The sequence below is a fragment of the Tamandua tetradactyla genome, chromosome 6, assembly GCF_023851605.1.
Source record: "Tamandua tetradactyla isolate mTamTet1 chromosome 6, mTamTet1.pri, whole genome shotgun sequence".
Lineage (NCBI taxonomy): Eukaryota > Metazoa > Chordata > Mammalia > Pilosa > Myrmecophagidae > Tamandua > Tamandua tetradactyla.
This window is the reverse complement of record NC_135332.1, coordinates 80921974-80994062: the sequence shown is the minus strand read 5'-3', so window position 1 is coordinate 80994062 and position 72089 is coordinate 80921974. Positions and strand designations below refer to the sequence as shown.

Here is a 72089-nt window from a genome sequence, read left to right as displayed (position 1 = left end):
ACCAAACACTGGTTCTTTGAGGAGAGCAATGAAATTGACAAACCTTTAGCTAGAATGACAAAGAAAAAGGCAGAGACAAATTACTGAAATCAGAAATGAAAAGGGGAACATTACTACCAACCCCACAGAAATAAAAAGGACTACTGTGGACAACTGTTACACCTAGAAATTAGATAACTTAGATGAAGAAGACAAATCTCTAGACACCTACAAACTTCCCTTGCTGACTTGAGGAGAAGCACAAGGTCTCAGCAAATCAGTAACTAGTAGGAAAGCGAGTGTGCCTTTACTTTCTTGGCTGGCCAAGCAAGCACCATGCAGTGCGTTGAGGTCAACAACAGGGATTTATTAATTCTTGGATTTAAGGCTAAAAGAAAGTCCAAATCAAGGCATCATCACAGTGATGCTTTCTTCCCAAAAACTGGTGCTCGGGGCTGCATGTCGGTGGCCCTTGGTCCTGGGCCCTGTGTCACCTGGCAGTGCATGAAGTGGCCTCTCTCTTCTATTCCAGGTTCTGGTGACCTTCAGCTGCTTGCTGCCTCAGGCTTTCTCTTTCTTCGCCTGAATTTCATTCTGCTTATAAAGGACTCCAGTAAGAGAATTAAGACTCATACTGATCAAAGTGGGCCACACTCGAACTGAAATAATCTCATAAAAAGGACCTACTCGGACTTACTGGAAGATGGCGGCTTAGTAAGACGCGTGGATCTTAGTTTCTTCTCCAGGACACCTACTAGGGGAGTAGAAACGATACAGAAAGCGCCCAAAGCCACAACAGAGATAAAAAAGACAGCGTACCCCATCCTGGAACGGCTGGCTGGCTGAGAGAAGCAGCTCGGGTGAGATCGCCGAGGCGCGCGGGCCTTACCGGGCGGGGTGGCAAGCGGCCGGAGTTACTCCCTTCCCCCTTCCCGGGCCGGCTGGGAGAATTGGAGAGGTGGTCCCCTGAAACCAAGGCGACTGGCGCCCACACCACGCGCAGCCCCCGGACCAACTGAGAGAATTGGATCGGAAACCCCCAGGCCACGGAGAACGGTGACGGGTGGGGGAGGCCCCTTCCAAACCCGTGACTCCCGGGGAACGTGCACTCTCTCGGGCGGGCCGCTGCCGCTGGCGCCCTCCCGCCACGCTTGTTGCCCAGGGCCGACTAGGAAATTCGGACGGGCTCTTTCCCTGGCTGCGGCGACCAGCAACCCTCCCTGCGTTCGGACACCCTCCCTGCATTCGGACCCCTGGGCCGGCTCAAGCCGCTTCGGCTAGCGAACCCCCAGGACGGCGTGAGTTTTCCAAAGTTTAAGGTCCCACAGCACCTTTTACTGGTGGGACCCGCAGACAAACGTGTGCCACGAGCGCCACCTACTGGGCAGGATAAGAAAAACAGAACCCAGAGATTTCACAGAAAAATATTACAACCTTGCTGGGTCCAACACCAAGAGAAATCTGAATAAATGCCCAGACGCCAGCAGCAGAAGATAACTGTCCACGCTCAAAAGATCGAGAATATGGCTCAGTCAAAGGAACAAACCAATAGCTCAAATGAGACACAAGAGCTGAGACAACTAATGCTGAATATACGAACAGAAATGGAAAACCTCTTCAAAAATGAAATCGATAAATTGAGGGAGGACATGAAGAGGACATGGGCTGAACATAAAGAAGAAATAGAAAAACTGAAAAAACAAATCGCAGAACTTATGGAAGTGAAGGATAAAGTAGCAAACATAGAAAAAATAATGGATAGCTACAATGATAGATTTAAAGAGACAGAAGATAGAATTAGTGATTTGGAGGATGGAACATCTGAATTCCAAAAAGAAACAGAAACTATAGGGAAAAGAATGGAAAAATTTGAACAGGGTATCAGGGAACTCAAGGACAATATGAACCGCACAAATATACGTGTTGTGGGTGTCCCAGAAGGAGAAGAGAAGGGAAAAGGAGGAGAAAAACTAATGGAAGAAATTATCACTGAAAATTTCCCAACTCTTATGAAAGACCTAAAATTACAGATCCAAGAAGTGCAGCGCACCCCAAAGAGATTAGACCCAAATAGGCGTTCTCCAAGACACTTACTAGTTAGAATGTCAGAGGTCAAAGAGAAAGAGAAGATCTTGAAAGCAGCAAGAGAAAAACAATCCATTACATACAAGGGAAACCCAATAAGACTTTGTGTAGATTTCTCAGCAGAAACCATGGAAGCTAGAAGACAGTGGGATGATATATTTAAAATACTAAAAGAGAAAAACTGCCAACCAAGACTCCTATATCCAGCAAAATTATCCATCAAAAATGAGGGAGAAATTAAAACATTCTCAGACAAAAAGTCACTGAAAGAATTTGTGACCAAGAGACCAGCTCTGCAAGAAATACTAAAGGGAGCACTAGAGTCAGATACAAAAAGACAGAAGAGAGAGATACGGAAAAGAGTGTAGAAAGAAGGAAAATCAGATATGATATATATAATACAAAAGGCAAAATGTTAGAGGAAAATATTATCCAAACAGTAATAACACTGAATGTCAATGGACTGAATTCCCCAATCAAAAGACATAGATTGGCAGAATGGATTAAAAAACAGGATCCTTCGATATGCTGTCTACAGGAAACACATCTTAGACCCAAAGATAAACATAGGTTGAAAGTGAAAGGTTGGGAAAAGATATTTCATGCAAATAACAACCAGAAAAGAGCAGGAGTGGCTATACTAATATCCAACAAATTAGACTTCAAATGTAAAACAGTTAAAAGAGACAAAGAAGGACACTATATACTAATAAAAGGAACAATTAAACAAGAAGACATAACAATCATAAATATTTACGCACCGAATCAGAATGCCCCAAAATACGTGAGGAATATACTGCAAACACTGAAAAGGGAAATAGACTCATATACCATAATAGTTGGAGACTTCAACTCACCACTCTCATCAAGGGACAGAACATCTAGACAGAGGATCAACAAAGAAATAGAGAATCTGAATATTACTATAAATGAACTAGACTTAATAGACATTTATAGGACATTACATCCCACAACAGCAGGATACACCTTTTTCTCAAGTGCTCATGGATCATTCTCAAAGATAGACCATATGCTGGGTCACAAAGCAAGTCTCAACAAATTTAAAAAGATTGAAATCTTACACAACACTTTCTCGGACCATAAAGGAATGATGTTGGAAATCAATAATAGGCAGAGTGCCAGAAAATTTACAAATACATGGAGGCTCAACAACACACTCCTAAACAATGACTGGGTCAAAGAAGAAATTGCAAGAGAAATTAGCAAATACCTCGAGGTGAATGAAAATGAAAACACAACATATCAAAACTTATGGGACGCAGCAAAGGCAGTGCTAAGAGGGAAATTTATTGCTCTAAATGCCTATATCAGAAAAGAAGAAAAGGCAAAAATTCAGGAATTAACTATCCATTTGGAAGAACTGGAGAAAGAACAGCAAGCTAACCCCAAAGCAAGCAAAAGGAAAGAAATAACAAAGATTAGAGCACAAATAAATGAAATTGAAAACATGAAAACAATAGAGAAAATCAATAAGGCCAGAAGTTGGTTCTATGAGAAAATCAATAAGATTGATGGGCCCTTAGCAAGATTGACAAAAAGAAGAAGAGAGAGGATGCAAATAAATAAGATCAGAAATGGAAGAGGAGACATAACTACTGACCTCACAGAAATAAAGGAGGTAATAACAGGATACTATGAACAACTTTACGCTAATAAATACAACAATTTAGAGGAAATGGACGGGTTCCTGGAAAGACATGAACAACCAACTTTGACTCAAGAAGACATAGATGACCTCAACAAACCAATCACAAGTAAAGAAATTGAATTAGTCATTCAAAAGCTTCCTAAAAAGAAAAGTCCAGGACCAGATGGCTTCACATGTGAATTCTACCAAACGTTCCAGAAAGAATTAGTACTAATCTCTCAAACTCTTCAAAAAAATCGAAGTGGAGGGAAAACTACCTAATTCATTCTATGAAGCCAACATCACCCTCATACCAAAACCAGGCAAAGATATTACAAAAAAGAAAACTACAGACCAATCTCTCTAATGAATACAGATGCAAAAATCCTCAATAAAATTCTAGCAAATCGTATCCAACAACACATTAAAAGAATTATACATCATGACCAAGTAGGATTCATCCCAGGTATGCAAGGATGGTTCAACATAAGAAAATCAATTAATGTAATACACCATATCAACAAATCAAAGCAGAAAAATCACATGATCATCTCAATTGATGCAGAGAAGGCATTCGACAAGATTCAACATCCTTTCCTGTTGAAAACACTCCAAAAGATAGGAATACAAGGGAACTTCCTTAAAATGATAGAGGGAATATATGAAAAACCCACAGCTAATATCATCCTCAATGGGGAAAAATTGAAAACTTTCCCCCTAAGATCAGGAACAAGACAAGGATGTCCACTATCACCACTATTATTCAACATTGCGTTGGAGGTTCTAGCCAGAGCAATTAGATAAGAGAAAGAAATACAAGGCATCAAAATTGGAAAGGAAGAAGTAAAACTATCACTGTTTGCAGACGATATGATACTATACGTCAAAAACCCGGAAAAATCCACAACAAAACTACTAGAGCTAATAAATGAGTACAGCAAAGTAGCAGGTTACAAGATCAACATTCAAAAATCTGTAGCATTTCTATACACTAGTAATGAACAAGCTGAGGGGGAAATCAAGAAACGAATCCCATTTACAATTGCAACTAAAAGAATAAAATACCTAGGAATAAATTTAACTAAAGAGACAAAAAACCTATATAAAGAAAACTACAAAAAACTGCTAAAAGAAATCACAGAAGACCTAAATAGATGGAAGGGCATACCGTGTTCATGGATTGGAAGACTAAATATAGTTAAGATGTCAATCCTACCTAAATTGATTTACAGATTCAATGCAATACCAATCAAAATCCCAACAACTTATTTTTCAGAAATAGAAAAACCAATAAGCAAATTTATCTGGAAGGGCAGGGTGCCCCGAATTGCTAAAAACATCTTGAGGAAAAAAAACGAAGCTGGAGGTCTCGCGCTGCCTGACTTTAAGGCATATTATGAAGCCACAGTGGTCAAAAGAGCATGGTATTGGCATAAAGATAGATATATCGACCAATGGAATCGAATAGAGTGCTCAGATATAGACCCTCTCATCTATGGACATTTGATCTTTGATAAGGCAGTCAAGCCAACTCACCTGGGACAGAGCAGTCTCTTCAATAAATGGTGCCTAGAGAACTGGATATCCATATGCAAAAGAATGAAAGAAGACCCATCTCTCACACCCTATACAAAAGTTAACTCAAAATGGATCAAAGATCTAAACATTAGGTCTAAGACCATAAAACAGTTAGAGGAAAATGTTGGGAGATATCTTATGGATCTTACAACTGGAGGCGGTTTTATGGACCTTAAACCTAAAGCAAGAGCACTGAAGAAGGAAATAAATAAATGGGAACTCCTCAAAATTAAACACTTTTGTGCATCAAAGAACTTCATCAAGAAAGTAGAAAGACAGCCTTCACAATGGGAGACAATATTTGGAAATGATATATCAGATAAAGGTCTAGTATCCAGAATTTATAAAGAGATTGTTCATCTCAACAACAAAAAGACAGCCAACCCAATTACAAAATGGGAAAAAGACTTGAACAGACACCTCTCAGAAGAGGAAATACGGATGGCCAAGAGGCACATGAAGAGATGCTCAATGTCCCTGGCCATTAGAGAAATGCAAATCAAAACCACAATGAGATATCATCTCACACCCACCAGAATGGCCATTATCAACAAAACAGAAAATGACAAGTGCTGGAGAGGATGCGGAGAAAGAGGCACACTTATCCACTGTTGGTGGGAATGTCAAAGGGTGCAACCACTGTGGAAGGCAGTTTGGCGGTTCCTCAAAAAGCTGAATATAGAATTGCCATACGACCCAGCAATACCATTGCTAGGTATCTACTCAAAGGACTTAAGGGCAAAGACACAAACGGACATTTGCACACCAATGTTTATAGCAGCATTATTTACAATTGCAAAGAGATGGAAACAGCCAAAATCTCCATCAACAGAAGAGTGGCTAAACAAACTGCGGTCAATGGGTTTTTGACAAGGATGCCAGGTTTACTCAACTGGACTTCAACAAATGATGTTGGGAAAATTGGATGTCCATATGCAAAAAAAGAAAAGGAGGACCCCTACCTCACATCATACACAGAAATCAACTAAAAATGGATCAAAGACCTTAAAATAAGAGCTAGACCTTCTTGGAAGAAAACATAAGGAAGCATCTTCATGGTCTTGTATTAGAAAAAAAGAAATTCTAAAATTCAACAACAAAAAGACATACAACCCAGTTAAAGAACGGACAAATGACTGGAATAGTGTCCGTCACTGACGAATGAATGAACAAAATGTGATCTACACTTACGATGCAGGCCACAACATGAATGAACCCTGAGGACACTAGGCTGAGTGAAATGAGCCAGGCACAAAAGGACAAATAGTGTATGATATCACTAAAATGCAGTCATTAGAATAAGCAAATTCCTAGAGTCAGAAAATACACTACAGGTTACCAGGGACCAGGGTGGGGATGAGGAAGGGGGACATAATGCTTAATTGTTACAGAGTTTCTGTTTGGGGTGACTGAGAATTTTTGGAAACGAATAGTGGTGACGGTAGCAAAACTTTGTGAATGTCATTAACATCAATGAAACATATATTTGAATGTGGCTCGAAGGAGAAATTTTAGGTTCCTAGAATAAAAATTTAGAAAATAAAAAGAAAGGACTGTAGCACATAAAAAACAATGAACCCTAATGTAAAATTACAAAAGTCTTCTCTCATCAGTTGTAACAAATATACGACACCAATGCAAGGTGTTATGAAAATGGTGATATATGGAAACTCTGTATTTTATGCGTTATTTTTCTAAAAGCCTACAATTTATCTTAATAAATAAAGAAAAAGAAAAGAAACAAATCTATACATTGACAGGAAAATGTGACCTACAGTCCAAATAAAAGACTGTCAAAAGACGATCCTGAGACAACTCAGATGTTGCAATTACCAGACAAGGACCTTAAAGCAGCTATTAGATATATGCTAACTGGCTTAGTAAATAAATATGATTATGATGATTGAGAATCTCAGTGGTTTCAAGGAAATTGTGGAGCTAGCCTGGAGCCTGAGTGCTGTCATCAGTGCAGACAGCTGCGGGAGAAGCCCTTAGCAAGGCCGAGCTGATGTGCAGGATCTTCTCGGAGAGCAGCTGGGCCTGCCTGAAGGTGTCTGAACCTCAGGGGAAGCAGAGGCACTGGGCTCTCAAGAAGGTGGGGTGGGTCCTGAGAAGGGGGGCAGGTCCCCGTGGATCTCTCTGTCCCCTACTGCTCGTCTCTAGACACGGTGCACCCACCTTAAGTGTATAGCACAACAGCATACAAAAGCCCCAGCCTGACACCCCTGAAGGTCAGCACAGCCATATGCAATAAACAGTTAAAGCAACCGAAAAAGAGATCAGTCCTCAATGAGAGTTAAAAACAAAGCCAATCTGGCTGGGTCTAAGATAAATCAGAATACAAGGTAAAAGATGTGTATGTACTCTAGACCTTCAGCTAACATATGAGACTAAAGGCAGAGTTTATAATGTCTAGAACCTAAATTGTCAGCGACACATAATCTGAATCAACCTGTCTGGATAGCTCATTTAATCACTCCAAACTCCTGCCATTCAGAATGGAAATGAGGCCCTGTAATTCTGTGTAGCTTAATATAATACTAGGCTATATCTCAGACTGTGGTGGGCTGATAATCAGAGTACTAGTAGAGGTCCAAAGGGGAAAAAATACCTACATATATATTTATATGTATATATGTACTGTTTAGAAAGAATACACCCTCTGTCCTTTTTCACTATGTCTGTCATCAAATTCACCCCACTGCCCTGAATTTTTTTATTTCTAAGCAAATTAAATTTTAACTCAAGAAACTATTTAAAAAGAAAAAGAGGTAAAACAGACATTAATAAATAATATAAATCTATGAACTGCTCTGCTTCTTTAAAGAGATAACTAGACAAATCATATTAATAAAAAGAGGCTCACTAAAATAAAATAAAATGAGTGAATACAAAAACAAATATAAGCATAACAATACGTGCGATATAGTAAGTATAAAAAGTATAATGCAATTAAACATTGTTGGTATAAAATTAAATATAAGCACTCAAGAATACAATGGAGAGATGAATTTATTTCTCCCTGAAGAGAGCATCTCCATCCGGAAAGCATCAACAGGGAAGCAGAGGCAATTTTCCAACAAGTGAAGGACAGAGCCCAGGGACGAGTCTGGGAGCAGCGCCGCGAGGGCATGGAGACCTGCCAGAGGACACCTGCCAGCTGCCAGCGGAGACCTGCCACCACCCCGGGGACATGCCCCAGGATGTGGGAGCCCTGTGGAAAAAGCGCTGTGCTTTTCGCCCGTGAGAGTGGAAGTGCGATTTTCAGGACGTCGTCACAAGTTCCCTCGTTTAAAGTTACCTCCTTCGAATTCCCCACCAGGTCTTTCTTTTACTGAGCATACACAGGGAGGGATAACACAAGAACCTGAATTTCTGCAAAAGAGCCCCTGCTCTGAGGGGCCCTTGTGAACTGACGCAAACCAACACAGACTTGATTGTCCGTCAAGCTTGTTCTACTTTAATTTAATCACTTCATTCTCACTAAATGTAAAGAGAATTCGGGAAAAAAAAAAAAGAAGAAAGAAATACAAGCTTCTAATCTCAATTAAATGGATGATATTTTGGATCACAAAACTAATTCAAGAAGCTGGAAAAGCTAAAGGATTAATAAGCATGGATGCATGGATGGAACTAAATATATTTAAGAATTGTATTCAGAAAAGAACTAGTCTTAAAAAGTTTAAGAACACTCTCAAAAATTCAGGAAACAGATCATTATTCATTTTTCTTTCTGTTTTGGAAACAACAAAAAGGAGGTGAAGGAAGGAAGGGAGGGGAGGAAGGGGACATACAGGTTACTCAATTTACTATATGAAGGAAGCATATCCAATACCAAAATTGACAGTAACAAAAAAAAAGTTATATTCAGAGGTAAATGTCCTCAAAAATATAAACAAAGGTCCAGATTCCGGACTCCCACAGTGCCTGCCCCACCTGGATCCTCCCAGCCACTGCCGATTGCCCAGTTTCACCTGTCCCGTGTCTGGGGTTCAGGAATAGCAGCACCCCATCCCCAGGTGCTAACAGCTGCACCTGCTTTATATCTCTGCAGCAACAAGTTACCATGTCATGGAAGTACAGTTAGGGGAACTTCTTAACTTGCCCTAACAGAAGAAAAGCAGGTGTCTGTATTCATTCATTCTCTTGTCCTTATTCTTTCCTTCGGGCCCTAGCTCACTCTGCTCCTGGCAGAGATCCAAGCAATCTCTGGGCGCCTGAGAAGCTGGTATGCAGCTACACCAGACTCCTCAAACGTCCCTTCCTATGCTCAGGTCAGAATTTCTTAGTTACTGCTCACAATTTCATGCCAGGAAGTTATCCATCTTTTACACTTTTTCTCAGGGGCATCAAATCATAACTACCATACCTGTGGACATTCAGAGAATAATTTTTCTTTTGAAATTTTGTGTGCGTACCTAGTTTTCAACCTGGAACCTCCAGGCTGCTAGTCATTTCCTTTGTGGACGGTGATAAGGTCAAGGGTAGAGGAACCCCAGGAGGTCTGGGTACTGGGGTGGGGGGCAGGGATTGGGGGAAGGGGCCGCCCACCAAGGCTCCCCTCCCATCGATGCCTGTGCATGGCTCCTTAGCTGGCTTTCAGAGAAAAGCATTTAGCCAAGATGATGCAACTACACAGAAACTCTGATGTTAGCTCTAATTTGTTTCAATATTACGACTGATTTTTCTTAATATGTGCAGTGAATTAATTTAGAACCTTTGGGGAAATGATACTTGGCCAAGCCCTTTTACATTGGCTAACCAAGTCTGTGTCCAGTCCCTGTATATAAACACTGAGCAGATTATAAGCCTTATGTGCAAAACATAACATTTCAGTAATAGTCTAAGCCTATGTTACTCACAAACTAAGAGTACAATGGGTTAACCGAATTTTTGTTTCCACATTTATTTATTTGTGTTACTGACAACGTCGGAGCACATCCTGCAGCACCTTTTCAACACCAAGCTTCCCACTTCCGGACTGGTTTCTGGATATATTACTCAATTTTTCAAACAGCTTTTTCCTTAAGGTCATTTTAGACATTAGTGCTCCACTGATAATTATGCCAGAATGAAATTCTGATCATTAACGAATGCCATATATTATACTTCATAACCACTACTTTAGAATGCATGAGTGCTTATTTTAGTCTCTAAATCATCAAATAAAGCAGTGACATATAAACTATAAACTGGGTTGTTAGAATCAAGAAAAAATACATATCTTTAGAAATACATTGATTTCAATAAGGCTTAGCTATTCCGGTGTTTAACATACTCCTGGTGGGGGGAAGGGGCAGAATTTTTCTTGACCCCTGGGAATCAATAACATTTATGCAAAAGTGTTTTATAACCAATAAAGAGCTATACAATTAAGAGAGAGAATCATTACATAATACTATTAGGTTCTAAATTAAGGATGCCTACACAAATAATTTATTTCCCAGACTTAAAATGCTTCAAGTATTATTATTTAAAAACTGTTATTCAAAACTTTAAATGTTGAGAATCCTGCTATGCTAACTCACAGTGATGAAAAAGACTGGTGGGTAAGTGGAACTGGGAGAAACTTGGGATGCCTGCAGGTGGCCTGGGGAATTCCTGGCAGGGACTCCCTGACAGCAGCCACATGCCAATCAAGAAGGGCACTTGGGGCATGTTTTCCCTCACTGTCAAAGTAGGCTTAGGACTGCTTCTGTTTCAGTTTTCTGGTTGGTTTTAGCCTATTTTATCTTCCTGTGAGCATAAAACTTCTTTGTGGTGCACTAATGTGATCCCTAACAGCTCCCACACCCACCAAGTGTCAGAATGCATGGCTGGGAGCTGGTGGAGCTGGTGGATGCTACACCACGCAGGCTGGGGTGCACTGCTGCACTCCTCAACAGCTCCCACACCCACCAAGTGTCAGAATGCATGGCTGGGAGCTGGTGGAGCTGGTGGATGCTACACCACGCAGGCTGGGGTGCACTGCCGCACTCCTCAACAGCTCCCACACCCACCAAGTGTCAGAATGCATGGCTGGGAGCTGGTGGATGCTACACCACACAGGCTGGGGTGCACTGCTGCACTCCTCAACAGCTCCCACACCCACCAAGTGTCAGAATGCATGGCTGGGAGCTGGTGGAGCTGGTGGATGCTACACCACGCAGGCTGGGGTGCACTGCTGCACTCCCTGACAGCTCCCTGCCCTGAGCTGGTAGAGCACCACACTCTGAACTATCCACAATGTGAGTAGATTTGACCTAACAGTCAGTATTCCTGGCTCTAAGGAGGCTCCTTATTCAATCAGTTCACTGCAGACACTGCTTAGGTCAATTCTCTGGCTCAGTTAATGTGGTATTGCAAGTTACAAATTCACTTCTTAAAGGAAACCAATACTTTTAAAAACAAGACCCCCACCAATGAGAGTTCTTCCTGCTATACCCTGTCCTAAGTGCTTCACATGCACTTATTTTATGCATATTAACTTTACCGTGTGCCCCCTGGGGTTTGGTAAGATGAGGAAGGTCCATCTCACAGGTGACCGCTCTGGAGTGGCTGTGCTGTGGCCAAGGGCCTGCCTCCAGCCCGGCCCTCCAAGGCATTGACTCCTGGGGTGGAGAAAGGTCTTGTGGGCCTGGCTGCAGGCCAGGGAGGACACTCACCAGTTAGTGCTACCTTCACTTAAATTCATGCTACAGAAAGGGAAGTGCGCAGCTACTGAGAACAAACGCCTTCCGGGGATCTAGGGAGCTACACGTCCAGGGCCCTAGCAAGCCCCTGAGCAGCCGTGACAGGCTGGCACACAAAGGTGTGCAACAATTACCTCCGTTCATTTTCACAGGTAAGATGAAGACCACAGCCCTCACAGAGAAAAGAGTCTGTAGGTGGGGAGCCAGCACACAAGGCAATGAAGTAACTCGTCCAAGGTCAGTGCTAATACAAAACCTGAGGCTCCATTTTTTTTCTTAAACATACTGAAGATGAAATCATATCAAAACATCCATACTACAAAAAGGTCCTACCCAATGGGAGAAAATATTTGGAAACCACATATCCAATAAGAGTTTAGTATCCAGAATATATAAAGAAATCCTACAACTCAACATTAAAAAAACAAACAGCCTAATTAAAAAATGGACAAAATGCTCAAACAGACATTTCTCCAAAGAGGATACATACAAATGTCGAAAAAGCACATGAGAAGATGCTCAACATCACTAGCTATTAGGTAAATGCAAATGAAAACCACAATTAGGTATCATTTCACACCCACTAGAATGGCTATCATGAAAAAATCAGAGAACTTAAGTGTTGGGGAGAATGTGGAGAAATAGGAAAATTCATTTATTGCTGATGGGAATGTAAAATGGTGCTACGGCTGTAGAAGACAGTTAGGTAGTTGCTCAGAAGCTAAATACAGAATGATCCTATGATCTGGCAATCCCACTTCTTGGTATATACCAAGTATATACATCAATACTGGTATATACAGCAATCAGAAGAACTGAAAACAGAGACTCAAACTGATATTTTCACACCAATGTTCACAGTGACATTATTCACAACTGCCAAAAGATAGAAGCAACCCAAGTGTCCATCAACTGATGACTGGATAAATAAAATACGGTACATGCCTGTGATGGAATACTACCCAATCGTAAGAGGGAATGAAGTCCTGATGCACAGAACAACATGGATGAAGAAGCCAGGCACAAAAGGACAAACACTGTACAATCTCACTGATACAAACTAATTATAATAAGAAACTCAAAGATCTCCAATCCGGATTGTAGAGTACCGGGTGACTGTACAGAATTTCCACTTAGCTTGACTGTAATGGTTTGGAAACAGATGGTGATGATGGCAGCACATCATTGTACATGTAATTAACAGTACTCCATATACAGGTGAATGTGGCTAAAAGGGGAAACTTGAGGCCACATATGCTACCGGAGTAACAAAAGTATAGGACCGTATAACACAGAAAGCCCAATTGTAGACAATGGACTACAGCTAAGAGTACAAGAATGCTGTTTGATTCATGAACTATAACAAACATATGACACTAATACAAGGTGTTAATAATAGGGTGGTAATACTGGAAGAATACACCTAATATAAACTATGGAAGATAGTTAATAGTACTATTTTGGTAATTTTTCATCAATTATAACAAAGGTAATTAAAGTATTTAAAAAATGAGCACAATTACAAAATAAATACTATCATCAATGGCAATAAATGTTCCACATCAACACAAGGGGTTGATCGTGGGGTGGTTGGTGTCCAGGAACCCTTTATTTTATGCATGATTGGTCTGTAAACCCCCAACTTCTCTAATAAAAAATTGAAAGAAAGAGAGACAGAGGAGGAGCAGGGAAGAGAGAGTGATGGGAGAAGAGGAGTGTAGGGGACTAAGACAAAGAATGGCAGCTGAAGAAGACAAGTGGTGGAGGGGGGTTTTGTTCTGCTTTAAGACAAGAAAAGGGGGGGAGTGCTGGAGGGAGACCCAAATGTTGAAGACAAAACTCCTGGAAGATTGCACATTTCTGCACAGCAGGGGTCCCCCAAGTAAAGGCATTTACACCAATTTAAAAATGTTTCTAGAGCAGACATTCCACAACATCCACAGAGAGACCAGCAGTGAAGATAAAGACCATCCTGCTTCTCCCCAGAACTTGCTAATATTCTAAAATGAAGATAAGATTCTCCCTTTCCTAAGGTCACTAGATCATCTACTTAAAATCAGAGTTCCCCAATTTGGGGTTCCTCTACGGTGAGGGGGCCCCCTGCACATGCAGGCACCATCTGGGGCTCACCACACTATGCTGGGGCACTGCTCTGGCTGCAGCACCTGCTTTCAGTAACAACCTGTGTCTAACTCAGAGTTCTCGTGTGTGTGTGCGCGCGCGCACATGTGCACACGTGTAAAATTGCGGCACACTAATTCAATTGTTAATTTGTAAGTAAGGTAGTATCACAGATCCTTAGGTTTCTGACTTAACCCATTTAAAACAAACAAGAACACAATTAAAAATGGTGAAATAAGTCGTTTCTGCAAACGATTAGCGTGAATGAAAGAAAGGACTGCTGATCTTGATCTACACTGCACCTGACTTCAAGCAGAGGTGGAAAGTTTCTTGCAGTGTACAAAAGGTCGACAAATTCAGAGAAGGAGCTGGAGTGAAATTCTGCAGTTGTAACTCTAATTAATATATAGTCTTTGAATAAAAATATAAATGAATAAACAAGTAAAGAAATCATTTTTAAAAATCAGGAACTGAGACACTTCAGGGCTCTGTTCCCCCAACAGAAGCTTTGTGCAACTAGCAAGAAGCACAGAAAGACCTTTCTCCAGAAAACAGCTAAAAGACTGTGGTCACAGGATGAGCACTGAATCAAGAAGTCTACTTCAAACCAGGGGTCCTGGTGGTGGCTTAGCCAGCCCCTCGACCCCTCTCCCCTTGTCCTGGCTCCACAGGAGGAGAGAGACCACGGCACGCACTCTGGGAGAATATACATCTATCTGATGCTGGTCTGTGGGGCTGGCCGTCTGTCTCAGAACCTGCTCACCCAACTCTCTTACAGGACGCTGCAGGAAGCAGTCAAGTGCTGCCTGGGGCAGGGGACTGCTGCTGTAGGACACAGACAGCAGGGCCCAGGACTGTTGGGAACTCTTTCCTAAGACAAAGGGGGCGTTCATGTCCCTGTAAACAGGGGGTTTCCTAGGGCCATGTGTGCAGGCAAGCCTGAGACTCATGAGCAGAAAGGACCAGGGAGGCCCTACAACTTGGCCTGGAGCTATATTCTTAACTCAGCATGTGGATAAGCCCTGAAGGGCAGCACTCACAGGTCAACCTGCAAAGGCTGGGGAATGTGTTACCTGTTTTACTTTTTTTTTTTGGTTCACTACAGGCAATCAAGGAAAGCTCTGCCATAACATCAGATGGGTACAACCTTAAGGAACAGAGAAAATATTCAAAGAAATAAAGGCTGAAAACTTTGCAAATTTAACAAAAGACACGAATATGTATATGCAAAATACTCAATGAACTCCAAACAGGATAAACCCAAACAGATCCAGGGCATGACATATTAAAATTAAACTTTGACATGTCAGATACAAAGTCAGAACTGTGAGTCACAAGAGAGAAGCAACATGTCGCATACAAGGGAACCTCAAAACATTGTATTGATTTCTCACTGGAAGTCATGGAGGCAAGGAGGCAGTGGAATGATATATTTAAAGGGCAGAAAGCAAAAAATTAGCAAGCAAGAATTCTTTACCTCATAAAACCATCTTTCAAAAATGACGGCGACATAAAGAATACCTAGGGTTTTATATGAGATTCTAAAAGGTTCCATGCACTAGGATTACTTTCAGAAACCTACAACCTCCAGATGGGTCCCTAGGCCAGATAAGTCCTGGACTGCAGAGAAGCCAGCCCCTCCAGAGCATCAACTAGTTCATCCCTGTACCCTGTATTATCCACAACCCCTTGCACCATGAAAACGTTTCAATGGGCATAGTCCAAATACCCCTAAAGAGTGGGAGGAAGAGCCAAAGAGAAGGTGGAGTTATTCAGAGAAGGTCAGGTTTAACAAATGAGAATGACTCCTGAGTAATAATACTGATATTGCTTTTAGTCTCTAGTGTCTTGGAGCAGATGGCAGTAAACACCAAAATTATGACTTGTAGCCCATACTAAAATCTGAAATTTGTTCTACAAAAAATTGTTGTAGTATGCGTTGAAGTTGATTGCTTTTTCCTTCTATGTTATCCTTTACACAAAAAGGTCGACTGTGACGATGAATGCAGTTACATGATGATACTCTGAGCACCGTGCACTTTGGATGATTACATGGCATGTGAATATATATCCATAAAATTGCATTAAAATTTTTGAAATATGTGAGAGTGAGATTAAGACATTCCCAAATAAAGAAAAGCTAAAGAAGTTGGTCCCCACTAGGCCAGCCCTACAAGAAATGCTTTTTTAGTTTCCTACCCGCCCAAACAAACACCATTTGGCTTCCACACTGGGAACATCTGGATCACATGTCCTCAAGACAATTCTGGCCGTGCACCCTGGAATTCTCTGTCCCCAGGCTCCTCCCTGCCCAGGCTCCTCCCTCCTGGGGCTCCTCTGTCCCCAGGTGCCTCCATTCCCAACCTCCTCCCTCCGGGATCCCCTCCATCCCCAGGCTCCTCCAACCCCGGGATCCTCCATTCCCTGGGTGCCTCCGTTCCCAGGCTCCTCCCTCCCCGGGCTCCCTCCTACCCAGGCTCCCTCCTCTCCAGTCCCCTTCCTCCCTAGGCTCCTCCCTTTCTGGGATCCTCTGTCCCCAGCCTCCTCCCTCCCTGGACAGTGTGCCCAGTGGCCTCCCCTGGCCGACCCCTTCTCTTCAGTGTCCCACAGACTCTAGCCTCCACAGGCACCCTCCGGCCTTCTCTCCCGTGACCTTCCTTCCCCATGAGGCCTCTGGTCAAAGCACAGGACCCATCCTGAGCCGGCTGGGCCACACCTTCATTGAGGTGGCCTCATCAGAAGCTCCTACTGACAATGGGCACACACCACACGAGCAGACTGCGTTGCAGAACATGTTTTTCTGGGGTGCATAGGGCCCGAGCCACCCCATATGCTCAACAGGGCTCTACAGGCTGAAAGGAAAGGACAACAGACAAGAGCTAGAAGCTGCCTGAAGAAGCAGAGATCTCTGGTGGGGCAACAATGTGGATACCTGTCATGACAGGACTACTGTAAGTTTGGCTTGCAACTGCACTTTTTATCTCCCTCAGGATCTAAAAGGCAGGTGACTAGAATACAATGATAATTCAGTGGTTTGGGACTCAATCCACACGTAACACGAGACAAGAACTACATAAAGATGGGGGGCTGGAGGGGTATAGCAACACAGTTTGCATTCACTACTGAAGTTGGCGTCAAAGTAAACAAGACTGTCATTGCTTAAGGACCTTAAAGTTAAGCCCTGGTAACTACAAACAAAGCATCAGAGAAAATCAAGCTCAGGGAGACAGAAATTAGAGTACAAGTTGCAGGGGCAGGGGGTGGGGTGGAGGGTGGGACAGGGAAGTAAGGCACAGCATAAAGGCAGGGCAAGAAACAAGAAAAGAAGAACTGAAAAATTCTCCTCTATTAAACAAAACCTAAGCTAGAGGTCCACAAAAAGCTGAACCGAATGTCAAAGAACAGACAGACAACAAATTCATCCAGCAAGAAAACCCTAGGTAAAAGAAGTGAAGACAATCTCCAGAATAAACTAATCAAGGTAATTAAATGCCTAGACAGCAGGAAAAAATAACAAATCACACCAGGAAAACTGAACATATGGCCCAGTCAAAGGAACAAACCAATGATTCAAATGAGATACAGGAGTTGAAACAATTAATTCAGAATACATGAACAGACATCAAAAACCTCATCAAAAATCAAATCAATGAACAGATGGAGGATATAAGAAAGGCAAGGAATGAACAAAACGAAGAAATCGAAGTTACGAAAAAACATATCACAGAACTTATGGGAATGAAAGGCACAGTAGAAGAGATGAAAAAAATAATGGAAAACCACAATGGTAGATTTCGAGAGGCAGAACATACGATTAGTGAACTGGAGGACAGGACATCTGAAATCCAACAAGCCAATGAAAATATAGGGAAAAAATGGAAAAATATGAGAAAGGACTCAGGGAATTGAATGACAATATGAAGTGCACGAATATATGTGTTGTGGGTGTCCCAGAAGGAGAAGAGAAGGGGAAAGGAGGAGAAAAACTAATGGAGGAAACGATTACTGAAAATTTCCCAACTCTTATGAAAGACTTAAAATCACAGATCCAAGAAGTGCAGCATACCCCAAAGAGAACAGATCCGAACAGACACACTCCAAGACACTTACTAATCAGAATGTCAGAGGTCAAAGAGAAAGAGAGAGTCTTCAAAGGAGCAAGAGAAAAGCAATCCATCACATACAAGGGAAGCCCAATAAGACTATGCATCAATTTCTCAGCAGAAACCATGGCGGCAAGAAGACAGTGGGATGATGTATTTAAATTACTAAAAGAGAAAAACCGCCAACCAAGAATTCTATATCCAGCAAAAGTGCCCTTCAAAAATGAGGGAGAAATTAAAATATTTTCAGGCAAAACATCACAGAGAGAATTTGTGACCAAGAGACCAGCTCTGCAAGAAATACTAAAGGGAGCAGTAGAGATAAACACGAAAAGACAGAAGAGAGAGGTGAGGTGTGGAGAAGAGTGGAGAAAGGGAGACTATGAGTAAAGGTAAAAAGAAGGAAAATTAGGTAGGACGTATAAAATCCAAAAGGCAAAACGGTAGAAGAAAAGACTACCCGTACAGTAATAACACTAAACATCAACGGATTAAACTCCCCAATGAAAACACATAGACTGGAAGAATGGATTAAAAAACTGGACCCATCTATATGCTGTCTACAGGAAACACATCTTAGACACAAGGATAAACATAGGTTGAAAGCGAAAGGTTGGGAAAAGATATTTTATGCAAATAACAATCAGAAAAGAGCAGCAGTAGCTACTCTAATATCCAACCAATTAGACTTCAAATGTAAAACAGTTAAAAGAATCAAAGGAGACTATGTATTAATAAAAGGAACAATTCAGCAAGAAGACATAACAATCATAAATATTTATGCACCGAGCCAGAATGCACCAAAACACATGAGGCAAACAATGAAAAGAGAAATAGACACGTCTACCATAAGAGTTGGAGACTTCAATTCAACACTCTGATCAATGGAGAGAACATCTAGATAGAGGATTAATAAAGAAGCAGTGAATTTGAACAATACAATAAATGAGCAAGACTTAACAGACATTTATAAAACATTACACCCCACAACAGCAGGATACACCTTTTTCTCAAGTGCTCATGGATCATCCTCAAGGATACACCATATGCTGGGTCACAAAGCAAGTCTCAACAAATTAAAAAAGATTGAAATCATACAAAACACTTTCTCAGATCATAAAGGAATGAAGTTGGAAATCAATAATCGGCACAGTGTCAGAAAATTCACAGATATGTGGAGGCTCAACAACACACTCTTAAACAACCAGTGGGTCAAGGAAGAAATTACAAGAGAAATCAGTAAATATCTCGAGGCAAATGAAAATGAAAACACAACATATCAAAACTTACGGGACACAACAAAGGCAGTGCTAAGAGGGAAATTTATTGCCCTAAATGCTTATATCAAAAAAGAAGAAAGGGCAGAAATCGAGGAACTAATTGTCCACTTGGGAGAAGTAGAGAAAGAACAGCAAACTAACCCCAAAGCAAGCAAAAGGAATGAAATAACGAAGATCAGAGAGAAATAAAAGAAATTGAGAATGTGAAAACAATTGAGAAAATCAACAAAACCAGAAACTGGTTCTATGAGAAAACCAGTAAGATTGATGGACCCTTACAGAGACTAACAAAAAGAAGAGAGAGGATACAAATAAATAAGGTCAGAAATGGAAGAGGAGACATAACCACTGACCCCACAGAAATAAAGGAAGTAATGACAGGATACTATGAACAACTTTATGCTAATAAATACAACAATGTAGATGAAATGGACAACTTTCTAGAAAGGTATGAACAACCAACATTGACTTGAGACGAAATAGACAACCCCAACAAACCAATCACAAGTAAAGAAATTGAATCAGTCATTAAGAAGCTCCCCAAAAAGAAAAGTCCAGGACCACATGGCTTCACATGTGAATTTTACCAAACACTCCAGAATCTTTCTACGGAGCCAACATCACCCTCACACCAAAGCCAGACAAAGATAATACAAAAAAAGAAAACTGCAGACCAATCTCTCTAATGAATATAGATGCAAAAATCCTCAACAAAATTTTAGCAAATCGAATCCAGCAACACATTAGAAGAATTACACATCATGACCAAGTAGGATTCATCCCAGGTATGCAAGGAGGGTTCAACATAAGTAAACCATATCAACAAATCAAAGCAGAAAAACCACATGATCATCTGGATTGATGCAGAAAAGGCATTTGGCAAAATTTAACATCCTTTTCTGTTCAAAACACTTCAAAGGATAGGAATAGAAGGGAACTTCCTCAAAATGATAAAGGGAATATATGAAATACCCACAGCTAACAACATCCCCAACGGGAAAAAAATGAAAACTTTCCCCCTAACATTAGGAACAAGACAAGGATGCCCACTGTCACCACTGTTATTCAACACTGTGTTGGAAGTTCTAGCCAGAGCAATTAGACAAAAGAAAGAAACACAAGGCATCAGAATTGGAAAGGAAGAAGTAAAATTCTCACTGTTTGCAGATGATATGATACTCTACGTCAAAAACCCCAAAAAATCCACAGCAAAACTACTGGGGCTAATAAATGAGTACAGCGAAGTGGCAGGTTACCAGATTAACACTCAAAAATCTGTAGTATTTCTATACACTAGTAATGAACAATCTAAGGGGGAAATCAAGAAAAGAATTCCATTTATAACAGGAACCAAAAGAATAAAATATTTAGGAATAAATTTAACTAAAGAGACATAAGGCCTATACAAAGAAAACTACAAGAAATTGTTACAAGAAATCACAGAAGACTTAAATAGATGGAAGGGCATACCGTGTTCATGGATTGGAAGAGTAAGTATACTTAAGATGTCAATTCAACCTAAATTGATTTACAGATTCAATGCAATACCAATTAAAATCCAAAAAACTTACTTTTCAGAAACAGAAAAACCAATAACCAAATTTATCAGGAAAGGCAGTGTGTACTGAATAGCTAAAAGTATCCTGAGAAAAAAATGAAGTCGGAGGTCTCACGCTACCTGACTTTAAGGCATATTATGAAGCTACAGTGATCAAAACAGCATGGCACTGGCATAAAGATCAATATATTGACCAATGGAATTGAATAGAGTATTGAGATATCGACCCTCTTACTTATGGACAATTGATGTTTGATAAGGCAGTCAAGCCAACTCACCTGAGACAGAAGAGTCTCTTCAATAAATGGTGCCTAGAGAACTGGATATCCATATGCAAAAGAATGAAAGAGGACCCAAATCTCACACCCTATACAAAAAGATAACTCAAAATGGATCAAAGACCTAAACATTAGATCTAAGACCATAAAACTGTTAGAAGAAAATGTACGGAAATATCTTATAAATCTTATACCTGGAGCCGGGTTTCTAGACCTTACACCCAAAGCAAGAGCACTGAAGAAAGAAAGAAAGAAATGGGAACTCCTCAAAAGTAAACACTTTTGCGCATCAAAGAACTTGAAGAAAGTAAAAAGACAGCCTGCCCAATGGGAGACAATATTTGAAAACAACATATCAGATAAAGGCCTAGTATCCAGAATTTATAAAGAGATTGTTCAACTCAACAACAAAAAGACAGACAACCCAATTAAAAAACGGGCACAAGACGTGATCAGACACCTATCAGAAGAGGAAAGACAAATGGCCAAAAGGCACATGAAGGCATGCTCAACTTCCACGGCTGTTAGAGAAATGCAAATCAAAACCACAGTGAGATATCAACTCACACCCACCAGAATGCCCATTATCAATAAAACAGAAAATGACAAGTGCTGGAGAGGATGTGGAGAAAGAGGCAACTTATCTACTGTTGGTGGGGATGTCAAATGGTACAACTGCTGTGGAAGGCAGTTGGTTGTTTCCTCAAAAAGCTAAATACAGAACTGCCATATGACCCGGCAATACCATTGCTAGGTATCTACTCAGAGGACATGAGGGCAAGGACACATACAGACATTTGCACACCAGTGTTTATAGCAGCATTATTTACAATTGTCAAGAGATGGAAACACAGCCAAAATGTCCATTAACTGGCAAGTGGCTAAACAAACTGTGGTATATACATACAATGGAATATTATGCAGCTGTAAGACAGAATACAATTATGAAGTTTGTAACAACATGGATGGACCTTAAGGATATTATGCTGAGTGAGATTAGCCAGAAATAAAAAAACAAATATTGTATGATCTCACTGATATGAACTGACATTACTGACTAAACTTGGAGAATTTTTTGATAACAGAGACCATCAGGAGATAGAAATAGGGTAAGACATTGGGTAATTGGAGCTGAAGGGGCACAGATTGTGCAACAGGACTGAATGTAAAAACTCTGAAATGGACAGTACAATACTACCTAAGTGTAATATAATTATGTTAAAACACTGAATGAAGCTGAATGTGGGACTAATAGAGGGAGGAGAGCTGGGGGCACAAACGAAATGAGAAAGAAAGATAGACAATAAAGATTGAGGTGGTATAATCTAGGAATGTCTAGAGTGTATAATGATAGTGACTACACGTACAATTTTTTAAAATGTTTCTGCATGAGGAAGAACAAAGGAATGTCATTACTGCAGGGTGCTGAAAATAGATGGTAATTAATATTTTAAAAATTCAAATAATGTGTGAGACTAAAGCAAAAAATGTTTATTTGGTACAAAATTTATACTTTGACTATTGCATTTCCTAATATAACTTCTGTACACAGCTTAATTGAATACCATAAGTACATGGAACCTTGAGAAGGACAGGAGATTTTGTTGGTTTGTCCAGAGTGATGCCCCAATAAATCCCAGAGTCATTTAAACAGTGAATAAAAAAGTACTTGGAAAGTCCACTTCGGGGAATGGTGAGAACAGGGGAAAACTCAACTTCCCCAAGTTGAATTCTTGATATTCTCACAAGCAGTCTGGACAACCAAAGCTATAGGCTGAGCCACTAGTTTGGGGGGTTGTTCATATGAAACTTAACCACGCAAAGGATAGGAACGCCTACTTAAAATTAGGCTTAAGAGTCACCCCCAAGGTTTTAAAACCTCTTTTGTTGCTCAGATGTGGCCCCTCTCTCTCTAAGCCCAACATAACAAGTAAAATCATTACCTTTCCCTCTTCATAGGACATGACATCCAGCGGTGAACGTCCCCCTGGGAAAATGGGACATGACTCCCAGAGCTGACTCTAGCCCTGGCACCATGGGATCCACAATGTCTTCTGGATCAAAAGAGGAAAAAGAAATGTAATAAAATAAGGAATCAGTGGCTAAGGGAGTTCAAGAAGACTCAAGAGGCTGCTCTGGAGGGTACTCTTACACAAGCTTCAGCTAGATTCTGCTAATTACCATGGTCTGCCAACTCCAACCAACACCATTCCTGTCAACCCTAAAGAACACCCACGGCTTTATCAGGGATTCTACACAAGCTTCACACACTAAGATTACTTCTAGAAACCTCCAAACTCCAGATGGTTGCTAGGCCAAGTAAGTCCTGAAACACAACAGGGACAAGCCCCTCCAAGAACATCAACTATTTCCATCCCCCTATCTTATATTGCCGATACCCCTCTGCAACATGAAAAAGTTAGAATGGGCAGAGTCCAAATATTCCTAAAAGACTGGGAGAAGGGTCAAAGGAGAAGGAGGTGTTACAACAGAGAATTTAGAATGTAACAAATGAGCATGACTGCTAAATCACTATATTGGTATTTCTATTATGTCGCTAGGGTCTTGGAGCAGCTAGAAAACCCAAAACTGTGGAACTGTAACCCATATCAAACCCTTGTCTGATAACTACTTCTTACAATGTACTTCAAAATATATTCCTCATTGTATAAACATTATATTCATAGTAAAAAATATTATAAAAAATAAAAAGAAGGCAAAGGGGCCCAAGATAGGTGAGGCCAGCACCCCCTCCTCTTTAACAGATGCTTGGAAGAACTCAGAAGACCCCGCCAGACAGATGGGGCCCAAGCCCCCACGGAGAAATATCTAAAACCAACCGCTACAGGGGGCTTTTGCACACCATAGCACCAACCTCCTCAACAGGCAAAAATCACAGCACTAACTTCTTAACCAAACATAATGGCAATTTCATATTTTCAGCCACTCACTGCACATTTTAGGAGAAAAACCACGATCAAACATCCAGTTGGAGAGGTTTGGCCTTTGGGTTAGCGATATTCATCAGACAGCGTTTCCAAAGGAAACTAAAGTCAGCGGGTTAAACCAAAATCGCACCCACGGAAGGCTTCCAGGCCACGCTGGCGGGGTCAGAGCCCTGTGAACAAGGACCCTAACCCTGAGTCCCGGCCAGCAGGCCCCTTCCCAGGCCGAAGCTCAGCTCCCCGCTCCCTGACCCCGCTCCGCTGCCCCTTTCCTGCTCCCAGCCGTCTCACGCCCGCACCCTCCCCGCACCCTCCCGCGCCCGGCGCCCCGCTCCCAGACCCGGAGCCTCACTCCCTCGCCCAGCGCCCCGCTCCCAGGCCCGGAGCCTCACTCCCGCGCCCGGCGCCGCGCCCCCAGACCCGGAGCCTCACTCCCGCGCCGGGCGCCCCGCTCCCAGGCCCGGAGCCTCACTCCCGCGCCCGGCGCTCCGCTCCCAGCACCCCGCTCCCAGGCCCAGAGCCTCACTCCCGCGCCCGGCGCCCCGCTCCCAGGCCCGGAGCCTCACTCCCGCGCCCGGCGCCGCGCTCCCAGGCCCAGAGCCTCACTCCGGCGCTCGGCGCCCCGCTCCCAGGCCCGGAGCCTCACTCCCGCGCCGGGCGCCCCGCTCCCAGGCCCAGAGCATCACTCCCGCGCCCGGCGCCCCGCTCCCAGGCCCGGAGCCTCACTCCCGCACCCGGCGCCCCGCTCCCAGGCCCGGAGCCACACTCCCGCGCCCGGCGCCCCGCTCCCAGGCCCCGAGCCTCACTCCCGCGCCCGGCGCTCAGCTCCCAGACCCGGAGCCTCACTCCCGCGCCCGGCGCCGGGCTCCCAAGCCCGGAGCCTCACTCCCGCGCCCGGCGCCCCGCTCCCAGCACCCCGCTCCCAGGCCCAGAGCCTCACTCCCGTGCCCGGCGCCGGGCTCCCAAGCCCGGAGCCTCACTCCCGCGCCCGGCGCTCAGCTCCCAGACCCGGAGCCTCACTCCCGCGCCCGGCGCCACGCTCCCAGGCCCGGAGCCTCACTCCCGCGCCCGGCGCCCCGCTCCCAAACCCGGAGCCTCCGTCCCGCGCCCGGCGCCGCGCCCCCAGACCCGGAGCCTCACTCCCGCGCCCGGCGCCCCGCTCCCAAGCCCGGAGCCTCACTCCCGCGCCCGGCGCCCCGCTCCCAGGACCGGAGCCTCACTCCCGCGCCCGGCGCCCCGCTCCCAGCACCCCGCTCCCAGGCCCAGAGCCTCACTCCCGCGCCCGGCGCCGCGCTCCCAGGCCCGAGCCTCACTCCCGCGCCCGCGCCGCGCTCCCAGGCCCAGAGCCTCACTCCCGCGCCGGGCGCCCCGCTCCCCAGGCCCGAACCTCACTCCCCGCGCCCGCGCCGCGTTCCCGTCCCGGAGCCCAACACTACTCCCGCGCCCGGCGCCCCACTCCCAGGCCCGAGCCTCACTTCCCGCGCCGGCGCCGCGCCCCCTGGCCCAGAACCTCACTCCCGCGCCCCGGCGCCCCACTCCCAGCCCGGAGCCTCACATTCCGCTCGCCGTCGCCGCGCCCCCTAGCCCAGAGCCTCACTCCCGCGCCCGCGCCCCCACTCCCAGGCCCGGAGCCTCACTTCCCGCGCCCGTCGCCGCGCCCCTACCCAACCTCACCTCCCGTGCCCGGCGCCGGGCTCCCAACCCGAGCCTCACTTCCCGCCGCGCCCGCTCACCCCAAACCCGGAGCCTCCGTCCGCGCCCGGCCCGCGCCCGCCCCAAGACCCGGAGCCCACTCCCGCCGCCTGGCGACCCCTCCTCGCCCAGGCCCGGAGCCTCACTCCCTCGCCCGGCGCCCCGCTCCCAGGACCGGAGCATCACTCCCGCGCCCGGCGCCCCTCTCCCAGGCCCGGAGCCTCACTTCCGCGCCCGGCGCCCCGCTCCCAGGCCCGGAGCTTCACTCCCGCGCCTGGCGCCCCATTCCCAGGCCCGGAGAATCACTCCCGCGCCCGGCGCTCAGCTCCCAGACCCGGAGCCTCACTCCCGCGCCCGGCGCCGGGCTCCCAAGCCCGGAGCCTCACTCCCGCGCCCGGCACCCCGCTCCCAGCACCCCGCTCCCAGGCCCAGAGCCTCACTCCCGTGCCCGGCGCCGGGCTCCCAAGCCCGGAGCCTCACTCCCGCGCCCGGCACCCCACTCCCAGGCCCGGAGCCTCACTTCCGCGCCCGGCGCCGCGCCCCCTGGCCCAGAGCCTCACTCCCGCGCCCGGCGCCCCACTCCCAGGCCCGGAGCCTCACTTCCGCGCCCGTCGCCGCGCCCCCTAGCCCAGAGCCTCACTCCCGCGCCCGGCGCCGGGCTCCCAAGCCCGGAGCCTCACTCCCGCGCCCGGCGCCCCGCTCCCAGCACCCCGCTCCCAGGCCCAGAGCCTCACTCCCGTGCCCGGCGCCGGGCTCCCAAGCCCGGAGCCTCACTCCCGCGCCCGGCACCCCGCTCCCAGGCCCGGAGCCTCACTCCCGCGCCCGGCGCCGCGCTCCCAGGCCCGGAGCCTCACTCCCGCGCCCGGCGCCCCGCTCCCAGCACCCCGCTCCCAGGCCCAGAGCCTCACTCCCGTGCCCGGCGCCGGGCTCCCAAGCCCGGAGCCTCACTCCCGCGCCCGGCACCCCGCTCCCAGACCCGAGCCTCACTCCCGCGCCCGGCGCCCCGCTCCCAGCACCCCGCTCCCAGGCCCAGAGCCTCACTCCCGCGCCCGGCGCCGCGCTCCCAGACCCGGAGCCTCACTCCCGCGCCCGGCGCCGCGCTCCCAGGCCCAGAGCCTCACTCCCGCGCCGGGCGCCCCGCTCCCAGGCCCGAAGCCTCACTCCCGCGCCCGGCGCCGCGTTCCCAGTCCCGGAGCCTCACTCCCGCGCCCGGCGCCCCACTCCCAGACCCAGAGCCTCACTCCCGCGCCCGGCGCCGCGCCCCCTGGCCCAGAACCTCACACTCCCGCGCCCGGCGCCCCACTCCCAGGCCCGGAGCCTCACTTCCGCGCCCGTCGCCGCGCCCCCTAGCCCAGAGCCTCACTCCCGCGCCCGGCGCCCCACTCCCAGGCCCGGAGCCTCACTCCCGCGCCCGTCGCCGCGCCCCCTAGCCCAGAGCCTCACTCCCGTGCCCGGCGCCGGGCTCCCAAGCCCGGAGCCTCACTCCCGCGCCCGGCGCCCCGCTCCCAGGCCCAGAGCCTCACTCCCGCGCCTGGCGCCGGGCTCCCAAGCCCGGAGCCTCACTCCCGCCCGGCACCCCGCTCCCAGGCCGGGAGCCTCACTCCCGCGCCCGGCGCCCCGCTCCCAGCACCCCGCTCCCAGGCCCAGAGCCTCACTCCCGCGCCCGGCGCCGCGCTCCCAGGCCCAGAGCCTCACTCCCGCGCCGGGCGCCCCGCTCCCAGGCCCGAAGCCTCACTCCCGCGCCCGGCGCCGCGTTCCCAGTCCCGGAGCCTCACTCCCGCGCCCGGCACCCCACTCCCAGGCCCGGAGCCTCACTCCCGCGCCCGTCGCCGCGCCCCCTGGCCCAGAACCTCACTCCCGCGCCCGGCGCCCCACTCCCAGGCCCGGAGCCTCACTCCCGCGCCTGGCGCCCCACTCCCAGGCCCGGAGAATCACTCCCGCGCCCGGCGCCGCGCCCCCAGACCCGGAGCCTCACTCCCGCGTCCGGCGCCCCGCCCCCAGACCCGGAGCCTCACTCCCGCGCCCGGCGCCCCGCCCCCAGGCCCGGAGCCTCACTCCCGCACCCGGCGCCCCGCTCCCAGACCCGGAGCCTCACTCCCGCGCCCGGCGCCCCGCTCCCAGACCCGGAGCCTCACTCCCGCGCCCGGCGCTCAGCTCCCAGACCCGGAGCCTCACTCCCGCGCCCGGCGCCGGGCTCCCAAGCCCGGAGCCTCACTCCCGCGCCCGGCACCCCGCTCCCAGCACCCCGCTCCCAGGCCCAGAGCCTCACTCCCGTGCCCGGCGCCGGGCTCCCAAGCCCGGAGCCTCACTCCCGCGCCCGGCACCCCGCTCCCAGGCCCGGAGCCTCACTCCCGCGCCCGGCGACCCGCTCCCAGGCCCGGAGCCTCACTCCCGCGCCCGGCGCCCCACTCCCAGGCCCGGGGCCTCACTCCCGCTCCCGGCGCCCCGCTCCCAACACCCGCTCCCAGGCCCGGAGCCTCACTCCCGCGCCCGGCGCCCCGCTCCCAGGCCCGGAGCCTCACTCCCGCACCCGGCGCCCCGCTCCCAGGCCCGGAGCCTCACTCCCGCGCCCGGCGCCCCGCTCCCAGGCCCCGAGCCTCACTCCCGTGCCCGGCGCCGGGCTCCCAAGCCCGGAGCCTCACTCCCGCGCCCGGCGCCCCGCTCCCAGGCCCAGAGCCTCACTCCCGTGCCCGGCGCCGGGCTCCCAAGCCCGGAGCCTCACTCCCGCGCCCGGCGCCCCGCTCCCAGGCCCCGAGCCTCACTCCCGTGCCCGGCGCCGGGCTCCCAGCCCGGAGCCTCACTCCCGCGCCCGGCACCCCGCTCCCAGGCCCGAGCCTCACTCGCGCCGCCCCGCGCCGCGCTCAGGCCCGGAGCTCACTCCCGCGCCCGGCGCCGCGCTCCCAGGCCCCGGAGCCTCACTCCCGCGCCCGGCACCCCGCTCCCAGGCCCGGAGCCTCACTCCCGCGCCCGGCGCCCCGCTCCCAGGCCCGGAGCCTCACTCGCGCGCCCGGCGCCGCGCTCCCAGGCCCGGAGCCTCACTCCCGCGCCCGGCGCCCCGCTCCCAGGCCCGGAGCCTCACTCGAGCGCCCGGCGCCCCGCTCCCAGGCCCGGAGCCTCACTCCCGCGCCCGGCGCCCCGCTCCCAGGCCCGGAGCCTCACTCCCGCGCCCCGGCGCCGCGCCCCCCAGCCCGGAGCCTCACTCCCGCGCCCGGCGCCCCGCTCCCAGGCCCGGAGCCTCACTCCGACTCCCGGCGCCCCGCTCCCAGGCCCGGAGCCTCACTCCCGCGCCCGGCGCCGCGCTCCCAGGCCCGGAGCCTCACTCCCGCGCTCGGCGCCCCGCTCCCAGGCCCGGAGCCTCACTCCCGCGCCCGGCGCCCCGCTCCCAGGCCCGGAGCCTCACTCCCGCGCCCGGCGCCGCGCCCCCAGGCCCGGAGCCTCACTCCCGCGCCCGGCGCCCCGCTCCCAGACCCGGAGCCTCACGCCCGCGCCAGGCGCCCCGCTCCCAGGCCCGAAGCCTCACTCCCGCGCCCAGCGCTCCGCTCCCAGCACCCCGCTCCCAGGCCCAGAGCCTCACTCCCGCGCCCGGCGCCGCGCTCCCAGGCCCGGAGCCTCACCACCCGCGCGCGCTACTCCCCGTGCCCCGCCGCCCGCCCAGTTCGACGCCCCGCCGGGGGCTCCCCCACCCCCACCCGCACCCGCTACCCCCCTCCCCGGCGCTCTGCCACCGCGCGCCCACCCCCGCTCACCTTGCAGAGCTGAAGTGCTCGCGGGCAGCGTCTCGAAGATCTCCGGCTCGCGGCTGCCCCGTGGCGCCGCAACTGCGGCTGCGCGGCCAGGACGATCCCGCGGTCAGGCCCTCCGGCCCTTTCCGGACCTTGACTTTTCTCAGGGTCTCGGCGAAGCCCCCTCCCGAGGATTCCAGCGGCCCCAGGGCGCGCGCGGGGACCCGCACAGGAAACTGCGACTGCGGCCCCACGTCCGGCTGGCCGCGGGCAGGCCGCGCACCGCCCCCGCCGCTCCCGCTCCGGCTCCCGTCCGGCCTCCGGCTCTCGGTCGCCGCCGCCCGGCCCCACGCAAATGCCCGCGACCCCGGGCCAGCTAGGGAACGCCGCGGCTCCCTGAGGGTCAGCAACCAGCGCCAACGCCCGCCAAGCCACGACAGACGCCAACGGCCGTGACCCGCACACGGCGCCCCGGGGCGGCAAACGGGTCTCCGCAGAGCAGGCGGTGGCCTGCGCAGGCGCGGTGCGACCCACCAGGCCTCTGGGTTTGCGCAGGCGCATCGTGATCGCACCCGCTGAGCTTGCAGTCGGGTGTGCGCAAGCGCACCGAGAGGACCCCGGGTGGCAAACTTGGACATGCGCATGCGGGTGTCATTTGGAAATCAAGTACCTCTGATGTGACAAGAAGGGACCTTGACCTCTATGTTTCCTTTCTCCAAATCCACAACCCCAGTGCAATTTTGAGGAAAACATCAGGCAAACTTAAGATGAGGAACATTTAACAAAATATCTGACCAGCAATCTTAAAAACTGAAAGACAGGAAAAGAAATAAATACTGAGAAACCATCACAGACCTGGGGAATTTAAGGAGACATGAGGATAAAATGCAACTTGGTGTCCTAGATGGAGTACTGAAGGACTATAGTGGAAAAACTCATGAAATCTGAATAAATTATTTTGACAACTGTATCATGGTTATTGGAAATTGGCTGAAGTGTATATGGAAAGTGTATACTTTGTAACTTTTCTGTAAAATTAAATTTATTTCAAAATTTAAAAAAATACCTTAAAAATACATAGAAGTTACTATAAAAATCCATAGTAAACATTGTGCATACATTAAACAGAGAATCAATAACTGCATACTCGTGAAATATCAAGTTTCTATATAATAAAATTGATTTTAAAACTTTTTCTATTGCAGGGCAATGCTAAGATTGTGTCTGAACTATAGTATTTCAATCAATATATAGCACTCTATGGTTTTCAATTTGTAAGCACAAACTTGCTAACTTCACATCACACATTTTTATCTAATCAAACAATTTTATCCTTACTCATTCCATAATTTTAAAGATGTCCTAGAAACTTTCATATCTCTAGATTATCAAATTTATTTTTTATATGCAAGCAAACACTTTTTAAATCTCATCAAATCAAATCTTTAAACACATTTTATAGAGTTTGATATTATTTTAAAATTTCATATATAAAATATTTTTAAATTCAGTACATGTAAAGAAACATTATCATTTAAATTCAATGAAAAAAGGTACATACCCTTGCACAGTAATTTCCCAATTCAGTTTAATCTCTTTTGCTGACTCTCCAAATAATATTTGTTCTTTTCTACTCCCCTGCTCCATTGATTATGGTGGATTGGAAACATTGGTAACTTACTTATCTCACTTATTTTTACAAGGTATACTATTCCGTTAAGGAAGTGAAAAAAATACATATATTTTGGACCAAAATAAGTGTTTGAATTTTCAAATCATTCATTAACTATTAAAACATTTATTGCTAGCATTTAGAAATCATACCATAAAATACAATGTCCTGCCAAGTATACTTTGTATAACTAATGTTCAGATGGATGTTCTTGAAAGATTAACTGCTATGAAAACTACTCCTGAGTGTGGATCATTTAAAACCATAACTTATAAGGTTTATCTGACTATATAGAAATCTCTCTCATTTCCTGGTATAGTTACTAGTAGAGAGGACAAAGACATCTTCACAAGTCAATAAATTTGAATATTATTTATCCTCAATACCTAATTGCATGTAGAATAAAAATGTGACCATCTAAGAATGATTCTTTAGGAAAAAGTAAGCCTGGTTGTAAACATAAACTGTCACTTGGCAGACTGGCTTACCTATTGTGTTGATAGAATCTAGAGGTTATAATATCATGGAATTAAGATATTTTAAAGAAGTAGAAAATTTAACATATAGAGAGTTTGCTATCCCTGGGAAAGAAGTTTCTCCTTAAAGATCAACTTCTTAGCTAAGTTTGCAACTACTATGTGGAAATGTGAGCAAAAGTGATTCAACCTCAGCTTAACCAAAAAAATAAAATATTAAAAAAAAAAACCCACACGCAAAGCACGTAAACAAGCAAATTTCCACACTACTGAGGCAGTATCTTCTTTTCACCACCATGGTAGCATCAAAGAATGATTTGCAAAAAGTTAAAACATGACTCATATAGATGTAAAATGAATTTAACAAGGACATAAGCATGTTAATAAAGCTGTTTGAAAGAGGATTTGAGAACCAGAGATTGATATAGTCAGTCAAGAAAGCCTAGAGTAAAAGCTGGCTAATATTCCATAAGGAGCAAATCTGAAAACCTCTGGAATTATCTTCTCTACCAAACAGAAATCATGTTAACTTCTTATTGGGCAAAATATATACAAATAAACATGCAGCAACATCTCGAAGTCTAGGCCCTTGTCAATAATAGATAGCAAGATGAAAAACAACAAAAAATATTTTCCTTAGAGAGTTAAATAGTCTGTGTGTGGTCCTGTTAGGCAGTGCTACAATATGATATTAAAAAGACATCAAGTCCATCCTTTTGTATTATATCCAAGTTTGCATCATTTTTTTAATAAAGATAATATATATTCCCTCTTAAAAACCTCAGATCCAAGCCTAAATTCCTACTAGACTTCTCCCTCTTCTTAACTCTGATTAGACACTCTGATATTCTCAAAAGTATGTTTCCATTTATTTTCCAATCAGTTATTTTTCTGGGATTTTCAGTTTCATCCCGGATGTAGAAATTGTAACAAGGAAGGGGAGAGTAATGGGTTCCTCTCCTTTTACAGGTTGTCATGGAGCAAAAGTTCTGTATGCCAAACCCTGAGCTATGACCTCTATGCAGCTCTGCTTTCTCATTTCAAGCCAATCAAATTTTGGCATTTGCTTGATCATGCTTCTAATGCTTTTGAATTTCCACCTTTTCTGTGTCCTCATAAGGAGATATGTATACTACTTCATCACTGTAGAAAGTGTTTGTTTTATTTTGTTTTATCAACATCTCAATTTCTTCTCCATTCAGCCATAACACCTTCCCTGCCACTCTTTACACCCCAGGGACCCACCAGCAGGGAGCAGAGGGCAGCTAATTTGGGTGGCACTTAAGTTTCCTCCATTCTGGTCCTTCCTGCTCCCTCCACCCAGTTTTTTGTCTCTGGGGCTGTTCTCTACCAAGGGGCTGCAGCACCCAACATTGGTTCCTCTCCTGACTTCCCACACCAGGGCTCACCTCTTCTTTAGGAACTGGGGGCCATTAGATCATAGGCTACTGATTTGGCAGCCTGCCATTGCTAGATATTTTCCCTATTGAAAAACAGAAATCACTGTTTTCTCCTGAACCTCAAGCTACCAGTCTCTCCCTTTCTAGAGAAGAAGAGGGAAGGAGGGAGGGGAAAAAGTCGAAATATAAGAACTCCCTCTTCTCACTACTTAAGCTATTGCCATCAAATATCCTCTCTCCCAAATAAAAAAAAAAAGAAAGTGTAGGAGACCTCACTTCACTGTCCTTAGACTGCTTGGAGTGTCACTATTCATTCAGCATTTAAGATATAAGGAAAAAAAAGAATTAATTTCAGAGGTTATTTTGAGTTGCCCCATATGCAAACCCATCCTCCACTGGTTTCTGATCAATGTTACAGACTTTTCCATCACATGAAATCCTTAAGGGAGTCAGGTTTTTATATTCTCACTCTTACTCAAAATGGTTACTTCTGCAGTAGATTTCGTGTGTGTGTGTGTATATATATATATATATATAATATATATATATATTATATATATATGTATATTAATCTTTTGTCGCAGAAGATAAAATTTGGACTTTAGATGGTGAGGTTTAAATTTATTAATAAGCAGCTTGGCCATAATTTTAACAAATCACTCTTTGTTGAAAAGCTATCTTTAAAAGAGGTCAATGAACTAAAATCTGGAAAAAACAAAACAAAACAGAATGAAAGGGTGCTGTTAAGCCTGGATAGTTGCTGCTTTTCATAGCACTCCAATATAGTTGTGCATCTTTAATGAATGTTTGTGAATCCATATTTCCAATTATTCATTAAAATTCATTGTTAGATGCTATGAATATGCTAACACATGAATTTCCATGACTATAAAATGAAAATCAAGACACATGATATTAAATCTTCAGAAACATTTCCACAAAATTATACTAAGGCTCATGATTAAAATACTTTATAAAATTCCATAGCTTTACTGATATTTTGTCATTTGAAATTAATTGCATCTTATTGTATATTACCTGAGAAGAATGCTAAAAATCAATTACTAAACTAAAAAATATTGAACCTGTTGTTTTAATTGCTTCCTTTTTACCCTGTTGCTGAGGGAAGGATCCCTATCCTATATTTGTGGGACTTGCTGAACACATGGCATCTGACACTGGACAAATGAGATAACAAGTTATTACTCACAGATGTTCACACTGTAGAGAAAGAGGACACTACATGCCATGCAGTGCCACCAGCAGGTTGCAATTGGGAACAAAGTGAACAAGCAGGGACTGTGGGATACAAACATTACAGTAACAAAAGGGGGGGGGTTTGTTCTTGTGGGAAGATGCAAGTGGAGTGTTTGAATGAGTAAACTGGCAGGGAAGTAACTGAAGCACGCTACTCAGGTATAAGCAGGAACCGCATCTGGTCCCTTTAATAAGGATGGTTGTTTAGGTAAGGGATGTGATCCATGGGAGAAGGTTAGGGAGGAGAATTTGTGATTTAGGTCTTTTGAGGCCTTCTTGATTTCACTAGACGTCAAAGCAGCAATATTATTAGACTTTCTTAAACCTCTCCCACTATCATATACCAGAATCTGTTGCTTCATAACCGACTAACTCAAAACTCTCACTGTGACATAAAACAACAACTATTTTCTTACATCTCATGAATTCCTCTACATTAAGAATAGGGGCTAGGCTCAGCAGGGTCCTTCTGGTGACTCATAGTCTCAACTGAGGCATAGATGTTGATCCGTCAGGCTTAGCTGGAGCATGGGCTGGTTCGGAGGGACCGAGGTACCTTTATTCACTGTCTGGTGCCAGCATGGGGAATGGCTGGAATCATCAATATTAAATGCCCAGACATGGTTTCACTGACATGATGTAGACTGGCCTCAGAGCAGGTGTCCCAGGATAACCAAGTAGAAACTACTTCTCACCAAGCCTCAGAAGCCAATCAGAGTCCTTCCTCTCCCACCTTTCCCAACCCGTCTTTAATCTCTTCCACTCCTGGGTGAGAGGATACCAGAACCCCTAGAACAACAGCTTATCAACCTGGAAACGTTTGGACTAATTCTAGATGCCCTTTACACATAAGGAAGTGGAGGCCCAGAGAAGAGAAGGGAATTTTCCAGGGTCCTACTTCAACTAGGTAGCAGAGTTCTGGCTAACATACCACAAAAAGTAGTCTTCTCTGGGATCTCAAAGATGTTAACAGTTTGCTTCCCATTTCTGACTGCCTTGAGACTAATGCCACTTGTTTCTGTTTTACAACCATTGCCTCACCACTGCAGTTTTATTTTGGCCTGCTGGGTCAAGGGGTGAAACCAATGATGTCAGGTTTCTGCACTCCAAGAGACCTATCTCAGCCCTGGCCTAGTGAGACTTCAGAGATGGATGAGGGAATGTGGATGGAGCAAATCAGGATCAGTGAGGCCATCCCCTCCCATCCAGCCCTCTTCAACCCCAAAGCAAGTAGCTCCTTTCTGATCCTGAAGCCCAAGTATCCTCTGAGCCCTAATATTGGCTAGCATTATATGGGCAAATTTTCAACATTTCTGATCATGTGCGGCTGGTGAATTTAATTCACTCTGTTGATAACTGATGTTGGGCTGAGGATACACCTGAAATGACATAGGCTGAAAAGGCACAACTTTAAAGCCAGGCCCAAAAGATAACAGCTCTGTTATGTTCAAGTCTGTTTCCTCTGATAAGAATGCCAAGGAGGAGGAGACCAGGCCCAGAGGGGATCCTAGGATGGTCCCCATCCATCTCATATCATCAGAGGCTACATCTTGAGGGGAAGGGCAAGGGCTGGAGAAGACGCAGAGCATTGGCTCAATTGTTCTGGGATCTGAACAACTAATGATGTGAGGAATAACCTGCCAAGCAGCATCTCAAATATTTTTAATCCTTAAGCTCTAGGCCTCAAGATTGTTTAGGCTGTGACATGGGTGTACTTCCAGGGCAGTCATTTTGGGGCAACTGTGAGAGTTCCTAACACCATCTGTGTGACTTGGGCAGGGCCAGAAAGGGTATCTGTGAGGGCTGTGTTGATAAAATGGGATAGAAGGAATTATTTGTATTGATATAGCTTGTCACATCGTTTAAGGGAAAGACCATGTTCTCAGGCCTAGCATAGATGGGGCATAATGGCACATATAAGGTGCTCCATAAATGATTAGTGGCAAATGTTTTTCCTGTCTCTTGCCTAAGCGGACACTGCCTAAGATGTAGTAGAGTTATGTCCAACTGCAATCTTACTGTGACTTTCTGCCCATCTTTAGCTCACCTTGAGGAGTTTTTTTTTTTATGGACCTACTTCATCAAGAAATTGTTGCTGGATAGTGGTGAGTGCCTGGATCTTTTCATGTAGTCTGTTAAGTCTGAGATTCCTGTTTGGAGTTGGAACTTGTAAACTCATTTTGCCTGGTGACAGAGAGAGACTTTCAAAGAAATTTGTAAATCAGTTGACCTTTTCTAATTTAGTATTTTTGCAGCTGTGGGAAGGATCAGTCATTAGCAACTTCAGTCATGACCATAAGAGGGACTGATTCATTTGAAGTGTAATTAAGTCTCATATCTACCAAATAATTTACTAATTTCTTATTTACTTGGAGTAAGACCTAAGGTTTTTTGTCAGTGATCAGGATGATTTCCTGACTGGTAGTAAGTGCCCCAGGTTCCATCACTTCAGGTCACTGTCCTGCTCTCAGCTCTAGGCACTAGATTGCTGGAGTCCCTTTTTTTTTTTTTTTTTTAAAGGAAAGACAGAGAGAAGGAAGGAAGGATAGAAGGAAGGAAGGGAAACATCTTTAAACATTTTCTTGTTTTATTGTATTCTGTTTCTCCGTTTTTGTTACATGGGCTGGGGCTGGGAATCGAACCGAGGTCCTCCGGCATAGCAGGCAAGCACTTTGCCCGCTGAGCCACCGCGGCCCGCCCTGCTGGAGTCCCTTTTATCTCCCTTTGCATCAAGCTGGGATGTTCCTGTTTCCGATGCCCCTCCTTCTTGTGGTATGCACACTGGAGGTCAAATGGTTTCCTTGGGGCCACAGGGGTATTACTTTTCATAGACACCTTTTGCTGCTGAGAAGTTTTACTCTTGACAGCTCCTAAGATTAGCACTTAAACTTAGAGTTATATTCAATCACTTTCTTTCTGTCCTTTTCTTGAGGTGCATCACAATTATTGAACACAATTTCCACTCATGCTGAGCTCAGCAACCCAAGTTCACCCTCAACTTTCTGCACTTTCTAATGAATATTGAGGGCATTCTGACAAATAAAGGACTGATTTAGCCTGTTCTCATTATGAGGCCTTTTATGCTTACATTATGGCAAGCTTTGAATAAATGCCTTCAAAACATTGATTGATTTTCATCTGGCTTTTGGACAATATCTTTTACTTTACTTAGGTTATTTTGTTAAGACACTCTATTTACTAATCCCATTGTTATGTCTGTTTAATAGTGATCAAATTATGTCCTGGCAATTTATTTAGTTGAGTTCCAAAAGGTATTTGTATATAAACCCAATTATGATTAAATGTTGTAAAAATCAAGTTAAACAAGTTTTCCATTTTCCTGGGATCCCTTGATAAGTGAAAATCAAGTTTTGCCAGTTGTATACATCTGATGTAGAGAAATGGTTATGCACATGCATATATCCTCCAGGTTGTCTCTGGTCATCTATTCCAGCTGGCAATTTTTGGAGAGGCATTTGTCCCTCATTTGCTTTCCAGAGGTACAGATACCCAATCTAAAAAGCATGTCACTCTGGATATGAATGGGAGACCATTTCAGGGGAGTTTGTAGGCATCAGACTCTTGTCTTCAGTCTTCTGACAAGATGCTGGAAGGAAAGAAAAAGAAGGGAGTGGTGAGGTGTGGGCTCTGGTGAGAAGGGAAAGGAGAGTGCAAGAATTACAGACCCTAGGGCTTTGGAAGCTATAAGCCAGGGCCTAGAAATCTTGGCCACTAATTTCTCCTCCTGTAGTTCAAAAACCTCGATAACCTATGGGATGAGAATCTTCACCAGCTCTTTTCTAACTGAGAGGTTGGTGCCTTCCTTTATTTCCTCTTGAGCCAAAAGTTCAGTAACTCTCAAAATCAGGCTAAGACTTGGTTGGTGGGTAAAATGACATGCCTGGAACATTTTCTCTGCAGCTTTTCATTCTGAACTACAACAATAAAGCACTGCACATACAGAATTTCATCTCATTCGTTCATTCTCCTACAAAATACATCTAGAAACAAAGCAAGGTTATGTTCTAGTGATATCTGGCTTGGCCTCTTCTAGGCCATCCTCTAATTCATAATGGGGCCAAATTACTTCACATAAACTTTTCATGCTTTTCTTTGTCATGGACTCATATACAAATTGTTCCCAATACTTAAGAATGCAATTTAAGTGATTATCCTCATTATTTTCCTTGGATTTCTCACTCATATTATTTCCTTTTAACACTCACTAGGTAATGTTTGAGAGAAAGCAGGGGTGACAAACTCAAACTCATAACTAACAAAGCAAAAACCAAAGCCAAACATAGGTAACCAAATCTCAAATGGCTTTTATGTGTCACTGGGCACCCAAATAACCAAATCCAAATGTGGGCACCAAATTTAACAACATCCTTTAATGCCAGGGGCTTCTCTCTTTCCAAAACAAAATTTTCAAGTGTGGTTTCCAGTTACTGCCTTGGGAGGAGTTTATATGTCATTGAATAAGAAACCAAATCAAGAATACAAGACCTGCAAACTTACTTACCAAACCTGGTTTCCTCTGCAGCCAACCACTATTGGGGTCCTAACACCTTGGGCAGGAAACTCTATAATCCACTCAATGGAAAAAGTTCCTTCAATGGTCAAAGATCTAAGACTTGCAAATGTCTTACCTCAAGGGGTCAAAGAATCCCCCAAGCAGCACTTTGTGCAGACATTGAGCCGCTTGTTCTGTGCCAAATTGTAGTTGGGGCTTTCCTCAAATCTGAGTTTGTTGCTTACTGAGCTAAATGTACAGACACACAGAAGGCTGAGCAGGGAAAAGAGGTTTATTTATGCTGGCAGGAAGGCAAGGGAGAGTTTCCCAAATCAACCTCCTCATACTGATTTTTCTATTGGCTTTTATCTATGCTAGACAGATAATCATCTTGGGTAATAGGTAACAGAGGTCTGGAACTTCAATAGTTTTTTTTTTCCCCAGTTATTCACTACTTCCATTAGGATTTACATCTTCTGTGACACCTGAGGTATGATGTCTCCAAGCCTGGAGTGACAGATAAATCTCATAAATATCTGGGTGCAGACTTTACATTGATTTATTGTTACTGTGTGAGACTAACAGCTCACACTCACAGTTTGCTTTCAATTTTATGATCACATTTCTTTTTGCATGGCCAGGCACTAGGAATCAAATCCAGGTCTCCAGCATGACAGGTGAGCATTGTACCACTGAGCCACCATTGCACTACCCCAATTTTATGATTGTATTTTAAAATATACTATTACAATAGCACATTATCAAACATACAAAATGGTTATTAACCAAAAATAAATGTACCTTTCCTTTACCAGAGTCTCTCAGTGCTCCTTACAATAGGTAATCACTGTTTTTGTAAGTTAAGATTCTTCAATAAATTATCTTTGCAAATATAAGAATATTTACATACAGTACATTCATGTGATTTATGCTTTTGTGTGCATGAGTTTGTACTTTACTGCTCAGTATCTTGATATATTTTCAATACAAGTTCATATTGATCTCACACATTCTAAACTATCTTCATTATACATATCTTAATTTCCCAGCTGAGACCACAAATATAATAAAAAGATTGGCTTAAAAATAGACTCAAGTTTCAGAGGCTAGAAGGCTTTCTTCCTCCAAGAGTCAGTATCTTCTAGCTGGCCAGCAATCCTTGGGGTTCCTTAGCTTTTCCCTGTTGATAGCTGGAAAATATGGCTACTCTGGCTAAGCTTAGCAATCTACTCTTTTTATTTGACCCAGAAGGACTTTAAACAGACTTTCTCTGTTTATGGAACTATGATAATACACTGGCATCAGGAAAACACTGTAGACTTCTAGAAAGATGGTAGATTGGAATGGGTCAAGTTTACCCCTACCACAACCAGGAGAGCTAAAGAAGGCACAGAAAAAAGACAGGAAGAGTGATTTCAGGATATAAATAACCTGTGGCAGTCTTCTAAACCAAATATGGAGGCCCTGGTTGAAAAAGCATTATCGGGGTGCAGAGAAATGGGGACCCACCAGCTAGTGCAAATAGCCAAGCATGGCGATTTCCAGATGGAGGCCCAGAGACCTCAGGAAGGCATGGCAGAGAGAAGGAAGTAAGCCAAGCTGCATTCCTCAAACATAACCTTCATACATGCAGTCCCTGCCCTGTGACCCATTATCCCCCCCCACCACATTCCCCCAATCCCATCAAAGCACCCTTGCCCTGACCCCCTCCCTGTGTGTCCCTGCCCCAAATCCCCACCCTACACATGTGAACAAGCCTTTCTCAACCTGGCCGACCTCTTCCATGTAGAACTGCCCTGCCCTCCTGAGACCACATACCTGCATCCAACCCCTCAAACCCACTGGCCCCTCCCTGCTCCCTGTAGGCAGTCCCCTGTGTATCCAGGTTGCAGGTACTCATGCTCATATCTGGACCACTCCTGCATCCAGGCCACAGAGTCATGCAACTCCATGTGCAACCCCCATGCTGGGTATATGCACACATCAGCCTCCAGTCCCCCAGATGTGTACATGCACACTTGTCCACAGATGCCACACACCCTCAGCTCTGGGCTAGGGGTGACTTGTGCAGCCAGGCCATAACCACAGCCAGCCCATGTAGGCACAATTCCACCCCTCTGCCCCAAATATATATGGAAGGGAAAGAGATACTGAATAACTGAAAACATCCTAAAAAAAGAAGAATGAAGCTGAAAGTTAAACAATTCCTGATTTTAAACATATTATAAAGCTAATTTATACTTAAAATATTATAATATTTTAAGCATATTATAAAGTGGTCAAAACAGCATGGCAGTGATACAAAGATAGAATTATTGGCCAGTGGAATTGAATCAAGCGCACAGAAATAAACCACCAAATCTCTAATAAACTGGTCTTTGTCAAGGCTCCCAAATTCAGTGAACTAGGACAAAATTGTTTTTTCAATCAATGGGCTTGTGAGAACTGGATCTCAATAGGCAGAAGAATGAAAGAAGAGAATTAGATTAGTGAATGATGGTGTAAACACATGCTTGAACTTGGTGCTGCTACAAAATGAATGAAATTGTGAGACATGCAATGATAGTGAATGAATCTGTGGAACATTGGTGGAGAAAAATAAGCCAGAAACAAAACAGCAAATATTACATGATCTCACTCAGAAAATATCTGTAAGAAAGCTGAGGCCTAGATTTTAAACTCTTACAGCAGTCACATTTAGATTGGAGTGGTAATTGGTATTTCTGGATTTTGAGGGGCTGTTTTACATGTGTATAACCTGGTACTTAGATATAAGAATGAAGTGATCAGATTGGGATTATGGTAATTCAGAATACATGGGTAAGGAAGACATTGCATGTGTTTTAGAACTTCACCTACTCTTTGAGGCCAAAGGGAGAAAGTTTTATTTTGTCTGGAACCTAAATTTTCTCTAGCACATAATTTAACTTAACCTGTCTGGATTGATCATTTGAACAATCCAAACACAGGAAACTCAGAATAAGAATGAGAGCCTTTAATTCTGCATAGCTTAATGTAATGCTTGGATATATCCTTGAGTATATTTAGCAGGTAATCCAAAAGTATTGTCGAAGTCCCTTGAGGGATCAGAGAAAAATTATGGAAGTATTAAACTTTACCACCAGGGAAACTCTGGATGCTGTGCCAAACATTGGGGACACCAAAATTAATAGGCCAAGCTCTTGATATTGAGGCTCGTTCTTGTGAAACGTATGTATGTAGTGGAGATGCTTAGCCAATCTATAGCTATGCCTAAAAGTCACCTCTGATGGACTGCTTTTCATTTTTTATATTTTTAAATCTTTATTAATAAAACCAATCAACATACAACATGAACATTCTTTTTTTTCATCACATAGTTGCATATTCATCATCATGATCTTTTCTTAGAACATTTGCATCAATTCAGAAAAAGAAATAAAAAGAAAACAGAAAAAAATTCATATATACTATACCCCTAACCCCTCCCTTTCACTGATCACTGGCATTTCAGTCTCCTAAATTTATTTTAACATGTGTTCACCTATTATTTATTTATTTTTAATCCATATATTTTACTCATCTTTCCATAATGTAGATAAAAGAAGCATCAGACACAATGTTCTCACAATCACACAGTCACATTGTGAAAGCTATATCATTATACAATCATCTTCAAGAAACATGGCTACTGGAACACAGCTCTACATTTTCAGGCATTTCCCTCCAGCCTCTCAGTTACAACTTAACTAAAAAAGTGATATCTATTTAATGCATAAGAATAACTTCCAGGATAACTTCTCAACTCTGTTTGGAATCTCTCAGCCATTGACACTTTATTTTGTTTCATTTCTCTCTTCCCCCTTTTGGTTGAGAAGGTTTTCTCAATCCCTTAGTGCTGAGTCCCAGCTTATTCTAGGATTTCTGTCCCACCTTGCCAGGAAGGTCCACACCCCTGGTAATCAGGGCCCACGTAGAGAGGGGGAGGGCAGTGAGTTTGCTTGTGTTGGCTGAGAGAGAGGCCACATCTGAGCAACAAAAGAGGTTCTCTTGGGGGCCTCTTAGGCCTAATTTTAAGTAGGCTTAGCTTATCCTTTGTGGGTTTAAGTGTCATATGAACCAACCCCAAGATTGGGGGCTCAGCCTATTGCTTTAGTTGTCCCCACTACTTGTGAGAATATAAAAAATTCTCCACTTGGGGAAGTTGAGTCTTCCCCTTTCTCACCATTCTCCCATGGGGACTTTGCAATACTTTTTTTTTTACCTTTTATCTTTCCTATTATTTATTTTTTATCCAATTTTATTTACTCATTTGTTGGTGGACCTCTTTTGTTGCTCAGATGTGGCAAGATGCACCCAAATGGGTGGTGACATGTTATTATCTAATCCAGCTAGCAACCACTCTTGATTAAATCACATCTCTAAGGATATGATATGATTACAGTTTCAAACATACAGTATTGAATAGGGATTATTCTGCCTTTACAAAATGGGATTTTTGTTAAAACATGACTTCTAGGGAACATACATCCTTTCAAACCAGCTCAGGTTGTAACATTTTTACTTTCATTATTATTATGTTTTTATTTAGGAACCAGGCAACAGAAGTTACTCTTCCCTTAGCAGCAGAAAACTGTTGTTGGGACTTGCTGATTCTTTTTTGTTTGTTTGTTTTCTTTTTCTTTTTTTCACTTTGAGCTTTCAAAATGCATTTTGATGTTAAAAGTGTTTGTTTTCTTTTTTGCACGGGCAGACACCGGGAATCCAACCCAGGTCTCCAGTATGGCAGGAGTGAACTCTACCTGCTGAGCCACCATGGCCCTCCCTGTTTCCTTTTATTTTTAATGAGTGATTCTTAGTAAATAAATCTACATAAGTTTAGTTGTAAATTACAGATCCACTGAAGTAATCATGTTTGATTTAGCATTACATTGAGTAATATTTTCTTACATTGAGATATTAAAAGTCAGATTCAATTTAGATTAAGCATGAAAAAATTACAAATTAAAACTTAAGAGTATTTAAAAACAAATGTGTTTAACATTACAAAATCAGGAATCTTTTTTGACATGATGTGAAAATTGCAGTACTTTAAAAAATATTTTCAAGCAGATAACTTAGGGAAAATGATGTAATTCTATACATGCTAACTTCTGAGACAGAAGAATGCTACAAAATTTAGGACCCAAATACACAGAAAAGCAAGAGATACACCTAGTTAAATGTGAAAACATTGAATTATACTTATCAGTCTATCATATTGCTTTCTCAGTAATTAGGTTTTATAAGCACAAGATCTTAGAATAAGTGTTTCATCATATTTGGCACTCTTCTGGGAGCAATAAAACCAAAATTCTAAGAAAGAAGCAAAATATTTATAAAGCCTTCCTTACTTTTAGAAATTTCCAGAGTAAATGCAGAGAGCTAGGTTTAAAACCTGAAACACAGAATAGTGTGACAGCGGGCATAAATAACTTGCTTTAAACCAAACAGGACTAATTTCACTGCTCCAGTCCTGTTACTGCAAATTCATTTAACATCAGCAAAGCCAATTCCAACAGAGCTGATGCTAGAAAGTTTCAGACATTAATCCCTTTATGAAGTCAACATGGAAAGTCACAGTCATGGTGATGTTTATAAAAAAATTTTGTGTTTGCCAGGCCATACTGCTGTTTCATTTTTTAAGAAAAATAAAGCTTAGCTATGAAGTTTCTGTGAAATTTGGTCAGGACTGTCTTGTGTTCATTTTTCTATTTAAAAGCAGAAATTAAAAGAAAAAGGTTCCAAGGCATTTTGTTATTCCACGTTTTAAATTACTTTTCATAGGTAACATAGAATTCATGTAGTTTTGAGTCAATAAAAGACATATGTAACTTTATTCTCCAGGTGAAAAATGAGTTTATAATATGATTTAGAGAAATAGAAAATATTGTTAAGTAGCTTTATCAAAGTGATTGCATTTTATATCATCAAACATGTTTTTCTATAATGGTGATATACAATATTTCATCCATTAATTTTCTTTGGGTGGATACCTAAGTCATGACTATGCTTTTAAAAGCTTGAATATTCATGCTATATGCTTATAAAATGGACAGTCTTCCTTGTATCAATCTTTTCCTTAAGTCAGATAATTCAGAATGAATATTTATTATATCCAGACATCATAGGAGATAATATAAGAAGATTTAGTCCAATTGTACATCATCTGATATATATCTGAATAGATTTGAGTATGGATGTGTGATGGTTTTAAAATGGCACTTCACTAATATTTAGAAATTCCTGTCATCAAGAAGTGGGGGTCTCTGTTTCCTCCCTTAAAATCTGGACAGATTTATGATGGCTTCATTCATGAATATGGTGCAAGTGACACTATCTGCCTCCTGAAGTTAGAGCAAAAGAAGCCCTGTAGTTTCTACCTTTGAAAGACCAGCTATAAGCACATTAAATCTCTGGTACCTTAACTCCTGCAATTGTGTCACCATGAACGGATGAGCTGATACTACAAGGAAATTCCACAAGCTGAGGCTTCAACCAAGAGCTGCAGCTAAGCCTTACTTTAGAGTCACTGCAGTCGAATCACTAGATCCATGAATGGAGAAGCCTCCTGGTGCTTCCATACCGCAGTCTATCTAGTCAACTCCAGGTAAAATAAACGAGAGGCAAGCCATCCAATTTCCTGACCAACAAGCCTTTGAGCATAATAAAAAGATTTTCATTTTATGGTTTTAAATTTGGGATTGTTTGTTATTCAGCAATAGATAACCAGAACAACATATGTTTTTTGTAAGTTTCAAAATTGAAACATCAAATACTAATTTAATATAATAAAGTTATAAACCCCCAAATTTCTCCAAATTACATTTTGAAGAAAAAGAAAGGATTGGAAAGTAAAATGTATTTCCATTGATTTATAATCCTAATGTAGAGCACATTTTATAATGCAGACACTTTTTTGAAATGGTTTTTAAATTTTGATCTGAAGTCTTCAATTCAGGAACAGAGAAACAAAATCAAACAAAATAACAACAACTCCAAAAGGAACCAATAAATCACTGCAGTAGAAATTCACATAAAAATGGAAATATGTAGAATGTTTTATAGTAAATAAAAAGGTTGTTTCATTTAAATGTGATCAAATTGAAAATAATGAATTTTATTAATTTAAATATGAATCACATTTATTTCTTTCAGTGACAATATTTTAAATATTCCTTGGAGGTAGAGCTTAAGATAACATGTTGAAGGTTCATATTGCATTCCCTCAAGAAGATATGTATATATATATTATTAAAAAATAGAAACAGTAGCAATATACATGGTTTCGTGAGCATAGAATTGAAATAGGTTGGGTGATTTTGGCCTCTCAGGATGTGATGCTGAATCTGGAACCTGAAATATTAAAAGAAACAAGCAATGCAAAATTCTTGGGAAGAAAATTTCAGGTAGAGGCACCTATGGAGCACTGAAGTTCTTCCCCAAGAAAAAAATAATTTTGTTCCATAATGGAAGGAGAATTTAACAGCAAACATTAGTGAGATAATGCATATCACATATTTTTCACAGTGTCTCATGCATTAATCTAAAAGAAATAAGTATGCTTATTTTTACTAAAAATGTATGCTTCAAAGGCTGACAGGCAGTGTTCATAATGACATTAATATTCCTAAGGAATCCATTCTGGCCATTTAGAACATTGACTGGGAATTGTTTGTAATGACTGATTTCACATGCAAGGTAAAATACACACAGAGGTTCTGAAAAAAAAACCATTTTAAAACCATTTTAAAACCATCACACATACATACTCAATCATAGTCTATAATTTACTTAAAAAAAAGTAAATTATAGACTATAATATACCACTCTATAACTTACTTAATAGAACACAAGTATCTTCCAAAGGACAGGAAGCTATATAGCAATACATTTGTAAAGGCCATAATGGCTGCTCCCTAGGACACTTTTTAATCAGTACTAATTGAGAAGGAAGTTTACCACTGAGAAAAGGCTATATTTTACATGAAAGAAAATAATCAACTCTATGAATTAATTTCTGTTCACTAGAAAGCAGTACATGTGTAAGGCTTTCACATAAACTTCTTTAAAAGACATGTAAGATTGTCAATGTCTTTATTTTAAAGTCCATATACAATTTTACCAAAGCCCTGGAACTGAAAATATAATCAACAAATTTTAGAATGATTATAAAGGATTCTATGTTATTCTTTTTTTAGAAAAGCTACAAAAATCAACCATATGTAAATCATTAGAAAGATAATATAACCATTTCGTTAAATTATGTTACATCACAAAACCTTTTGGAAGATAAAACTCAGTCAAGAAAATATTTTTGAGATAAAACTACAATGGCATGTGGCAATTTTGTATGTATGTTCACTTTCAACATTCTTACTGTTATCCAACTGTGTCTCCAGCAATGATCAAATAGCTTGTATTTTACTAAATTTCTTAGAATTGACGTTACCGATAACCAGTACTTCTTGTTCTCCTGTAATTAACAAATCGAGTCAAACTGATTGATCCCTCCACTTATCCCTCAGTCTTCTCTGTTTCATGCTATCATCAATGTGCAGTACCCTCAATCTCATATCTTGATAATGACATCTTCTGCTTTCTGCTTACAATCTTTTGTTCTCTAATAATTCTTGTCAAATTAGTCTTCATAAAATCATTTTCCACAGAACTTATTGATATCAAATCAAATTGTATCCAAAAGTTCTGCCATCCAGCCACTTTTATAGTCTATATCCTAAATAATCTGCTGTTTTCAAATATGAATTCTAGTTTAGGTAATGAGTTTTCTTATTTATTCATTTTCAACATGTGTTACAAAAAAGAAAAGGAGGTAAATGTTCATCTCTTTTCTTAGGGGAAGACTACAATCCATGCTACTTGTTTCTTCTTAGATCCCTCATGCACACATGGACATGTCTCCTAAATACACAAACCGAACTTTCGATCTGCCTATGGCTTTCAATCTACTTCTTATTCAAATACTTTATTTAATTGAGTGTGAAAAAATATATAGGACTCTAAGTGCTAAGAAACAACTATGATTAAATATATTCCTTACTTGGTTTTATTGAAGTTGCTAGAACGCAATATACCACAAATGGGTAGACTTTTTCAATCAGGATTTATTTACAAATTTACAGTTCTAAGGCCATTAAAATGTCCAAATTTAAGGCATCAAGAGGACCTTCTTGGATAAAAGGCTGCTGGCATTCGGGATTCCTCTGTCAGATGGGAAGTCACATGGCCAAGTTTGCAAACAATCCAAACAAAAGATTCTACCCATATAGGTCTGCTTCCACAAGAATGGATTGAAACAACATAGCTTTTCTGGGGTACATAACAGGGTCAAACAAGCACGTTCCTCCTCTAACAATGGTCTCTGTGCCATGGTGTATATAATTTTCCTGATCATTTATCTAAGCCAGCTCTAGGAAATGTGACCAGGCTGGCAAATAAAATTATTTGAGGCACCTGAAAGATCATATCTTTTGTTCTCATCTCTTCAGTGCAGAAATTCTATCTCCTTCATTTTACTGACCCACTGGATGCTGTCCTGGATTTCTAAGTGTTGATACCTCTCTAATGATCAGCTTTCCCTATTCTTGATTTTGATATTGGTTAATGCCTTGGATGACCAACCAATCAAGCTCCATATCCATAAAACACAAACTCCCAAGTGTTATGCATTTCTTCTAGAACTTATATTTCCCACAATTCAAATAAATTTCCCTGGGAGTATTTCCTAACTTCTCCCATTTAGAAAAGCTGGAGTATTAGTTGCTGGGGAAAATGAAATGGAAAAATTAATAATGTAAGAAGAATTAATGCAGGAAAAATACATTTACTTATTTGAAGTGCTCACTATGAGTCTCATACTGTTTCTAATGCTTGGGAGACAGTAGTAAACAAAACAGAAAAATAGTCTTTATTCTCCAGGATCTCACATTTTAGAAAGTGAAGGCAGGTACAAACCACAAAACTAAGAAAAAATAATAAAAGGCATACCATGATGATAAGAGATGAAGAGAATGAAAGTATAAAGGGGGGAAAACACTAGTCATGTATATGTGGAAATTTTTGAGAAATTGGAGATTGAAAGCCTCATGAGAATGTGAATTTTTTAGTAAAGAGCTGTAAGCAAAATATCCTAAAAATTGAATATACCAGGTGCGCTCAAGAAGCAATGAGGAAGAGGAGGGGTAGCTACAGTTGAAAGGACAGGAGAGCAAATATAGAATGTGTTGATAGGAGCTGCATCCTGCAAATTTACATAGTACTTTTGGTTTCTGGTTCTGTGCATGATATATAAAAAAGGAAATTTTAAAGAAAAATGACATTATTCTACTTATGAGTTGTATGTAAAAATTCTGATGGCTGTTTTTGGAAGAATCAGAGAAGCTAAGTTAAGCAGTTATTGTAATAATGTAGACACCTGTTCTTGCTTTTTTGACCAGGATAAGAACAGAGTGAAAGTGATCAAATTCTAGATGTATTTTATATGACATTGCATGATGATTTGCTGTGGCCTGGATACCAAGAATGAAAGAAAGAGAGGAGTCAGAGATGATACCAAGACTTTTGCCTAACCAACTGGAATGATATTGTTGGCATTAATTGAAACAAGGTAACTATAGGAGGAGCCAGTTTTGGAAATTGGAAAAGCAGTTTTTCTAGGTGAAATGTACTAGGCATCTGAGCAGGCATTTAGATAAACAATTTGGAATTTGGGAGAGGAGTTTGCCCTGAAGATGTAGTTGAGAAACGGCATCTGGATAGTATTAAAGGTGCATGTTGGTCAAAATCAACCGAGAGGTAAGTGTAAACAAGAGAGAGATTTGGACAAGCATTGAACCCTGATAGTTAAAAATTGAGTAATGAGAAGAAATCAGAAAAATACACTGAGATGGAGTTTCCAAAAAAAAGGAGGAAAATGAAATGATTATGGTATCCTGTAAGCCAGATAAAAAATGTTCAGGAAGCATCAGGTAATCCACCGTGAAAACCAAACAGAGGGAAGATTGAGAATCTACTTCTAGGTTCAGCAACAGGGAGGTCATTGGTGACTGCATCAAAAGCAGTTGAGGAAGAGTCCTGAGGGAGAGACTGAATTGGAGTAAAAGCAAATATAGATGCTTTTTAAAAGCAGTTTTATTTGCATACCATATGATTCATTCAAAATATAATCAATGGATTTTATTGAAATCACGAAATTGGGAAATCATCACCAAAATCAATTTTAGAACATTCTCATTACTCTGAAAAGAAAAGCCCCATAACCCTTAGCAGTCACCTCTCAATCCCTTTATCCTTCCCCAGCCCTACATGATTACTAATCTAATTGTCTCTATAAATTTATTTATATTGACATTTTATATATGTTCTATAATTGGAATCATACAATATGTAGTGTTTTGTGTCTGGTTTCTTTCACTTAGTATAATGGTTTTTAAAAAATTTGTTTTTAAAAATGTGTTATTTGTTTTTAATTAAAGAAGTTGTAGTTTTATTGAAAAGTCATGAAAACATACAATATTCTCATATACTCCCCTATTGTTGATACTTTGTATTAGTATGGTAGCTTTGTTACAATTTAGGAAAGAATAGTGAAATATCAGTAGCGATGTTCCATAGTTTATGCTATGCTTATTTTTCCCATTTATCATCTTATTATTAACACCTTGTAATAGTGTTTCACATATGTTATAATTCATGAAAGGACATTCATATATTTGTAATATTAGCCACCCATAGTCCACAAAAGGGTTCACTGTGTTGTACAATCCCATGTTTTATTGTCTAACTTTCCTTCTGGTAATAAACATGACCCAAACATCTCCTTTTCAATCACATTGACAAACATAATTCAGAAGATGTTAATTATACTCACATAAGGTGCTAACATCACCACCACCCATTTCTAAACCTTTACAATCAACCTAACTAAAAATTCTGTACAAATTAAACTCCCCATTTTCTATCCCCTTTCTGCCCCAGTAACTGATTTTCTAAATGTTAACTCTATGAGCTTGCTTATTACAATTACTTCATATTAGCAAGATCATGCAATATTTGTCCACTTATATTACATAACATAATATTCTGAAGGTTCAATCCTTGCTGTCATGTGCATCAAGATTTCATTCCTTCACACAGCTAACTAAAATTCCATTGTATGTATATACCACATTTTCTTTGTCCATTCATAGGTTGTGAACATTTAGGTTGCTTCCGTGTTTGGGCAATTGTGAATAAAGCCACTATGAACATTATTGTGCAACTGTTTGAGTCCCTGCTATCATTTTCTTTGGGTAGATACATAGTAGGATTGCCAGATGGTATGGGAATTCTTTATTTACCTTCTTGAGAAACTGCCAAACTCTCTTCTACAGCAACTGCACCATTTTGCCTTCCTGCCAGTAATGAATTTCTCCACATCCTCCCCAACATTTGTAGTTTTCTGTCTTCTAATAGTGCCCTTCTAGTAGGTATAAAGTGTTACCTCATTGTGGTTTTTGATTTGTAATTTCCTGATAGCTAGTGATACTGAGCATCTTTTCTTGTGTTTTATAGCTGTTTATACTACCTAATTAGAAAATGTTTATTCAAATGTTTTACCCAGTTTTGAATTGGGTTATTTGCTTTAATTGTTGAGTTGTAGGAATAGTTTACATATTTTAGATATTAAACCCTTATCAGATATGTGGTTTCCAAACATTTTCTCCCATGGAAGATGTTGCCTTTTCCCTTTTTGACAAAGTCCAAAAGTTTTTAATGGTAAGGAGTTCTGGTTTATCTATTTTTTCTTGTCTTGTTTGTTCTTTGTGTGAAAAGTCCAAGAAACCATTGCCTAACACAAGATCTTGAAGATGCGTCCCCCATTTTCTTCTAGGAGTTTTATGATCCTGGTTCTGATACTTTGGTATTTTATCCAATTTTATTTATTTTTGTGTAAAGTGTATCATAGGGGTTGTCTTTCATTCTTTTGCATATAGATATCCAGATATCCCAGCACCAATTGTTGAAAAGACTATTCTGTCCCAGTTGAATGGACATCACAGTCTTTTCAAATATTAATTGATTATAGATATGAGGGTGTATTTCTGAACTGTCAATTTTATTCCATTAGTCAATATATCAATCTTTATGCTAGTATTATGCTACTTTTATCACTGTAGCTTTGTAATATGCTCTAAAGTGTGAGTCCTCCAAATTTATTTTTGTTTTCCAAGATGTTTTTGGCTATTAAGGGCCACTTATCCTTCAAAATAAATGTGATAATTGTCTCTTCCTTTTTTGCAAATAGGCTTTTGGAATTTAAAGGAATTCAGTTGAATCTGTTATTCAGTTTTGGTAGAATTGACATTTTAATGATGATTAGTTTTACAATCCATGAACACAGAATGTTCTTCCATTTATTTGTGTCTTCTTTGATTTCTTTCAGTGACATTTTGTTATTTTCAGTATATATGTTCTTTATATCCTTTATAAAATTTATTACAACATATTTGGTTCATTTACTTGTTCTTGCTAATGAGTTTTTTTCTGGATTTCTCCTCAGCTTGCATATTAATGATATATAGAAACACTACTCATTTGTGCAAGTTGATTTTGTATCCTGCCACTTTGCTGAAATTTTTATTAGCTTTAATACCCTTTGTAGATTTTTCAGGACTTTCTATATACAGGATCATGTCATCTGCAAATAGTGGAATTTTGCTTCTTCCTTTTCAATTTGGATGATTTTTATTACTGTTTCTTGCCTGCTCTGTCTGGAACTATTAGCACAATATTGAATAACAGAGGTTATCCTTGTTTTGTGTCTGATCTTTGAAGGAAAGCTTTCAGATTTTGACCATTCAGTATGATGTTAGCAGTGTTTGATATTTTTATTTATTTACATATATTCCATTTATCATGTTGATGAAGTTTTCTTCTTTCCTATATTACAAAATATTTTTATCAGGAGATGATGCTGGATTTTGTCAAATGACTTTTCTGCATCAATCAAATGATTATGTGTTTTTTTCTGTTTTGATGTATTAATGTGCTGTATTACATAAGTTGATTTTCTTATGTTGGACCACCCTTTCATAACTAGAATAAAATCCATTTGCTCATATTGTACAACCTTTTTTTAAATATGTTGTTGTAAATTTGCAAGTATTTTGTTGAAGATTCTAACATTTATGTTCATTAGAGAAATTGGTCTGTAATTATCTTTTTTCTTGTAGTATTTTTATCTGGCTTTGGTATTAGGGTAATGTTAGCTTCATAGAATGAGTTAGGTAGAGTTCTTCCTGTTTCAAATTTTTTGAACAGTTTGAGCAGGATTGGGATTGATCCTTTTTTGAAATAATGGAAGAATTAACTGGTGAATCCAACTGGTCCTGGGCTTTTCTTTCTTGGAAAGTTTTTGATGACTGATTCAATCTCTTTACTTATAATTGGTCTATTGGGAGGTCTTCTAGTTCTTTTAGAATCACTGTAGGTTGTTTGTGTGTTTCTAAGAATTTGTCCATTTCATCTTAGATGTCTTATTTATTGGCATACAGTTGTTCATAGTTTCCTCTTACTATCCCCTTTATTTCTGAGAGGTCTTTAGTGATGTCCCTGCTCTCATTTCTTTTTTTTTTTTTTTTCTTCTTTGGGTGCATGGTCTGGGAATCAACCCAGGTCTCCTGCATGAAAGGCTGGCATTCTAACCAATGAACTACGCTTGTACTCTCCTCCTCTCACTTCTTTCTTTTTTTGCATTTGCATCTTTTCTCTTATTTCCTTGTCAGTCTAACTAAGGTTTTATCAATTTTATTAGTCTTCTCTAAGAACCAAATTTTGGTTTTGGTAATTTTCACTATTATTTTTCATTCTCAATTTATTTCTCCTCTAATATTTGTTGTTTCTTTCCTTCTGCTTGCTTGTGATGAGTTGGATCTTCCTTTTCTAGTTCTTATAGTTGTGCAGTTAGGTCTTTTATTTTAATTCTTCCTTCTTTTTTAATGTAGATATTTAGGGCTCTACATATTTCCATCGTAGCACTGACTTCACTGTGTCCCACATATTTTTATATGTTCTGTTCTTATTTTCATTCACATCAAGATATTTACTGATTCCTCTTCCAATCTATTTTTCCCACTGATTGTGTAAGTGCGTGTTGTTTTATTTCATATATTTATGAACTTTCCAGGTCTCTGCCTGTTATTGATTTTCAGCTTCATTCAATTATGACCAGAGAAAGTGATTTTTATGATTTCAAACATTCTATATTTATTGAGTTTTTTGTGTTACTCAGCATGTGGTCTATACTGGAGAACGATCCATGAGTACTTGAGAAGAATTTATACTGTGCAGCTTTGGAGTGCATTGTTCTAAATGCTAGAAGGTCTAATTCTAAACCCTAGAAGGTCTGGGTCTAGTTCATTCATTCATATTATTCAAGTTCTCTGTTTCCTTATTAAACTTCTGTTTAGATATTCAATCTGTTGATGAAAGTGATGTATCAAAGTTTCCAACTCTATTTGTAGAAACTTCTATTTTCCCCTCAGTTTTGAAAGTGTTTGATTCATGTACTTTGGGCACCATTGTTACTTTCATAAATATAATTGTTATTTCTTCAGAGTGGATTGCCCCTTTCATTAATATATAGTGCACATCTATACATCTCTCTCTTGCCTAGGGTTTTTTTGTTTGTTCTATCACATGAGCAGGCACCAGGAAGTGAACCCAGGTCTCTGGCATGGTAGGTGAGAACTCTGCCACTGAGCCACCATGGTGTGCCCTTGCCTAGGGTTTTATTGTTGAATGGCTTTTTGTTAAAGTTCTTCTTTGACACTTGGTTCAACTTAGCCTAGACCTTTTGAACTGCCCACATTTGACTGTTCAGATATTTTCAGCTCTCCTTCATCTGATTCTTGTCCTGGATATGTGGGACAACTTGTGAGATTGCATTTTCACCATCAGAGCAAATGTTCCTTTCCTTTGTTCCTTCTCTGGCAATCTTGATCTCTTGTATTTGTATTTGTTTTGCACATTTGGTTTTATTTTATTAGCATTTCTTTCATTTCCTCTAGCTGCTTTGGCCTGGAGGGAAAATTCTGGTTGTATGGTAACCCTGAATAGGAATTCCCCAAGTTAGTATTTCCCAGTCAAATCAAAATACCATGGGCCCATGAAGTGGGTACAAACTAGCTCCAAGTAGCCTTGGTGAGAAGGTCAAGAAAGACATCAAATGACTTTTTTATGAGTCCCCAAAGCTGAGCCTTCCTTAGCCTACTCAGCAGGCAGCACCCTTCAGAAAACTATAACCCCCTGCCTTAAGGAGGCTCTTTGCTCTTAAATCTCCACTGCCTCTGCCTCTGTTGGGGTGGGCTTAAAGCAATGGTCATTACCATCTCTGTTCCAGAGTTGGCTGAAACAGCAGCTCAGAGTTGGAACCCATTGATCCCAATTTCCCAGTGTTCAGGTATTCTTTACCTCCCACCCCCATTCCTGGGGTTAAGGATATCCACATCCCTCTCAATCCACCACCAGCAATGAACCAGACCCCAACATGACTTGCCTCAAGAGTCAGGGATTTGTATCTGCAAACAATACAGAGTGAATCATTCAGAAGTTTTTACTGCAGTTTCTCAGCTTCTTCACCCCAGTTTTCCCTGGATGCTGTACAATGTTCACCTGGCCTCTGGAGCCCCAGAACAGTTGTTTCAGAGAAATCTTGCCTGTCTACTAGCCGTTTTAGAAAAGGATGAAGTCCTGAATTTTCTACCCTGCCATCTTCCCCATAAATTCTGTATAGATGCCTTTCGTTTCAAATTATTTTCCTGTATTGTCAAAGAGAGAAATATGGGCAGTGCAATTGTTTCTCATATATTTCTTTGTTTTATTTTAAAATAGAAAAATAGTCCAAAAAAGATGAAAAATAGATGGTGAAAGATTGGTGAGAGGATTGCAAAAGCATGCAGGTAAATAGACAAGAGGAGATGGAACCTAGTGTAAATATGCCATTTGCACAATAAGCACGCAGTTATTGGAAAGAAGATGGGTACGTGGTCATAAATGAGCATAGGAGCATTGATGTAGTGGGGGCTTGTGTCACTTCTTTTCTGACTGCTTCTATTTTCCAAATGAAGAAAAACATCTGGTCTTCAGCTGGGAAAGAATATAAAGGAGGAGGTTGTGAAGTTTTAAGGAAAAAAGAATAATATGAAGTATTTGTCTGGGAGAATAGAAAAGAGGCTGGACTAATGAGGAGTAATGTGATTATAAGGCAGCATTAAGGGCTTACATGGGGTTAGCGATCATGAATATGGAGTGATGTCAGCCTGGATGGTTGGTGTTTAGCTCCAACCACATTCAACATCTTTCACACAATGTTGTTTGGGAATAGCTATAAAGTTGGATTTAACCATGATGGCAAATTAACCAAGAAAGTATCAAAAAGAGATGGAGAGGCAAAGGAACAAAGGCAAATGCAAGTTAGTCATACCATACTGATTGTTTATGAGATTGAAATAGAAGAAAGGAAAAGGACACTTCTGGAGTGAAGGCTCCCCAAAAGTTTAGAGAGGAGGAGGTTTAAAATCTTGAGGTAATTAAAACAGCCCCCACTACATCAATGCTCCTATGCTCATTTATGACCACGTACCCATCTTCTTTCCAATAACTGCGTGCTTATTGTGCAAATGGCATATTTACACTAGGTTCCATCTCCTCTTGTCTATTTACCTGCATGCTTTTGCAATCCTCTCACCAATCTTTCACCATCTATTTTTCATCTTTTCTGGACTATTTTTCTATTTTAAAATAAAACAAAGAAATATATGAGAAACAATTGCACTGCCCATATTTCTCTCTTTGACAATACAGGAAAATAATTTGAAACGAAAGGCATCTATACAGAATTTATGGGGAACTAGGTGTTAAAGAGCATTTGCTGGAAGCAAAATATGGTGTTAGAGAGGATGATGTTTGAAATTGTGATTATGGGAGAAGTCATCATCATTAGTTATGAGAAGGCTAAGCGAATGATCAATGAATTCAGTCACTGTATAGGAGAAGAAGAAGCTCATTAGCAAATAATTGTTTTGTTTTAGATATTTATAATAGATATTGGAGAAACACATTACTAACAAATAGGAGATGATTTAAGAAGTTATCATAAACATATTCTATTGAATATTATTAAAACAATATGAATGATGGTGCGCATATGTATTTGTTGATTTGGAAAATTATCATAAATTGACTAATAAAGACAATTTCTTATAATTTCAGATTCTTATTTTTCCTCCAACTGGAAGGAAATTCTTCTTATGTAGAACTTCTTTGGCATTCAACCTTCTTTACTATGACATAAAGAAGACTTTATTTATGACTAAATATCTAAATATCTTCTTATCTTTTCTACTTGGTTGTAGGCAGCTTTACTTCAAAACACATCTCTAAATCAATTGATTTATCTACAAAATACAAAATTTGATGCTCAATGTCACTTATTCTGAAAAATAGATAAATTTCTTCATATTGTCCCACTACTTCCTGTTGTATGAAAAATAATTCTTAAAATGATTCAAAGGTTAATGATAAACACAATTATTTTCATTTCTTCCCCCATCAACTGAAGCTGACTTCTCTTACTTTTATGAACCAGCTCTGTTTAATTTTGTATTTGCTCAAAAGGTAAAATTCAGTTGATATTTTATTTTCAGATAAAATAAAGTATAAAATTCATATACTTTATTCCAATGTATAAGTAAATTCTTTAACTATATTTAGAGCTAAACTGATCCAAAGTCAGTGAAAACCCTTAAATAAAAGTGTGTAATTAAAGTAACGTTGACAAAGATGTATTTGTATTTCTTCACATGTGATCAAATGCCACTGTTTAATCTTGATTAATAAATATATGACAAAGCAACAAAATATATATTTTTTCAACTCATAACAAAGTATTAGATCCTGAAAGTAGGATTTATGGGGATTCATGGAAATCAATTTCTTTAAAAGGCTTTTTTAAGGACATAAACAAGCATTGTTGTTACCCAGGGCAAAATTAAACATAAAAACATATTGCTTCTGAGCAGGACAAAATCAGTTCTTGCAGTGAACAATATTGCAGAGTCACAGCATGAGCCTTGAATTCTATTTCAGGGAAGTGAGAGAGAGAGAGAGGAAAGCATGTTAATAATAAGCTTCTGTCCATTACCAGGGAAATCTTAATATTCTGGCTTGGATATGTAAGCTGAAGTAAGAAAACTACATCTTGCTACATATATTTTGAAAGTTAATTGGAATCATGTTTCCAACATTATCTCTTAAAGCATTCATTTTATTTTAGAATAAAACAGTCACTATGATTAAGCTCTTGGACTATTTTTTCATCTCCCTTTGTTAAATTGGCAAAAAAAAAAATTCTGTTGTTTTTCATTTTTTTAATCATAGAGCAAGAAGAAACATTTATTTTTAAAATGTTTCTGCAACCCATATTTTGGGTGGTTGATAGTTTCATGGCACAGAATAGTAATGAATTTTAGTAATATCATGTAATCTTTTGCCATTCACTTTCTCCTTGAGTGTTATATGCCTGTAATATCTTCCTTCCCTTCCCTGTCTGGTTTTACTGTAATGCTCTAACTCAGAATAAGGGTCCATGTTAGCAGCTTCTCCTAAAACAAGCAGAAATGATACCATATGGCTGAACTGTTGTGTGAGCAATTTGGACTACCCATCAACCCCTGGATGTTCTACCCTGGAGTACTGAGTGATCCAACCAACATAATCAGTCCTAGGTCTGAAAACCAGCTTACTTTGCAATATGTGATTTTTACTTTGCTGCACATTTTGTTATTGTGTCACTTGGATAGCTTCAATATTTTCTTTTTTTTTCCCCACTAGCTCCTTAAACGCAGCCTTTTCTGCTCCCAGATAATGAAAAAAAAGCAAAGAAATAGCAATATCCAGAAAACACAGCTGAGTACACGTAATCATCATGAAACCTCACACTGTGATATATCATCTCTGATGCTGTAGAGCAGATGTACTATATTTAGTTTTAATATCTTGGAAACAGCATGAATTCAAAATTGTGCAGTCATCAGTCCCCACAGAAAACGATTTCATTTTCCATAATTTCTTCTTTTCATAGCTACCATGGATATAGTCTCTCTCTCTTTTTTTAATCTCACATGCTCCTTTTGGTCTGACTTTCGACAGATGCTGGAAAGTTTCCACTGAAACCTTTCTGAAATTCTAGATTCATCTGTTATTTGTCTTTCCATGAAGTTATTTCATTTAAAACTTTAAAATGCACAGCTTCAAAATTATTTTACACATCTGCACACAAGAAATCATTTCTACACAAGATTTTATCTGGGGCTTTCTCTATGGAGTTACCATTCAGATTTTAAGCTGCCCCTCCTATGCTGGGGTATTTGATAAGTGATTCTACTTGATGTCACTAAGATTTCTATGTTAATCATTATTAACTACCTTAGCACCAACTGTCAGGGAGAACCGATTCTCTGTGGTTTACCTGATCTTGAGCTTGTTTAGAAAAGTGCATGGCACGACCCGAGCAGACGTTTTGGATTTGTTAGGTCACTGTGGCTTGTGTCCACCTCTTTTATTCATGAACAAAATTTACCAACCAAACTGTAGGGAACTGTTTAATACCACTTTTCCTCACTTAATCTATCCAATATAACATCATCTTAATGTTATTACTTCCCACAAAGAACATATTTCCAAATAAAATCACATTCTGAGCTTCTGGGTAGATCTGCATTTTTTTAGGGGGCAGGAGGGTACACTATTCAACCCAGTACAAGTATCAAAAAGTTTAAATCTCTATAACATAAAAGAATTAAGGGCAGACCATGGTGGCTCAACAGGCAGAATTTTCGCTTGCCATGCTGGAGGCCCAGTTTGATTACTGGTGCCCGCACATGAAAAGAAAAATCTGTAAGATGGAAAGGAGATTGTGAGAGCTGAAAGCAAAAGGAAAGAGAACACAATACCAGTTTGTCAAGTAAGCTTTAAAGCAACAGAGCATATTATTGTTGGAACAACAAATGAAATATAAACATATTCCTTAATTTTGCAAAATTTATGAAAAATAAAAGAAATAAAAAAATTATTAGGAAAATAACAGTAGGAGGTTTATGTAGTAGAAGTTAGCTACTTTATCATCCTTTATAATAGGAAATCAGTAAATAATACCTGAAATAAAATGCCTGAAATAAAAATATAAATTTTGGGGGGAATATAATTTGAGATAGGGACAAGTGGAGCACTTTTTTTTTTTCATATTGAGCTCTTTTCTTTTAGTCATCTCTCAGTCCCTCTCTATTCCCATACACCCCATATAGTTAACACTTTGCATTAGTACAATACTTTTCTAACAACTGATGAAAGATAATTGAAATATTACTATGAACTATAGACCATTGTGTACATTAGGTATATATTCCCATATACCACTGTATTAGCAACACCATTTATTAATGTTCTACATATATTATAATTTGTGAAAGAAGATGTTTATATGTGTCCTTTTAACCCCAGTCCACTACCCACAGAAGGGTTCACTCTGTTACACCATCTTCTAACTTTCATTCTAGTAACAACACATGACCTAAAACTCCCCTTTTCAACCACATTCATATACATAATTCAATGCTCTTAATTACCCTTACAATAATGTGCTACCATAACCACTATTCATTTACAAACCTTTACAATCAGCCTAAAAAAGTTTCAGTACAAATTAAACATCAGCTCCCCATTTCCTACCACTATCTGTACTTGGAAACCGATACTCTAGCATCTAACTCTATGAGTTAGGTTATTGTAGTTAGTCCATATCAGTGAGATCATACAATATTTTTCCTGTTGTGTAAGGTGCATTTCACTCAATATAATGTTCCCAAGATTCATCTATGTTTTCACATGTTTCAGGACTTCATTCCTTTTTACAGCTAAATATACTATTCTATGTATATACCACATTTTGCTTATCAATTCACGGGTTGATAAAGATAGGTTGTTTACATCTTTTGGCAATTGTGAATAATGCCATTAAGAACACGGAGGTGCAATTATCTGTTTGAATTCCTGCTTTCAATTCTTTTAGATACATAACTAGCAACAGGATTGATAGGTCATATGGTAATTCTAATTTTGCTTCCTGGGGAACTTTCAAACTGCCTTCTACAATGGTTGCACCATTTTAAATTGCCACCAGCAATGAATGAGTGTCCCTATTTCTCCACATCCTCCCCTACATTTGAAATTTTCTGTTTTTTTTAATAGGAGAAATTCTAGTGGACATGAAATATTCCATTGTTAAAGACAGAATTCTGTCTTTAACTTTGTTGTTTGATAATTCTGACTAGTAAAGTCAGAGTAGTCTAGTATGATTTATTATGTTTGGAGTATGTTGAACTTCTTGGACATGTGTTTTTATGTCTGTCATAAGAGTTGGTAAGTTTTTGGCTGTTATTTCCTCAAATAGTCTTTCTGCTCCTTTTCCCTTTTCTTCTTATTCTGGGACACCAGTGACATTTGTGTGCCTCATGCTCTAATGCAAATCCTTGAGACACTGCTTAATTTCTCTCCATTCTTTTCTCTGTCTATTCTTCTTACTGTATAATTTTGATTGGCCTGGACACTGAATCTTTCTTCTGCCTGTTCAAATCTGCTGTTGTAAGCTTCTACACTGAAAATATCTTGCTGTGGATCTCTTTTCCCAACTAGATCACAGTTTCTGTAGGCATCAGAAATGGAATCTTACTTACCTTTGTTTCCCAGTTCCTAATCATAGCAAGTACTCAATAATTGTTTGTTGAACAGAATCAAACTACTGTGGCTCCTCTGTGTGCTGAATGTTATTCCCTCACTTTTCTAGGTGGACTACAGAGAATGCAAAGTTTTGTACAACAACATACAGCTACAGACAGTTTCATTACATTTTCAACTGGCAGGTAGAAGCAGCTTCTGTATTCTTCTACCAATTTACCAATTAAATTTCACAGAAGTCTTTTGTACACTATGTATTTACCAAAGAAATATAAGTGAGGAAAACATCACCTGCAGCAAAAGTCTTCCCTCCAACCTGCAAAGATGAAGCCAGAGGTTTCACAACATTCTTATTCCAGGTCAGGTTCTGAGCTCAACTTAAACTGATTGCAGAATTAGCTGGACTGAGAATCGTTGAATCTTCAAAATGAAAGAGGTTGTTTAAAGTTAGTAACTATTTATATATGCAAAGAGGAAGTTAATTCAAGAAGAGAGAGTGGAGAGGGAGAAGACTAAAGAATTTCCATTTTCTCTGACCTACTCTGACATCTCAGGAAAGTTAATTTCTCTGTATTCAGATCTTATTTATTTAACAAACACTCACTAGAAGTTATTATGTCCTGGGTGCCAGTCTAAGCACTTTGAATCTCTGTAAGAATTCAGTGAAGTAGGCATTATTACCTTGAACAGTTATTGTCATTTAACTTGGCCAAATTTGGATGACCTGAAATCAAGGATATCATTATGCTTCATATAAAAACTATATCCCCAGTTCTCTTCTCTTCAAAATCATATTTTAATGAGATATATTTATTCCTATTCTGATGAGTTTGCCATTTAAAAGGTATAATGCAAACTAAGACATTGCAATCTGGGAGAAAGCTTTTCTCTGCAGGAATGCTACTTTCATTTTTTTTTAATAAACTAGAATTAATTTATGTAAGTAAGAGCAGGTACTTCCAAAAGAAAGCTCCTATTTCAATTCAGAAAATAATTCATCCCAGAAAAATACTCATTCCATTTCAGAGACAGGCCATGTAGAGATAAAGACATCAAATGGAATTTTCCAAATTGAGTACAAACACCAAATCTTTGACTGCTCTGTAACAGAGCAACTTGGTCAGTCAACACAGAAAAATGTCAAAAGTTACTGGTAATTCCTCTGAGAGTTTGAAAAATAAAGATTTTTTCAATGCTGATGCTACATTAGAAAGAACCTAAAAAATTATTATTCATACTACAATGTGGTTCCAGAAACATCTAATCAGTGCTCACAAGAACTCAAGAATTTGAAATGGTTCCCTAATGGCTTGGAAAAGTTAATGTGTTTCTTTAAGGGCCTGACTTAGCACCAGGGATTGGTTTTTATTTTTATTTTTGCAAAATTTCAACCATTTGTTTATTCAGATGAAGACTGTTGGAGAAGGTAAGCAGGGGATTGGTCAATAATCAACAAAGACACTTACAGATCAATTCAACTGAACAGAGGAATTTTATATTATTCTCTAACTTTAGATTAATATTGGATACAAAAAAAGATTCTGGAGAATGTTTCAAAATATTTACAATGTCAAGGCCTGATGTCATGATCTTTCTCCACAGAACCCACTGTTCTGAAAGACTTTCAGGCATGTGTGTGAGTCTCATGGATATCTTTATATGATGTCAGCAATCCCTTCTTTGCTATCTTCTCAGACAAAAGGAATATCTTCAGGTCCCGTTAATTAGTCAACATCTTATTTAAAACTCCAGGCTGTCTTTTCTTCACCATATCAATATCTACTCCCATAATAAGTTGTTCAGTAGCTCATCATTCTTGAAAAGCTCACCAACTGTATTATCATACTTTACACTATAAGATCTAAAAGAAATTGATGTGAAGAGGATTTCTGCTGAAAATCAGGTCATCCAACATCTTGAAACAAGGAGAAAATTACTTCTTTTATTTAAGAGGTTTCCTTCCCAGGGATGAGCCTGGCCCTAGCACTCGAGATCAACATGCCATCCTGACCAAAAGAGGGAAAAGAAGTGCAACAAATAAGGTATCAGTGGCTGAAAGAGTTCAAATAGAGTTCAGAGGCTCTGGAGGTCACTCTTATGCAAGCTTCAGTCAGACATTGCCACTTACTATAACTTGCAAAACCCCAACCAAAACCATTCCTTCCAATCCAAAAGAATACCTACAGTACTATATAAGATTCTACAAAGGTTCCATGCATTAGGGTAACTATGCAGAAACCTACAACCTCTAGATGGGTCTCTGGACCAGATAAGTCCTGAAATACAGAGGGGCCAGCCTCTCCAGAACCTCAACTAGGTCCACCCACCACCCCATATCATCAACAGCATCTTCCAACATGAAACAATTAGAATCCATAGCCCAAATACCCTAAAAAGTGGGAAAAAGATCAAAGGTGTTGGTGGAGTTACACAGAGAAGGTCAGGTTTAACAAATGAGTATGAGTGCTGAATCAGTATATTGATATTTATTTTTAGTCTCCAGTACCTTAGAGCAGCTAAAAGTAAAAATCTAAAATTGGAGAACTGTAACCCACACCAAACTCTGAAATCTGTTCTACAACTAACTGTTGAGATGCACTTTGAATTTTATTACTTTTTTGTATATATGTTATTTTTCACACAAAAAAGAGGTGGAGTATAACAGAGAAGTTAGAATTTAATAAATGAGTATGAGTACTGAATCATTATATTGATATTTCTTTTCTCCAGTGTTTTGGAGTAACTAGAAGAAAAAATGAAAGATCGTGGAACTGTAACTCATACCAAGTTACATAACAAGCAGTTCTATAACTACCTGTTAAAATGTACATGGAAATTCATTGCTTTTTTATGTATGTTATATTTTACATTTAAAAAAAAGTTATATAAAAAAAAGTTTCTTGGTACCAAAATGGTCAGGGAGCTCAATCCTTTCAGAAGGCTTATTTGTCTTAAGGAAAGGGGACTTTGCATCCTTTCAGAAAGACTCAGGAATAAACATCCCTGTGACCAATGTACCTATGTACTGCAGATGGTGCTTACTTCCTCATCTCACCAGGGAGTGATTTTAAGGTCCACTGAAAGAACAGACCCTGGAAAATGCACATGCAACTTTACATATTTGCAGAAAACTGAAAATAGCTCAGATTTTTCAGGTATTAACAGAAAGCCTTGTAGGACAGGAATTCTAAGGAACTTTGCTGCGCCATTACAGAGGTTGGTCAATAGTTTTTAGGTCCCGATCATATTGTTGGAAACATGATTAGTAGCTTGCTGCACTAGTTAATACCTATAATTTTAGAATAGGCAAGATCTGGTTGAAACATTATGAAGTTGCAAAGACTTGGAAGGGTGGTGATTCACCACTTTTTTCAAAATCAACAATTTGAAATAACAAAGACCGGTATCTTAAAAATAAGGGAAAGTTGAGTGGTGCAAAGGTGGCTCAGTGGCAGAATTCTCGCCTGCCATGCCAGAGACCCGAAATGCCCAGAGCCTGTCCATGTAAAAAAAGGGGGAAGGGGAGGTTACAAAATAAATGAATAGAAATAAATTGTTTCCATATATATAAACAGCCAATAATTAGATAAAATGCCCAGTAATGAGCTTAATGAGAAATATACACAACAATATAAAGAAATCTTAAAAATACCTCTGAATAAAACATAAAATGTCTGTTTAAAATATTGGTGGATGGGTACAAATGGCCAAGTTTTAGAGGTAGATAACAGGTCAATTGTAGTTCATCAAATCATTCCATTTTTATATGTGTTTGAAAATTTCATATAAAAAGTATTTTAAAAATCTAAAAATACTTCTGAGGTCACAAAAGCAGACTTGAAAAAATGCAATGATATACCATGTTTTTGAGCAGGAAATTAGTGTCAAAAAAGATGCCAATCAACCTACATTAATTTATAAGTTTGCTATGATCCTAGAAAAAATACTATAGGCTTAGATATTGTTAGAATGTGTATTGGTAGTACTAGAATGTTTTAGCTTGGCAAATTGATATAATGTTGATATGGGGGGGAACCCCACAAGAATAGCTGGAAACATTCTGAAAAACAGGAGAAATGAAGGGAGGTTAGCATAGTTATATAATAAAATATAAGTCCTCGGTCAATAAAACACTGAAATCTTGTTGCATTAGTAGAAAAACAGTGCAATGTAATAAAAAAGGCAATAAGAGACAGAACACATATACAGATAAGAATTTAATGGAAGATAAAGGTAGTAGCTCAAATCAGCTATGAAAACAGAACATTCAATAAACTGCTGAGACAATGGCAATCAGGAAAAACAAAGTTGAATAGACATTTTATCCCAAGCATCAAAAGAAAGAAACCAAATGGGCCAAAGGTATGAAGTTAAAAATGGAAAATATAATAATAATAATAGTAGGAAACATGGGAAAAATTGGTTATCATGTTAAAATGGAAAAGGCCAAATTATTATTCAAAATGCAGAATCCAAAAAAAATTGGTAAATTTAGCAACTCAAAAATGAAACAATTCTGAATGACAAAACACAATATAACCATGTAAAGAATAACCAGAAGAAAGCTGGAGTGCCCAACTAATGTCAGACAAAATAGGCATTAAGACAAAAACTGAAACTAGGGAAAAAGAACCCTTCTACAAAGATAAAAGGGTCAATCCACCAGAAAAACAGAGCAATTATAAACATTTCTGCATCTAACAACAGAGTCCCAAAATACATAAAGTAAAGACTGAAAATAGGAAGAGGCAATTCAATAATAGTTGGAGACTTCAATACTCCACTTTCAATAATGGACTGAACTGGGCAGAAAATAGACAACTTAATACTATAAACCTTTAGACCTAAGAAATATGAAGAGAATGCTCACTCAACAAATGCAGAATAAACACTCTTCTAAAGGGCACATTCCCCAGGATAGGCCATAAAATAAACCTGTCACTTTTTTTTTCTTTATTGGGAGCTGCATGGTCTGAGAATTGAAACCAGGTGGAAGCCTGAAAATCTGTCTCAGGTCAGACCTCCCACCCCACCTTCATCTGTCCTGAAGGCAGAGAAACAGTTTGCAGGTTATTCTTACATATTAAATAGACATCACCTTCTTTAGCTAAGGTGTAACAGGGAGGCTACAGGGAACTGCCTGAAATTGTAGAGCTGTGTTCCAGTAGCCATGTTTCTTGAAGATGATTGTATAATGATATAGCTTTCACAATGTGAATGCGTGATTGTGAAAACCTTGTGTCTGATGCTTCTTTTATGTAACTTATGGATAGATGAATAAAACATATGGATTAAAAATAAATAAATAGGGGGAGCAAATGTTAAAATAACTGTAGTATATTGAAATGCTAGTGATCACTGAGAGGGAGGGGTAAGAGGTATGGTATGTATGAATTATTTTCTGTTTTCTTTTTATTTCTTTTCCTGAATTGATGCAAATGTTCTAACAAATGATCATGATGATGAATATACAACTATGCGATATAAAAAAAGAATGTTCATATAGTAAAAAAAAAAAAAAAAAAAGTACCCATGGAGGCAAGAAAGCAATGGGATGAAATATTTAAAGTGCTGAAAGAAAACAACTGCCAACCAAGAATTTCATATTCGGTGAGCATTTCAAAAATGAGGGCAAGATTAAGACATTCCCAGGTAAAACTAAAATTAAGGGAGTTCTTAATCACTGGACTTTGCCTACAGGTAATATTAGAGGGAATTCTCCAGACTGAAAGGAAAGGACACTAGAAAGTTGTTCAAAATGGCATAAACAAGGAATGAATATGCCAGTAAAGGTAAAAATTTACAATTTTTCTATATGGATAACTGTAAATGTAAGTATTGTTATATTGTGCTTTTTTCATGTAAATCCATATTTTAATTCTTACAGATGTGAAAATACAAATGCATAAAAAGTAATGATAAATCTAGGCTTTTGACCATGTATAAAGAAATAATTTGTAACAATTTCAACAAAATGATGGGGTACAGTAGGGTAAAAGAAAAGTGTATGTGTATGCTACTGAAGTTAAATTGGTATCAAATTGTTCTAGTTTACTAGCTGCTGGAATGCAATATACCAGAAATAGAATGACTTTTAAAAGGGAAATTTAACGAGTTGCTAGTTTACAGTTCTATTGGCCCTCTTGAACCAAGGTATCTTTCTCTGGATGCCTTTGATTGTACATTTCTATTGACTTGTTTTAATTGGGACATTTTCTTGGCCTTAGAACATGATTAATAGATAAATACAATATAGTACAGACATACAATGGAATATTATTCAGCAGTGAAAGGGAATGAAACTCTGATATATGTGACAACATGGATAAACTTTGAAGACATCATGTTTGTGAAATAAGCCAGATACAAAAGGACAAATACTGTGTGATCTCACTGATATGATGTAATTAGAAAAAGCAAATTCATAAAGCCAGAAACTAGAATACCAGGGGCCAGAGTGAGGGTAGAAAAGCGGAAGTTAATGCATAAATTGTAAAGAATTTCTATCTGGATTGATTGTAAAATTTTACAGTGGTAATGGTAGCACAACATTATGAATGTAATAAATAGCAATGAATTATATATTTGAATGTAGTTAAAAGGGAAATTTATGTTGTATATATATTCCTAGAATAAAAATATAAAAATAAACAATAGAACTTCTTAACACAAAGAGCAAGCCCTTATATAACCCTTAGATAAACCATGGACCACAGTGAAAAGTATAAATACAATTATATTCTCTCATCAGTTATAACAAATCTACCACATTAATGCAACATGTTAATAATGGGGGAGTATATGGGAACTCTGTATTTTCCACACTATTTTTCTATAAACCTACAAAAGTTCTCTAATTAAAAGAAGGAATGAAAAAAAAATAATAATAAAGGTTAAATTCATACAAATATATTGTCTTACCTCAGCAGAATGAAATTAGGAAATTTTTGTGAATTTCTAACCAATCAAAGAAGAAATCGCCAGGGAAATTAGAAATCACTTTAATATAAATGAAAATTAAAATGTAGCATACAAAACTTATGAGATACTACTAAAGCACCACCTAAGGGGGAAATTATGGCAGTGAATATCTATATTTTAAGAGGGAGGTCTCAAATCTATAACCTAAATTACTAATTTAAGAAACTAGAAAAAGAAGAGCAAACTAATCCCAATGCAAACAGAAGAAAGGAAATAATAAAGATTGGAAGGGAAATTAATGAACTAGGGAATAGAAAAGCAATAGTAAATATCAACAAAACCATAAATCAACCAAATTGAAATCCTTTCACCAGACTGACCAAGAAAAAAGAGAAGACACAAATTGCTAAAATCAGGACTGAAAAGGGGGGCATCACTAGTAACCTTACAGAAATAGAAAGAAATATAAGGGAATATTCTGACTAATTGTATGTCAAAAAATTAGATACCTCCAAGGAAATGAACAAATTTGTAAAATAACACAGATTACTAAAACTGATTCAAGAAGAAACAGACATGGCATCCAATGGTGAAGGTTTCCTTGGCAACATGGGATATGATTCCCAGGGATGAGCCTGGCACTGGTACCATGAGATCAGCAATGCCATCCTGACCAAAGGGGGAAAAGAATTGTAATATATAAGGGGTCACTGGTTGAGAGAGTTCAAATAGAGTTGAAAGGCTACTGTGGGGGCTACTCTTTGGTAATCATCAACTAGATATTGTTATTTATCATTGTTTGCCAAACCACAACAAAACCATTCCTGTCAACCCTAAAGGACACCTAGAACTTTATCTGAGATTCTATAGCAGTTATGATTACTTTCCAGAAACCTACAGCCTTCAGATGCGTTCCTAGGCCAGATAGGTCCTGAAACCCAGAGGGACCAGACTCTCCAGAACATCAACTAGTTTCATTCCCCTATTCCATATTATGGACAGTCCTTTTGAACAAGAAAAAATTAGAATGGTATTAGCCCAAATACCATTGAAGATCAGGAGAAAGATCAAAGGAGAAGGTAGAGTTATAACAGAGAAGGTAGGATTTAACAAATGAGTATGACTGCTGCCTCATATTGATAATTCTTTTAGTTTCCAGTGTCTTGGAGCAGTTAGAAGGAAAAACCTAAAATTGTGGAACTGTAATCCATACCAAACTCTAAATTTAGTCATGTAACTAACTGTTGTGTGTGCTTTGAAATGTATTGCTTTTTGTATATATGTTATTTTTCACAATGATAGAAAAGAAGCCTCCCACACTCCCCAAAAAGGAGAAACAGAAAATCTGAATATACCTAAAACAAATAAAGTGATAGAATTAATAACAATAATAACAAGCAAAGAGGATCCCAGTTCCAGATGATTTTAATGGTGAACTATACGGAACGCATAGAGAAGAAATATAACCCACACCTTCTTAGCATTAAAATAAATAAAGATAGATAGATGATAGATAGATAGATAGATAGATAGATAGATAGATAGATAGATAGATAGATAGACAGACAGACAGACAGATAGATAGATAGTTAGATAGATAGATAGATAGATAGATAGATAGAAGAGGAGGAAACACTTTCCAACTGTTTCTATGAGGCTGGTATTATCGTGATATTAAAACCAGACAAAATTAATGCTATACCCAGACACTTCCCAGAGTACACTGGGCAAATAATTAAAAATCAGTGGCAAAGTCCCTTGAGAGCTGGAGAAAAAATATGGAATTATTAAACTTTCCCACCTGGGAAACCCTTGATACACTCTCAAACATTAGGGACACTCAAGTTAATAGGCGAAGCCCTTGATTTTGAGGCTTGTTCTTATCAAACTTATTTCTGTGATGGAGAAGCTAAGCCTAACTATTAATAGAGTTATTTCCTGTGCTGGTTTGAAAGGATGTATGTCCCCTAGAAAACCCATGTTTTAATCAAAATCCCATTTTGTATAAGCAGAACAATCCCTATTCAATACTGTATGTTTGAATTTGTGATGAGATCATCTCCCTGAGGATGTAACCCAATCAAGAGTGGTTGTATAATACTACTTGAAATTAGGTAGGTTTAGTCTTTCAACTTATTTATTCTTTTTCAATGTTCTTTTGGTTATTTTCAGTCCTTTGTATTTCCATATGAGTTTTAGAACCATCTTGTCAATTTCTACCTAAAAAGCTTCTGGGATTGGGATTGAGATTATGTTCAATCTACAGATCAATTTGGAAGAGAACTGACATTTTAATAATATTGAGTCTTACAACTCAAGAACAAGGTAAATCTCTCCTATTTTTAATCTTCTTTATTTTCTCTCAACAATGTTTTCTTGTGTTCAGAGTACAGTTCTTTTCACCTTTTGTCCAATTTATCCCTGAATATTTCATGTTATTGATACTTCTGTAAATGGCATTATTTTTTAGACATTTTTATTGCAAACTATAACATATAAAAAAGCAATAAATTTCAAAGTACATTGTAACAAATAGTTATAGAATAGATTTCAGAGTTTGATATGGGTTATAGATACATAATTTTAGTTTTTTTCCTTCTAGTTGCACCAAGACACTGGAGACTTAAAAAAAATACCAATATAAAGATTCTGCAGTCATATTCATTTGTTAAATCCTGTCTTCTCTGCTATAACTCCTTCTCCTTTGATCCTTCTACTAATCTTTAGTGGCATTCAGGCCATGCACATTTTAACTTTTTCATGTTGGAAAGGGGTGTGGATAATATGGGATAGGGGTATGGAACTAGTTGATGTTTCTGGAGAAGCTGGCCCCTCTGGATTTCAGGATTTATCTGACCCAGGAAGCCACCTGGAGGTTGTAGGTTTCTGGAAAGTAACCTTAGTGCATGAAACTTTTGTAGAAACTCAGATAAAGCCCTAGGTGTCCCTCAGGGTTGACAGGGGTATTATTAATTTTAAATTTTAATTCTTAATAGTTTATTACTAGAATATAGAAATGCGACTGATATTTGTGCATCAATCTTACATCCTATCATGTTGCTAAGCTTACTTCTTGTTTCTAGTAGCTCTTTTGTACATTTTATTGAATTTTCTACATAGATGATCATGTGGACTGTGAATAAGATACTTTTTCTCCTTCCCTTCCAACACGGATACTTTTCTTTTTTTTTCTTGCATGCTTGCACTGGCTAGAACCTCTAGTAGAATGCTGAATAAAAGAAGAGTGGACATGTTGCTGGTCTTAGAAAGAGAAAGCATTTAGTCTTCTAGCATTAGTATTTTTTTGCCCTTTATCAGGTTGAGGAATTTCCTTTCCATTCCTAGTTTAAGAGATTTATCTGGAATTTTGCTGGATTT

General features: G+C 40.8%; 1 protein-coding gene, 1 long non-coding RNA gene and 1 pseudogene across 3 annotated transcripts; 1 reads left to right on the top strand and 2 right to left on the bottom strand.

Annotated features, from left to right (window-relative positions):
- Positions 1 to 15158: 15158 nt before the first annotated feature.
- On the bottom strand, positions 15159 to 30304 carry LOC143686731 (uncharacterized). The gene is made up of 2 exons (XM_077163296.1): positions 29685 to 30304; positions 15159 to 23355 (listed from the first exon to the last, which is right to left on the bottom strand). Exons 1-2 carry the CDS (start codon positions 30302 to 30304, stop codon positions 23241 to 23243), a joined length of 735 nt encoding a protein of 244 aa, XP_077019411.1. The 3' UTR covers positions 15159 to 23240.
- A 6201-nt stretch (positions 30305 to 36505) lies between these two features.
- On the top strand, positions 36506 to 62159 carry LOC143688465 (uncharacterized). Its single transcript, XR_013178097.1, has 3 exons — positions 36506 to 36570; positions 49454 to 49623; positions 61900 to 62159. It is a non-coding gene; the product is annotated as an uncharacterized LOC143688465 (long non-coding RNA).
- On the bottom strand, positions 36998 to 65341 carry LOC143688463 (transcription termination factor 1, mitochondrial-like; annotated as a pseudogene). Its single transcript, XR_013178091.1, has 3 exons — positions 64691 to 65341; positions 62082 to 63748; positions 36998 to 38072 (listed from the first exon to the last, which is right to left on the bottom strand). The product of XR_013178091.1 is annotated as a transcription termination factor 1, mitochondrial-like (transcript).
- Between the last annotated feature and the right edge of the window lie 6748 nt (positions 65342 to 72089).

What these genes read in the sequence shown, in the direction of transcription:
- LOC143686731 (XM_077163296.1), bottom strand. Translation starts at nt 30,304, where the DNA reads ATGCGCATGTCCAAGTTTGCCACCCGGGGTCCTCTCGGTGCGCTTGCG. An exon ending in GAGCACTTCAGCTCTGCAAG is followed by an intron (nt 23,356 to 29,684) that starts GTGAGCGGGGGT and finishes CTTTTGATCCAG; the next exon opens with AAGACATTGTGGATCCCATG.